The following is a 72,089-nucleotide window of genomic DNA, read 5'->3' as shown; positions in this document are numbered from 1 at the left end:
TTGTAACTTATTTTGGTTTTGTGGATAATATCCACTTGAGAAAAGCTTTATGTCTTCAGTTCACAAATGTGTTACAGATAGAGCTCTAAAATTCTATATAATGGGCATTAATCACATCAGATCAACAAAACAGTACACTAAAACAACAACAACAATATAAAAATTGATAGGTTCAAATAATAATTTCTGTTGTCAGTGAATTAGCTGGCATTCTGAGACAGAATTAGATTTTTAACTAATTTTTTACAAATATCTTACAGTATGTGTAACAATAAAGTATTAAGGTATGTTTATTTTGTTTTGTTAAAGTTGCTGTCTCCAGCTGCAAATTCACCCTAAAGCAGAGCAGGGAACCTTTTTGTATTCATTTGATTACAGCAATCATATATCCGTATGACTGCGAATTCTATTCTATTAGACTGTGCCAAATTCACATTTCAATAATATTACTATTTTTGTACATTATTACCTGTCTCTCTGTACTGCTTATGCACATCCTGCAGTTCCTGATTTAGCTGCTGAATCTCAGTTCTCAGTATGATGGCTTCTATCTTCTTCTGATTCTTTTCTTTCTGTGTGTCCTGGATACTTGCTTTCAGTTTCTTGACCACACTGTCAAGGTGCTCCACCTCAGCAACTTTAGCTTTGATACCTTCCCTTGCCTGCAGGAGATCAGCTTCAGACTTTGTCAGAAGGTCATCTCTTTTGCGTATTGCCTGTGAAGACAAAAAACATTCCAATAGTGCCTTTTATGATGTACTTTTTATACTGCATCCTGCTATTTTGAGCTATAGGATACATGAAATTATACAGCACCTCATTAGCAACTGGGTCAAATACCCACATCTCCTCTAGGATCAAAAAGTTACAAGGAATTTAAGATATATAAAAAATTGTTGTAATGCTAAATCTTTTCTTCAATAAATATATCATTAAACCAATACTTATAAATCCAAAGACAAAGAAAAATATTCCACATAATTCTGACAGTAAGAGAAAATATATATGCTTTGATCTAAATGAATGCTTTTCCTTTAAAAAAATTAAAAAGAAATTTCATAAAAATAAAAAAGGTATTTAACCTCTTGGAGCCACCATCTCCAGTGCTCTTTGGACTGGCACTATAGCAAATAACTGTAGATTACTGTGTACATAGGGAAATCTCAGCACCAAAGAGATAATACCATTCTATTCCACCACCCCTACCCAACTACTTAAACTTACTATCCCTATAAAATACAATAATTATAACATTTTAATTTTGTGTTTTAATGTTATTCTAAGATGCCATGTAGAATTTTGTCTTTAAATTAAGACAAACAAAAACATTTTCCTATAAAATGTACTCTCATTTTAAACTGCGTGCACACATTTTTTAAACACATACTGCAATTTTATTGGTTTAAGTTTCATATCAATCATTATTGGGTATTCATGAATGACTGCGCTTTATTGGCTTTATGCCACACCTTGATTCTCTATCATGCTCCATCTTGCTTCTTTTAATCTGAATATTTAGTACTCTTTCATGTCTTAATTACAGCAAATTGCGCACAGTTGGCACCATTTCTTGAAATTAATCCCAGAGTACTTTGTTTCTGTCAAGCACAGTCAAAGCCTTAGAGAATAATAGTAAATGTTATTGCAGATCTAAATTTAAATGACTGTCTATGTATTTAACTTAAGCCTTTAATTATTCGTGCTGTACTGTTTTTGGTTCAAAATGATAATATTCTTCATTGAGAATGTAAAATTGGTTTAGACAACTTGAAACCTGCAATGTTAACATGACAACAATTATTTGTATTAACATTTTTCAGGTGTGTAAAACTTAATATACAGTAGATAATATACAGTCATAGTATACATTCTTATTTCATTCTATTGCTCCAGTCAATAATAATAAACTCTAAATACAGGGAAGATACTGTTTTTGTTTTGTTTTGTTTTTTAAAATCATTTCCTTGTTTTTTGTATTTTTGGGGTTTTTTACTGATGGTTGTTAAATGTAATCAACATTGTTTCACTGCTAGTGAATCTTCAAAATGTTTGCCTACAAAACAGTAAATTAAAAAAAAAAATCTTCCATAGACTATCTCAGAAAATTATAAGCATTTTTTAAAAATTGTTATAAGAGTCAATTTAACAACTATGAAAGTACAAAAAACAGTATCAAGAAGTATCAAGGAAACAATCTTATCTTATGTTTCAACAGTATGGATATTATGTCACTAATTAAAAAATAAACATTTTTCATTGCATGTATGTTTTCACATAGGAAGCATTCACAGACTAATGTAAAAAGTCTGGGCCTATGTGCCTTTGCTTCCATAGCAAAAGTACCATTTGGTAGGTCTCTGACATTGCAAATAACTATGAATGGGCTCTGCAGTTAAAAATGGCAAATATATTTCCTAAAATCTCTACAGACACATCAGATAAAATCATATTACTGTATTCTTTTTGTTTTTTTATCAACATGCATTTTGAAATAATTGTTTTCCCAAATGCTAATATATCTTCAATTTAGAGACAACCAGAGACGTATGTACTTACAAATTTGTGATAAACTATTATTTCTCTAGAATTCATAACAAAAATATATATGAAGTAATGTATACCCAGCTCCCTCATAGCCTCTCTTGCAATGTGATTTTTCAAGAGAGAGCTGTTTTGCTCATTCTCATAGCAAGAGCATACCTGATCTTTTTTACTACAAAGTTTCTTGGCATCTGTAAGGTCCCTTTCAAGCTGTGTTATCTGCTGTTCTAGCTGAGCAAGTTCCACTTTGTGTTTCTGCTGGGAAGCTATTACATCCAGATGCAATGACTGTAAGGTCTTTCCTAGCTTTTCAGTTTCAAGAACATATTTTTTTTTTGTTGGTCAAGTGCATTAGCAGATTCAGCTTTTTGTTCCCATATGATCCGTTCACATTCTTCAACTTTGGAAGATTTTTCATTGTATTGATATTTCATTATCTCAAGCTTCTGTTTAAAATTAGAAATTAATGTGCATTATACCAGATGTCCTGGTTCAATTAGCTATTACTTAAGAAACATAAATTATGGCCCAGTTTCCAAATTTCAAAAGTTTAACATGTTGCCACTTGTGATTTGTTTTAATTGAATATGAATATTTGAAAAAAAAATTTATTTATGAGTAAATTCCCATTTGTAATAATAAAAAATCATAAAAAGCAGCACTATATTATTCATCGCCTATAGAAAGATAGATAATATTGTTATGCTTTAAATTCAAAGTTAAATTGCTCATAGCATAGCAAGTTAAAAACCAACCACTAAGTTTCTAAGCTTCCTACAAGGTATTTATTTATCTTTTGTAAAGACTCAGTATGTGCAGCTACTGCATTAAACTATACATTGAACTGTCCATTAGTAGACTGGTATTCTGTCAAATCAGATTATAGTAGAAATATGGCATCTTCTTTTTCAGAAACCTTTAAACAGGACCCGAATATATTTTCATACACATACTTGATAAGATAATGATCAACCATTAATAAAATATAAATAAAAAACATGGTGCAGCATTAAAAAAATCCACCTCATTTTGATGACAGTCAACTTTATCCTTGAACTTTTGAATTATTTGTTCATGCTGTTGACTGTATTTCTTGCTTGTTTTTTTAAGATCCTCTTGAGTGGAATGTAGTGCCTTTGTTCGCTGGTCAATCCTGTCTTTGAATGTCTCCGTGTGGTTATATTTTTCTTTATACCAGTGTTGGCGATTCAACATTTCAACTGCAAGAAGGTGAATGGCTTCCTTTTTCTCATCAGCCTGTCCGGTCAACATCACAGGTAATGACATAATAAATAGATTATTGTGGTAAAGTGATTAAAAGCACTGAGGTAATTATATATAAGAATATCTGTAACTCTTTCAATTATAATATTTAATTTGTTCCTAACCAAACTATTCAGCTCTAATACATAAATGAGACTTGAGACACCTGAGTTGTGGGCTCCTTATGTAGGATATCATTTTTCTTTCTTTAAATATTCACTGATTTAATATTTAGTTATGTTTTTTTTTCATGTATTGTGTTTGCTTTTTGGAGTTGTGTTCCTTAGTTTCTCAAAGTAAGCAATAATTTTTCTGTTTCAGAAATGATGTATTTCAGGACTAAAGCAATACATTCTCTAAATATGTAGGTGAGTAAGATAAATACTTTATCTAAACTTTATAGATGTATTACAGAGCTGCTGGTTGTAGCTCACACTTAAGGTTGAGTTCCATTTATTATGTATTAAAAAAAATACAGTATCTTCCTGAAACTTATAACACTTGAGTAAAGAACACATTTTCTGATCATTTGTACATAATTTCATTAGTTTATGAGTTAAAAATAAGTAACAACTGGGTCTTTTAAGAAATTTAGCATTGATGTCAGTTGTTTTGTTCTGAATTATTCATAATGGAATAATACAGACTCTTCAAACTTTCCATATAGTTAGAATTAATTGAAATACTGGGCAAAGGCTATAGTTGAAGAAATGAGGATGTAACTAAGATAAATAATTAATGTTGTATCTAACTATTAGGATTACATAGACTACACATGGGGCCCCGTCAATAGTTCATTAACTCTGAAGTAGAGCCTTTGTGACATCAAAGGTAACTGAACAAATCACCAACCTTCCTCTACAGCTAATTTTGCATGCAATAACTCTCTTGGTTGTAATGAATCAGTGGTATGAGGGAGACTAAACACATGTCGGGATTACTTGGACCCACTCTCTTTAGCAGTTCTGTGGCTCCATGCTACCTTAGGCATCAGTGATTGAAAGGTTTCCCATGGTACTGTTGCCTTTGCTTCCCTGAGAAATAAGGCAGTTCTACTTAGGGAAACAAGGCAGGCGTGTTGGGAGAACTCATAAAATGAAGAGACATAGAGAGTCAAAGAATGTGCTTCTCCTACCATTCCTTTCAAAGAGCTAGTTTCTCTAATAAGTCAACTGAAAATTAAGGCCAAGATTCATCAGTACACTTCATCTGCTTTGTGCTTCTCCAGTGATGTAAAGTAGCTGTAAACCCATCTTCAGTAGTCAGTGTCCTCTAAGTGTGTTGTACCATGGGATCTGCCCTAAAATAAAGAAATACTGACTTAATGTTGACACTGCAGATCTTCAAATGATTAGAAATAGGACATGGTAATATTCTGTTTGGGTTTCTTATTTAGTGTCTATGTATGACATTTGTAATAATTTTTTAAATAAGGAAATTCCAAGTAAAAAACCATGAAAGTAGAGTTAAAATTGAAAAAAAAATGTAGGGGAAAATATATAACAGAGCTATTGTAATTATCCCAAAACCAAGCATTTCAAACCTAGGAAATTCTGAGTGAAGGTTACATTTAAAAGAAATCTAAACATGCTAATATATAGAAATGTACAATTAAAGCACTCAAACAATCTTAACTCCCCCTCTGAAGTGACACTGTGATGCTGGGTATTTCCACACCACTTTGGTAAGTGGCATTGTAGGTTGGGGGGACTTGTGCCCTCTCTTTGCCATGAGTCTCATTCTCTGGGACATTAAAACTATGGACTTCCTGTTTTGACTTCAAAACTACCCTGTTTTGGTTTCCTAAGGCCACTTCCTACACTAATCTTATGGTCTCCCTTAAAACTCTTCCTGGTCCCAATTCTTTCCTATATGAAAGAATAAATAACACTTCCTTATTCACTTTCTCCACACCATTCATGATTGTCTAGACCTCTATCATATCCCCACTTAGTCATCTCTTTTCCAAACTGAAAAGTTCCAGTCTTTTTCATATCTCCTCATGACAGAAGCTGTTTAATCATTGTATTGCCTTTCTCTGTACATTATCCAATTCTAATATATCTTTCTTGAGAGGAGGCGACCAGAACTGTGCCCAGTATTCAAAGTGTGGGTGTACCATGGATTTATATAGTAGCATTATGGTATTTTCTGTCTTATTATCATCTCTCTCTTTCCTAATGGTTCCTAACATTGTTAGCTCTTTTGACTGTCGCTGCACATTGAGTGGATGTTTCAAGAGAATTATCCATAATGACTCCAAGATCTCTTTCTTAAGTGGTAATAACTAATTTAGATCCCATCATTTTGTATGTATAGTTGGAATTATGTTTACAATGTGCATTACTTTGCATTTATCAACACTGAATTTCATCTGCCATTTTGTTGCCCAGTCACCCAGTTTTGTGAGGTCCCTTTCTAACTTTTGCAGTCAGCTCTCAACTTAACTATCTTGAGTAATTTTGTATCATCTGCACATTTTGCCACCTCACTGTTTACATCTTTTTCCAGATCATTTGTGAATATGCTGAACAGCACTTATCCCAGTACAGATCCCTGGGGAGACACCACTATTTACTCCTATCCATTCTGAAAACTGACCATTTTTTCCTACCCTTTGTTTCCTGTCATTTAACCAGTTACTGATCCATCAGAGGACCTTCCCCTTTATTCCATTACTGCTTACTTTGCTTAAGAGACTTTGGTGAGGGACCTTGTCAAAGGCTTTCTGGAAGTCCAAGTACACTATATCCACTGGATCACATAAGACCATAGGAATGGCCATACTGGCGAGGCATGATTTCCTTTTACAAAAGCCATGTTGACTCTTGCCCACTAAATCATGTTCAGCAAGGTGTCTGATAATTCTGTTTTTTACTATAGTTTCAACCAATTTGCCTGGCAATGACGTTAGGCTTACCAGCCTGTAATTTCCAGGATCACCTCTGGAGAAGCTGATTTAAATGATAGGTTACATACCACACTTAGTAGTTCTGCAATCCTTCAGAACTCTTGGGTGAATACCATCTAGTCCTGGTGACTTATGAGTTTGTTCCAAAACCTCCTCTATTGGCACCAATCATGAACTTCCAATCATTGAACCTCATTATACCTTTTTCTGCTAGACTATAGAGCCCTCCACTAACAGAAGTCTTTTCCCTATCTAGGTACCTTAGATCATGATCAAGTCACTTCTTAATCTTCTCTTAATTAAGCTATATACATTGAGTTTCTTATGTGTCTCATGGTATGGAAGGTTTTCCAGACCTCAAAACATTCAGATAGCTCTTTACTGAACCCTTCCCAATTTGTCAAGTATGGACATCAGAAACTAAATACAATATTCCAGTAAGAGTCTCATCTCCGCTATATACAGAGGTAATAACATCTCTATACTTCTATTCAATATTTCCCCTGCTTATGCATCCCAGGATCACATTAATCCTCCTGAGTACAGCATTTCACTGGGAGCTCACATTCAACTGATTATCCAACAAGACACCAAAGTCCTTTTCTAAGTCTTCTTCTTTTGAAAATCAGTCCCCCATCCTATAAGCGTGACCCACATCCTTGGGTAAGATAAAGAATGTATTTAGAGCCATTAAATGCATGTTCTTCAAGTCAGCTCACTATACTATATGATCTAGATCACACTCTAGAATGACCTGTCCTTATCATTATTACCACTCCACCAATTTTTATGACATCTGCAAACTTTAATAGTACTGATTTTATATTTTCATCCAGATCATTGATAGACATTGAATAGCATTGAACCAAGATAGATCCATGTGAGATGTATTAATGTGAGACCTCACTAGAAATGCCCCCATTATATAACGCTTCCCTTTTAACAATTACTTTTTGAGATATATCAGCTAGCCAGTTTTTAATCCAGTTAATATGTGCTGCACAAATTTTGTATCGTGCTTTTTATTTAAAAAAAAAAACAAGATCTATGTGGTACCTTACTGAAGTCTAAAAATTGTATATCAGTAGTTAACTGTATCAACAAAACTTGTAATCTCATTTAAAAATAATATCACATTTGTTAGATAAGACTTATTTTCCACAAAACCATATTGACTAGCATTAATTATGCTGTCACCATTTAATTTTGTTATTAGTTGCACCCTGTGTCGTTCTTTCCATGATTTTGCCAGGAGGATGGATGTCAAGTTAACTGGCCTCTAGTTGCCCAGGTCATACTGACACAAATTTAACTTTCTTTTAGCCCTCTAGAACTTCCCCAGTATATCAAATTTTGTTAAATGTCAGCATCAGTGACTCAGAGAGCTCCTCAGCTGATTCTTTTAAATCTCTTGGGTACAAGTTTTCTGAACATACAGATTTAAACATGTATTGTAGGCCATTGCCCTGTTTAACATCCTCCCTATTACTACTGTAAGCTATGAATACTTCTGTTACAACTTCAGCCAGTACCCTGGTGTGAGGTCACCAGACTGTTGCTATCAATCAGCTGCTGGGCTCCATGTGCTTCCAAGACAACTGGGTCTGGATGGAGTCTTGTCACTGCTTTTAGCTCTGGATTCACAGGACACATTCCCAGACTCAGATTTTCTGTCTGCTCGGATGTGGAAAATCTTCATCCAACTGCCCTAAATCCTGGAACTCTGTACCTGAGATCTCCCATCCCCAGTGGCTTACACATGGCTCCCTCAAAGTTCCAGTTGTTTACACATGCTTCTTCAGAGTTTCACCTAGGCTCTGGGCACTCCACACTTCTTATTTAACTCCTTTTGGGGACAATGTGGCAGGATAGCAAGAAATACAAACTTAACAAAGTGATCTTTTAAACACAGTCTTTTCTCTTAAAAAAATCTGTTGAGAGGTTCAGATCTTTGGAAACAACTAAAGTACTAAGATACACCCTCTTCTAGTCTGAGCCAATCCTTCTGTAAGTCTGAGATTCGTTCACATGTCAGGCTGGGCAGACTCTATTCTTCCCTCTCTCCTCTGCAAGTCCATTTTTACGTGGTGTGATGATTGGCCTCCTGCACAGAGCATCACCTTGCTCTTAACTAGAATCTCTGCCTGCTTGCCATGTGCTTTCCTTATTGTACTTGCCCCACCTGTGAGCCTTTACATAGAAAATATATTGTTCCATGGAGATGGGCCAACAGTTGAGACACAATCAAAGTCAGTGGCTCCTAACTGCAGTCCTCGTGGCTTCTCGGGGCTTGGCTACACTTGAGAGTTGCAGCACTGGTGGAGGCTTTCCAGCACTGCAACTTAGTAACTGTCCACACCTGCAAGGCACATCCAGCGCTGCAACTCCCTGGCTGCAGCGCTGGCTGTACACCTGGTCTGCTTGGGGTATAACGAGTGCAGCGCTGGTGATGCAGTGCTGCTCGTCAAGTGTGGCCACACACCAATGCTGTTATTGGCCTCCAGGGTATTAGGAGATATCCCAGAATACCTTTTCAGCCACTCTGCTCATCAGTTCGCACTCTACTGCCCTGGCCTCAGGTGACCTGCCCTTTAAATGCCCTGGGAATTTTAAAAATCCCCTTCCTGTTTGCACAGCCAGGTGTGGAATGCAATCAGTGAATCTTTCCAGGTGACCATGCCTCCACGCGTCAAACGAGCCCCAGCATGGAGCAATGGCGAGTTGCTGGACCTCATCAGTGTTTGGAGGGAGGAAGCTGTGCAGTCCCAGCTCCAGCCGTAGGAATTATGATACCTTTGCCCAGGTATCAAAGGCCATGCTGGAAAGGGGCCATGACCGGGACGCGCTGCAGTGCAGGGTTAAAGTAAAGGAGCAGCGGAGTGCCTATTGCAAAGCCCGTGAGGGAAACCGCTGCTCCGGTGCTGCCCCCACGACCTGCCATTTTTACAGGGAGCTGGACGTGATACTTGGGGGTGACCCCACTGCCAATCCGACGACCACGATGGACACTTCTGAGTGGGGTGGGGGAGAGGAGGAGGAGGAGGAGGGGGTGGGAGGGAGGAAACCGAGAGTGAGGGTACTGGGGTGCAGGGAGACACCCCAGAGTCCCAGGAGGCATGCAGCCAGGAGCTCTTCTCAAGCCAGGAGGAAGGTAGCCAGTCGCAGCAGCCAGTACTTGGTGAAGGACAAGCAGAGGAGCGGGTTACCGGTAAGCGGCTTTTATTTTCAGGATGGAAATGTTTCGGGAGAGGAGGGGGGGGTTAAGGCTGCATGCATGCATGCCTAGATGTGGAATAGCCCATTGATGTGGTATATCACGTCGCGGTAATCACCCTCGGTAATCTCCTCAAAAGTTTCAGCCAGAGCGTGGGCAATGCGCCTGTGCAAGTTTATAGGGAGAGCCACTGTGGTCCTTGTCCCAGTCAGGCTAACGCGTCCGCGCCACTGTGCTGCGACGGGTGGGGGGACCATTGCTGCACACAGGCAAGCTGCATAGGGGCCAGGGCAGAATCCGCATTGCTGTAAAAGACCTTCCCGCTCTTCCCTGGTGACCCACAGCAGTGAGATATCTTCCAGGATTAACTCCTGTGGAAAATGCTGGGAGACTGTTCAGTGCAGATGCCCCCTGTAGCTGTTTGCTGTCCCCAATGCACAGAAACCCCTGCACAGCCCTGAAGCAATCAGTCCTCCTTACTCACCATTTCGTGGCTCCTGTGGGTTATGTGCACTCTGTTTGGTATGGGAAAAGTATGCTAAAGTGAAGACTGTAAACTCCTTCACTGTGTGGGAATTACTGTCTGGATGACATTATGAACAGTGCTACCCCTGTTAACTGTTGCCATTTTTGCCTTTCCAAAAGCGACCTTGACTCTGGACTGCCCATCTTCTCGATTGCACAGAGACTACAAAACCTCAGGAAGAAGCCACGAAAAACCAAGGAAGACATGCTGAAAGCAGTTATGGATCAGTCTGCCAGAGAGAGAGTAAAAACCTGCAGGACTGGAGAGAAAGGGAAAGCAGGATCCGCCAGAGAAACGCAGCGGCCAGGAGGAAAAGCACAAAGCAGCTGATAAGCATCCTGGTGCGCCAAGCGGACTCTATCCAGTCACTCGTAGCCATGCAGGCAGAGCAATACCGTGCCGGCCCCCACCCCCAGCCCAAAGCTCTTTCCCTTGTGCCCCAATGTCAGCTCCAAACCCCCTTCCCCAGCATCCAGGTTCTTACCTCCACCAGCTGCCTCCAACACCTGTACATTCACCAACCAGTCCTGAGAACTACAACCCTTACCCTCTGCACTCAACCCCCATCACCATGCAGTATATGCACCCTGAAGAACCCCTGGAGAAATACCCCTTCCGATTAACGTACTCGGATGCTAGGTGGGGGGTGCCAGAATAGGAATATGCATCCCATCTATCGCCCCTCCACAGTTAGGGAAACCCATTTGTGCAAAGCCATCCACAATGTCCTGCACGTTCCCCAGAGTCACGGTTCTTCTTAGCAGGATGCGATTAATGGCCCTGCAAACTTGCATCAAAACAATTCCAACGGTCGACTTTCCCACTCCAAACTGGTTCCTGACCGACCGGTAGCTGTCTGGAGTTGCCAGCTTCCAGATTGCAATAGCCACCTGCTTCTCCACCGTCAGGGCAGCTCTCAATCTCGTGTCCTTGCGCCGCAGTGTGGGGGCGAGCTCAGCACACAGTCCCATGAAAGTGACTTTTCTCATCCGAAAGTTCTGCAGCCACTGCTCGTCAGCCCAGACTTCCATGACGATGTGGTCTCACCACTCAGTGCTTGTTTCCCGAGCCCAAAAGCGGCATTCCACAGTGCTGAGCATTTCCGTGAATGCCACAAGCAATTTAGTGTCACACGCATCAGGCGACTCGATATCATCGTTGGACTCCTCACTGTCACTTTGGAGCTGAAGGAATAGCTCAACTGCCAAACCTGATGTGCTGGCGACATTCATCAGCAAAGTCCTCAGCAGCTCGGGCTCCATTTCCCACAGAAATCGCGCTTCACAGAGACTCACAATGGCGCCAAACGTGGACGGAAAAACTGTGACTGCTGGGATGTGAAGTGATGCACCACGGGACGTTGGGACAGGAAGCGGAATGACCCGCACCCTTCCCACAACCCACGGCGCCAAAATGGGATGAGGTGCTCTGTGGGATAGCTGCCCACAATGTACCTCTCCCAACAGCGCTGCAAATGCTGCAAATGTGGCCACACTGCAGTGCTGGTAGCTGTGAGTGTGGCCACACACCAGCGCTGTCCCTACACAGCTGTACGAACACAGCTGTAACTCCCAGCGCTGCACATCTGCAAGTGTAGCCAAGCCCTCAGTGACAGTCCATCAATAAGGTGTTAGGCAGCTTTCACTGGCAGGGCTGCTGTATGGAATGCAATTCACCAGGCTTGTCTTGGGCAAGTTTAGACATATGTTCACTACATAATACAAGATGGAGTTCATAATTTGATATAGATATGTCCCATTCTGTCACAACTTCATTCAGCTTCTTTCCAAACACACAAAAGTGAAATATTTACTGAACACATCTGCCTTTTCTGCATCATTATCGACAATATTACCCTCCCTATGTGTCAACACACTCATGCCTTTGTTAGGATTTACTTTGTTTCTGATATATTTTAAAAATTCCTTCTTACCATTCTTAACCCTACTGGATATAATTTTTTCACTTATATGTTCAGCTTTCCTTATCAACTGTCTGTGTTTCATGACTGATAATTTATAGTCACTGCTATCAACTTCCCCCATTTTCTCTTCCTTTCTTAGCCAGGATTTTGTTTTAACTGATGAATCCTCCTTTCATGACTGCAGAATTGTAGGATTTGGGCATGTAATAAAATTTTCTTAAACAACTCCCAAATATTATTCACCCTGTTTTGGTTAAGCTTTTCCTTCTAATCAATTTTGTTCATAACTATTTTCAGTTTTCCTCATGTGTAATCAATGCACTAGATTTCAGGGAGTTATAACTATGTTATGTTTGAAGAGTCTGCATTATTCTTTGATTAAGCTCACTTTGGACCAAAAAAAGAAAATCCTTTAGGGACCCATTTGTAAGTTAGTTAAAATCAACTTATTTATTTGGAAAATTCATTCTGTACTTAAAGAGTAAGTGCTATGATTTTGGGGAGGATATACTGTATTTTTTCATTCATAAAGTGGTGGAGTCCCTCTTTGAAGTGTAAAACTCAGTTTAACATTAACTACAGAATCAGAGTCAGTGTTTACATAGTATTTCAAGTCACCATCACATGCTCCCTCTTTTTGGTGGGACACAATAAAGCAACATTTTGCCCATAGCTTAAAAACAGAACCAGTCAACTAGCAATCACAGCAGAATCCAGTTTTTAGCAATGAGATAAAAAAGAAAATTAATGTTCTAGTTTATAAAATTGGTATTACAAAAAACTAGCAAAACAAAACTTAAAAAAACAGTTAATGTATCTTTGCACTATAAACAAACAAATCTAAAGTTACAAAAGGTTTAATTATAATTAATCAGGTTTCAATGTATGATAACATGAGAATAAAAATATATGGGAAATTAAACTCTGAATGCTAATAGATAAGAAACAGATACTCATTTTCTTGATTTTATTTGTAGGAATTATCTTGGTCATAGTTATCTTTTCTTGTGTAATAGAATCTACGCCTATCAGCCAAGGTGAAAGTCCAGCAAAGCCTGAGTTTTATATGCAATCCACTAAAGGGCAAAATTGTATGAAAAATGAAGAAAAGCAACTAACTGGCTTTTTCAAGCTCAATTCCTGAACTCAGAAGACAAAAAAAAAAAAAACACTTTCACCTCACAATTTTACTAATAGAATCAAGACCAGCTACGGCTGTGGATTCTATTTCACTGAGGTTTAATATATATGCAATTTCCTTCATTACCTCTTTTGATCTGTTTTGGAGGCCATCTCTCTACAGATTCTGAGGCCATAGCCCTATTGAGACTTCATTTAAAATTGAAATAAATCTTCACATTTGGAGATTAACACTTTCATACTATCACACCAAGACACTGTAGCCCTAAAAATGTTGTAATAAACAAAACTGTTCATTTTGTATTGATAAACTTAAAAAAAAATAAGGGAAGTTCTTAAAAAGAAGGTTCATGTTTAAAAATAAGAACTATATGCAGAGCTGAATGTATTACACTGTAACTTCTGTAAGAAATACTAGCGTAGCATGACTACATGTTTCTGTGGCATTCTGGAATTCTCACTCCCTGCTCTGAAGAATGTAACTGACTGAAATGTAAATAAAATAGGGAAAAGATGTTATGTTTTGAAATTTTTCCTTTATGAAAAGTTTTCAAAAAGCTATTTCAAAGGGCTGTTGTGATACATTGCACCAAAACCTGTATAGAGATTAAAGATTATAGAATTAAAGATAGAAGAGACCTATTAGGTGATATTTTCTCTCTCTACTGGTGAAGGATTATTCCCTACAGAACATATAAATAGGGTGAGAAGATAAAAGGAATTGTGATCCAAGGCAAAAATACAGTAGGTCATAAAAATAGCTTAGAGAAAGACAGTCTGAGGATGTGAAAGTGTTACCCAGGGTTTCTGGAACCCAAAATACTGGTAACTTAATTGTTTCTCTCCAGGGTATGTCAGGAATAAATCAATGGGGGCATAGCTCCTCCGTCTAATAAAAGATTGATACAAACAAGAGTGCTTTCACCTAAAACTACTTTTTTAATAGGTCTCAAGCACACGTACACATATGCTGCAGGAGTAGGTTCGGAGCATTCCAAACGTTCCAGGGCATCCTTCCTTCCATCTACCTACTGGGGAACTTGTGTGTCAGATCCTTGCCCAAAGCTCAGACTGCTCCAAAGCACTTTTTCTAACTAAACTTTTCATAAATGTTCTCCAAACAAAGCACATTACTCATAATAGCCCCTAACAGGCTAACAATTTCCCTAGCAACAGCCAACAACAGTTCATTATTCTCCTTATCAGCAAAGCATTTCTAATTATAACAACAATGAAACTTACATATCAAAGACACCAAAAAACAAAGTTGGCTGTCCAAAGGTTCCATAAAAATAAAAGGAATTTTAACTCTCTGTCCCAACCTCCATCTGATAGCAGAGCTGCAATCATGTGACTGCATGGCCTTGCCTCCCAGGGCCTAAGATTATCCCTAGCTATGTGATGTTTGGGTTTCAGCTTATAGTGGTTGAACATACAAAATGGCTGACTGCAGTACTGTCAAATTTGGGGGTACATGCAGGAATATCAAATTTGGGGGATACAAAAGGGTCAAAAGCCAGAATAAAGGGTCAAAGAGATTGGTCTAGTAAATGTGGTCAGAGGGGTGAAAAAATACCACTTCTTTTTTCAAGATCTACCTCTACAATCCTGTGCATGCCCTCAGAACCATCTAGAACAGTAATGCTCACTGAGGCTGTACAAAGCGTCCTTTGGGGTTGCAAACTGAAAAATTCCCTTCTGCCTCTAATTTCTATAATTTTACTTCTTTACTGTGGATATTGATACTATTGATCACAAGATCCCATACCTTCTTCTGTAAACTTAAAAAAATTAATTTAATTATCTCTGAACTTATTTATAGTTCAACCAGTTATTCAGTTTTTCATACAACAGAAGCAGAGAGATTGCCAGAAAACCATAGAAACAGTCACTCTGTCAGCTACAGGGTTCTCAGTCATACCAGCAAAACAGAGCCTCCAACACCTATATCCCCATCCTGGAAAAAGCCTTAGGATTCCTCCAGGATCAAAATGGTCAGATACTAGCAGGAGCCAACTGGAGGAGATTCACAAAGGCATTCCTCAACCTGCTCTGGAGATGAGTCTTTCAACAGCCTCCAACCTCTCACATACACACACTGTCTAAACAGTTCCTGGGTCCCTCTGAAGAGCCTCAAATGGGGTTTTGCCTCTTTAGATATAGAGACAATCATCCTTTCCAGCTGCCCATTCTCTCAGGAGGCGTTACAGGAATGTTTGGGTTAAAAACCCAGCCACTTTATGTCAGATCTTGTTTCACCCAATAGAGGGAAAGGAGGAATCACAAACACTCAACATTTCTTCTGTTGAATAGGTTCAATAGACTCATTCCTTATACCACAAAATTTCATGGGTCCCCATCAATAAAGAAAACAATCCTAGGAGCACCACAAAAAGGAAACAAGAAGTCCAAGGGCATCATAGATCTCCCTTCTCTGATACCAGTTCTAGCTTCTTTTCTGAAACTGGGAACTGTTCAGAATCCACCCCACAAAGAATCACCTCAAGGGGATCAAGGAGTTTCCTTCATTACAAATGTATGGAAAAACTGCCAGCCTTATGAATACCTTGACTTCTCTCCTCGCATTACCAATGTCATAGCTTTACTTCTAACATTTCTAAAATCCACCCCATCGTCTCTGTGCCTACTCCTAAAATCCTGGTTCACACCACAGTTCTCTCATCTAAATTACTGCAGCCTCCTTATCTAATTCATCTAAAATAACCTTTTGTTCCTGCCTCTCCAACTGCTTCACCTCACTTGAGGCCCTTTACTGGAACCCTGCTTTTTTCACCAGCAATTTAAAACTTTGACCTCACTTTCAAGGCACTGCACAACTGTGCTCCTGTCTACATCTCTGTCCCTGTGAAAATATTACCCATACAGTATGGCATTTTCAAAATTGCTCAGTATTTGGCTAAATCTACTCCCATTAATTTCAATGATTGCAGTGGTAAGCCAACACTGAGTGCTTTTGAAAATCTTACCTATAGTGTCAAGAGTCTAGATCCACAATGGCACTTAGGCATCTCAACACTCAGATTTACAACACCTAACTTGTAGGTATGTTGCCCCCCCAGTGGAATTCGCAGCCATTTCCTATTAATTGTATGGGGAGAGTCAGACACATAAAAACAGGATTAACAGAAGCCAACAAGATGAATATGGAGCGACCTAAACAAGCCAATATGAAATGTTGAAGTAGCTACATGCCTAACTCCAGGCCAGAGGGATGCATCTCCTGCCACTTAGAGTTAGGTATCTAACCTAGGTCAGCTATTTGTCACAAAGAGATTGAGAGTTCCCTGTCCTTTATTACCCGTAGCTCTGTCAAGGTTCCTTCCCCACTCTGAACTTTAGGGTACAGATGTGGGGACCTGCATGGACACTTCTAAGCTTAATTACCAGCTTACATCTGGTATCGCTGCCACCATTCACAAGCACTCTCTTCTTTGGGTAGCCCTGAGAAACTTCACCAATTTCCTGGTGAACACAGATCCAAACCCCTTGGATCTTAAAACAAGGAGAAATTAACCACCCCCCCTCCTTTCTCCCACCAACTCCTGGTAGATCCAGATCCAACCCCCTGGGATCTAAAAACAAGGAAAAAAATCAATCAGGTATTAAGAAAAAAGGCTTTTAATTAAAGAAAAGAAAGGTAAAATAAAACCTTCTGGGAGAGATTAGCATACCAGCTACTCTCACAGACAACAGATTCAAAACACAGAGGATGTTCCCCTGGTCAAAAACTTAGTACACCAATGAAAATATCCCAATACCCAATTTGATCTACCTCTAATTGCACAAGACAGGTTACAAAGAAATAAACATAAACCTATTTATTCCTTTCTAAAACTTACTACTCTGATAAGAGGCTGGTTCCTTGATCTTTTTCACTCCAGCTGAAACTGAGACTCTAAACAAAGGAAAACTTCCCTCCTTCCTTTTGAAACATCTTGTTCCCCCATTGGTTCCTCTGGTCAGGTGTCAGCTAGGCTAGGTAAACTTCTTAACCCTTTACAGGTAAAAGAGGCATTAACCCTTAACTATCTGTTTAGGACAAGCTCAGATAAATAAGTATATATTTTTGGGCCAGAGGAAGAAGGAGAGAAAAATGAAAACATAACTCTCTTGTTGCTTGTCTGCAATGGTTAAAGAACTCACCTGGGCTGTGGGAGAGTTAGATTCAAATCCCTGTGCCAAGGCATATTTAATTATTTATATAGAGTGGGATAGCTTCAGCAGGACAGATTGAGAGTACTCCACCACAGAATATCCAATAGCCTGATGGATAGTGCACTCACCTGGGATATAAGAAACCTGGGTTTAAGTCCATATCAAGCTGAGTGGGCATTCAAAAGTGGGTGTCTCACATCACAGGTGAATGATCTAATGATTTGGGTATAATTGGACACACACTAGCCAGCCTGCTGCAACAATTCCCAACCTGTTTTCTCTGGCTGTCTTTTGTGGGGAACCCAGTCTTAAGCATGCCTACCAGAATGGCTTCTGCAGGTGACTTAGGCAGGGAATGCCTAGTTTGAGAATCCCTCCAGGGCCTATGCATGAGCTAGGGTTCTGAGAAGCTTGTGGTATCAGCATTTAAGGCAGTTTCACACATATCCACCATTGATAACTTAGGCAACAGCTTCACAAAGGAGTTGAGGATCTCAGTGGTGCCCAAATGTTGGACTTAGATGGGACATGTGGCTGTGAGATGAAAGCAACTGTGAATTAGCAATGAAGGGAAGAAGGCAGGGAGGTTTGGTTTGGGTTTATTTCCCTTTTCCTTAACTTTCAGGTAATCTACAATGAAGAACCTGCAAAGGGAGGAAAACAATGTGTTTCCAACACTATGCTAGCTCTTCCTCTGCCCGGACCTATGGGCCCCCGTGACAGACCAGCATCCTGACTCTGGACACTTCCACCCAGGCCTTGACTTGCCAGGAATGCAGCCTACATATCCCCACTGATGAAAGCCAAGCAAGGGAAACCACCTGGTGTTTGAGGTGTCTGTTTGTGGAATCCCTCAAGATACAGGTAAGAGAGCTGTAGAAGGAGATGGCTTGTCTGCACAGCATCCAGGAGCTCAAGGACTTCATTGGCAGGATGCACATGGAAACATCTGGGACAGAGGATGCTTGCTGCCTACAGATGACTATAGCAGCACCAAAGGTGGAAGGAGAATCAGCTGTCCTATTGGAAGAAAATTGACTGCTGCTGGCTGACTCAAGTAATAGGCAGAGCTCCACCTCCCACCCAGGTCATCCATTCAGCAAGGGGGAAGAACCACTATGCTGTATTGGCATCAAAAAGTGAGCAACAGACCCCAATGTCCTAGGAAGAGGAGCCACCTATGCCATCTCCCTCAAGCTGAGAGGCTCATGACCGCTGCACCCAAGAGGAACAGTCATAGGATGCTGGTGGTTGGGGATGTCATCTGATGACCTGACATGATCTCCTGGGAGGTATGCCTAGAGCCCACATCCAAGACATTCTAGAAAGGTTTACCAAGGCTCATCTATCCCTCTGACCATTGCCCCATGCTGCTTATCCACATAGGCACTAATTATACTGCCAGGTATGACCCAGAGCAGATCAGCAGTGACTTCAGGAATCTAGGAGCAAGGGTGAAGGAATCAGGTTGTATTCTCGCCCATCCTCCCAGTTCACGGTAAGGGCCCAGTCAGAGACATCCTGGAGAACAATGTAGTCTTGGAAAAAGAAGACTTGGGGGTGGGGGTCGGGGTCCTGATAACAGTCTTCTCATATGTTAAGGCTCTTACAAAGAGGATGGCAATCTATGTCCACTGAAGGTAGAACAAAAATAACGGAGAGCAAGGGAGATCTAAGTCTGATATTAGGAAAAACTTTCTAATTATAAGGGTAGCTAAGCTCTGGAATTGGCTTCTAAGGGAAGTTGTGGCATCCCAGTCATTGGTGGTTTTTAAGAACAGGTTAAATAAACACCTGTCAGGGATGATCTAGGTTTACTTGATTCTGCCTCAGCACAGGGTGCCTTGATGACTTCTCTGGTCCTTTTTAACCTGACATTTTCATGGTCCTATGATTCTGTAAGTGGAATTTAGGCACCTATATCCCTTTGTAAATTTAGCCCCAGGTCAAAGGGAATCTGACTCAGATACTAGTTCAGCATTGGCTATAATAAACAGTTATTGGGACATTTTTCTAAATGTGATATTCACAAATTATTATAACTCTTTTACAGATTCCTAAGCCTTTTGCCCAGCCTGTTGTGTACTGATCTCATACTCCATTATATAGCAAGTAAATCATATTAAAATACAGGCATATATTTTTTCTCACATGAGTAACCATATACAAAACTATATCAACATTGGTATTTTTCTTCTTTATAATGACAAGATATGACTGATATCAGGCCTTCACTTCAGAGCTTAAGGGGAAAGATTCTTGGGTAACAATGCAAATGACAAGGAAAAATCCACCCAGAAATTAATTAGGAGATGGACACAGTGTTTAATCTTCTGTTTTCTAATGTATGCCTTTTAACTCTGGCATAAATCAATGATACATTTGATTTTAACTGAGACTTTTACCTAGAGCTGTTATTGCTGAGAGCTTATTTTCCAATGTATTTGAAGAGATGTGTAGTTTCATGGTTAATTTCTTATTACAGTATAGTACTTCACCTCTTGATTCCTTCTTCAACTTTGTATTTGTTTTTCCAGCGCCTGAACGGCATCTGTGCTAGCTTGATATTTCTGTTTGAATATACCAATTGCAGTGGCAGAAGCTTTTGCTTGACTGTCATTTCCCTTCATCTTTTCTTCAAGGGCTCCAGTATGCTGTTGTAAACATTCCACTTCCAAGTTCTGCTTCTGACAGTTTCCTCATATTGCTCAATCTACAGGAAAATAACGACATTAGTAGAGCTTAATTAGGAGAACTGCAAGGTAAGGGAGCGTGCACTAACTAATAAATGTCTCCTGTGGTGCTAATAAGCTTGTTTTTTTTTTTAAATGCTTCTCCCAATTAAACAATTTACTACTATGTAGATTTTGCTATTATGTTAGAAGAGACTGTTTATTTGAGACATATTTTAATAATAAATAAATAAGTGTAGTATAAATACACAAATGAACTAGATATATGAATTAGATACAATTTTTAAGACTATAGTGATACTATACAGTGAGTGGATAATACTTTTATTTATTTACATTAAATAAACTGGTAAAACTAGTCATCTGCTAGACACTAGAGATGTCTTAATGGGTTGCTTCTACAACAGATTTATACTGTTTATGATCTAGCCATGTGGCCTCAGTACTATTATAGTAAAAAAGAACTTTCAAGAAGATACACCACTATTTGGTTACATAGGCACGGAGTGCTATCTGTCTTCTCCCACTTCATTCATTAGCCTTAAATTGGGGCGGGGAGTTGTCTTCAGAAAATATATAAGCTTACTTAAGAAGTTGCAGCATTCCCTACACTTTCCAGTGGAAGATTGCAAATAATGAGGAAATATCATTAAAGGCAAATGAAAACTTGTTAAAAACATACATAAAATATGTATTATTGCCTAAAACAAGAGATACAAGGTGAGTGGCGTCATATCTTTTATTGGACCATCTCCTGTTGGTGAGGGAGACAAGCTTTTGAGCTTACATAGAGTTCTTCTTCAGTTCTAGGAATGTACTCACAGTGCTCTGTGTAAGCTTGATAGCTTGTCTTTCTCCTCAACAGAAGTGAGTCCAATAAAGATATGATCTCACCCACTTTGTCTCTCTAATATCCTCGGACCAAGACAGCTACAACAGCACTGCATATGTTATTACCTAAAAATGTCACACCTAGAAAAAGATAGAATGGAAGCAGTGTATTTGTGAAGATCAGCATTCTCAGAATGCTAATTACTAGTCCATTACTGAAATTTCTCTATAAGACACTATAATCAACAAATAGCGACTTTTTGAACTTAAAAAACTGGGAAAGTGGACTTGAAGATGAAATATAGAAGAAAAGACTATACAGCATTAGTGGAGTTTTAAAGTAGCATCCAAACATTATTGCTAAGGCTGCAAGTCTGTCACGGAGGTCGCGCAAGTCACAGATTCTATGACTTACCGTGGCCTCAGTGACTTCTGCAGTGGCCAGTGCTGGCTCAGGCGCTGCCCAAGCCGGACAGCCTCTGGGCCAACAGCAGCAGTTTGGGTGTGCAGGAGGGGGCTCAGGGCTAGGGGCAGGGAGTTTGAAGGTGCAGGGAGGGGACTTACCTTGGGGTGGAAGTCTCCCCGACTCCCATTAGCATGGTGCTGCGGCTCCTAAGTGGAGGGACCAAGGGACTCTGTGCACTGCCCTTGCCTGCAGGCCCCGCCCCCACAGCGCCCATTGGCTGCAGTTCCTGGCCAGTGGGAGCTGCGCAGGCAGCGCTTGTGGTGGGATCAGCGCCCAAAGCCTGCTGGCCTCTCCACCACCTAGGAGCTGCAGGGACACGCAGAGCCAGGTAGGGAGTCTGCCAGCTCCCCCAAGCCCTACTGCCACCACAAATGGGGGGCCCGGGCTGCACGTTGCTGCCTGCCCCCCTCTCTAGCAGCAGCGGGGGTCCTGGGCCACCTCCCCCAGCACCTACAGTGCCCCTGAACGGCCCCCGCAGAGCACCCGCAGTCCCCTGCCCAAGTTTTTGTGAAGGGTATATAGTAAAAGTCATGGACAGGTCACGGGCCAGTAATTTTTGTTTACTTCCCGTGACCTGTCCATGACTTTTACTAAAAATACCTGTGACTAAAACGTAGCCTTAATTATTGCTTACAAGTAAATGGAGACTGCCATCAGCATAGAATCTTTCATTAATGGGAATATAATTAACACAACTGGGGGCAACTACATGGCCATGTGCACAATCAGTTTATGGGCCTTCAGAAACCTGTTTGGTGCAAGCACACAAGAGAAAAGTTACATCACAATCCATATTTACAGTCTCTTTCGAGTCTTGAACCATAAAACACAAAGAGCAAATTAAGACAGAACTAAAAAAGGTATATATATGAAAGACTGTAACGGAAGGATAAGAGTGCTTCTAACTCATATCTGTAGAAAGTCAGCTACATGACTTGTGTATTGTAAAGTTTCAAAAATTCTAAAGCAACTTTAGATTAGAATCATATTCCAAGAAGGAAAGGAAAGAAAGAGGTTAATACAAGTTTGACCAAAACCAATGATTTACAGAGTAATTAATTCTGGGGTACATCAGCTCCACAACCACATAAAGGGACTTAAAATGTTGAGCTGACAGCAAGTTAGCAGAACATTTATAGTGACATGGATATATTGAGAGTAAGTGCTGAATTAAGAGCACCTGCAGAGAGAGAGAGAGATCCTCAGCTGATGCAAATTGTCATAACTCCATGGATTTCAGCTAAACTATGAAAATCTGAGGATCTGGTCTGATGTCTTCAAAATATTACAATTGCTTCCAATTTTTCATATTCATGAGCACCACAGTTTAGGGAGGGAAATGAATTGAAATATTTGACCTAACACTTTTCATCTGAAAAATATATGTGGTATGAATACAATTAAAAACCCACTTTCAGTATTAAAGTCAGGACACTGAATTTGTGTGGTGTACTTTTAAATTTTAAGGCTTAATCCAAAAACTATTGAAGTCAATGGAAAAATTCCCAGTGATTCCAATGGGCTTTGGATTAGGTCCATAGTGTACATTACTACATTAATTGTTATTCCACAAGATCACTTCTAATTATCTCCCCTCAAGTAATGCAGCATTCTTTTTGCACATATTCACATTTACTATAAATCCCATGTTTTTCTTCTATTCTACAAATCTTTATGTTCAATAATGTGCACATATGATGCTTATAAAAGCTTAATATTGTACCTTAGATTTAGTCATGCATGTGATACATTCTTTGATTGTGCATTTAAACTAACACTACTTTTTTCAAGTAACACATACAATTTCTTACTGGAATGTTAAAAGGTTATTACAGATAAACATATTTTCAGTAGAACAACAACAAAAATATCGAGAAGAATACTTTTACAACTCATTTCTGAGCCCGTGGGTATTCTTTTTGTGCTCTTGTAGTTTGAGGATATTCTCTTGGAGTTCTTCATTCACAGAGTTTATCTACTGCTATAGATAGGGTGACCAGATGTCCTGATAAAATTGGGACTGTCCCAATATTTAACCCTTTGTCCCACGTCCTGATCAATGTACGATTGGGATTCCATTTGTCCTGATATTCAGGTAAGGAGGTGAGCAAGAGGGAGGTGCTGACTCCGTGAGTGCTCCAGGGTTGGAGCACCCATGGGAAAAATTGCAGCCAAGCTCCCCCCTTCTCACCTCCTTCTCCCCTCCTCCCCTCAGCACACCACATCCCTACTCCTCCTCCCCTTCCAGCGCATTCTGCCACCTAACAGCGATGCTTAGCACTTTCCAGGAGGGAGTGGGGAGGAGTGGGGACAGGGCACACTCAGGGGAGGAGGTGGAGAAGAGTCAGGGCAGGGGCAGGGACTTGGGGGAAGGGGGTGGAATAGGGGCGGGGCGAGAGTGGTGCAGGGGCAGAAAGAGGCAGGAGGTGGGTGAGCACCCACCCAGCAGAGGAGAAGTCGGCGCCGTAGGGGTGAGTGGCGGGCAGGGAGGGTGAAGAGGCAAGCGAGCAGTGAGTGGGTAGGCGGGGGGGTGAGGAGGTGAGCAGTGGGTGGGGGACCGAGGAGGGATGCAGCAAGCCAGCAGGGGGGCCGGGGGATGAGGAAGGGTGCAGGGGGGAAAGCAGGGAGGGGGCAGATGTGGGGGTGGAGCCTGGGAGGAGCAGGCTGTGGGCGGGGCTGACAGCACCCCAATGTGTCCTGATATTTTAGCGTTGTGATCTGGTCACCCTAGCCAAAGAACTTGTTCTGTGATTCCACCATTCTAAATCAGTATTGTGAAATGTTTTTGCAAAGTCCAGGCAGGAGCGCCGCCAGCTTTTTTGCCACCCTAGGTGGAGGAAGGTCCCGCCCCCGAAATGCCGCCCCTAACAGAGGCGGCAGAAGGTCCGAACACTGCGGTTGCTGCCCTCAAAATTTTTAGCACCCTAGGCGACTGCCTAGGTCGCCTAATGGGTTGCGCCGGCTCTGAGTCTGGGTCAGACTGTAGTTGCTCTATTGCTCTCACCTGGTTCTGAATTAAAAAAACAAAACAAAAAAAGGATATGGCCATAATATACATATTTATTGATTTTATAAATTATGACAATTCTATAGCCCTTTAGAGCATACACTAAACTCTTATAAATACATAAATAATTCAATGACCAATGTCAACATAAATAGACTTCCATCCCACAAATTGAACTATTATGCATACCTTATAGTTAACTCCACATTCCTCAGGCAAAGATATGAGAAAATAGATGGGGTTTACGCTGTGTTCTGTTGGGACAATTCAGTTAATGAATTTCAGGGCTAGGGGGGTCCCCCACTAAAATTCCAAGACATTAAAACCTAGAGCATATTATCAAGATCCCTCCATAAAATGTCAGTTGTCATGGTGGCATGTAGGGAGTGCAAAAGTCTCTCAGGTACCATATAAGGTGTTAGATATCAATCTCAGCAGCTTTAATTGCACCTGCAAGAAACTAGCGAGCTACAGCAGTCTGAGCTCTGACAGTCAAGCTGAGTTATTTCTTTGAAATGCACTGTTAATAGTGAGAAAGAACATGTAGACCAAGTTATGTTCTTAGTACACTTGTGCATGCTCCACTGTCCATAAAGTATGTCCTCAGAGTCCATGGAAATGCATAAGTGTAATTTAGGATATAAACAGGCTCCAGTATTACTCCCATGCATGTTTAGAACTGGGCAAAAAATGGGGGGAAATCCACAGATTTCTATATTTTCAGTTCTTATATTTTGTAACAGTCCTAATTTTATTTTCCAAATGTTATAAATTATTTTCAGAAACAGAATTTTCCTATTTTAAAACTGGAACATTTTGAAAATGTAATGTTCAAATTTAAACATCTACCTTCTAATTAAGCTAAGTTATTAAATGATGGAAAGTGATAATACTGACAATGGAAAATGTACACTGAAAAAAAAAACAGCCAACAAGCTAAATTTTTCATTCAGAGAGTCCACTGAGATCCTTTCAAGACAGGATAACTTTTCTTTAGAAAAAAAATCAGACAAAAGAAAAGAATAAAACAAAAATACAAAAAAACCACCCTTTGAAATGCTTTCAAAATAAAAAAAAACATTTTAGAAAAATGGGCAAATAAATTAATTCAAAAAATTCCAAACACCTCTCTGCTGGTAATGATGTATAATAAGGAGAGAAGATTTAGATTTCAGCTTAAATTGGTAGGACTACCAATTAGGGAAAAATAGTCTGTTTACTAATGAATAAAATAATCTGATGCAGAGCCTTTGAGAAACAAACTATGTGAAATACCACAGTTCAATTTTTACAAGTAGAAATAGAACTGAATTTTAAATCTAAATGCTTAAAAAACAACAGATTTTGAAAGTAACATTCCATGACATTAGCGGGGCCAAAGAAATTTCCCTCCACTATAGTATCTATGATATTCTAACCAGCAAAACTTTTACTCCTCTTGAAAGCAAAGTGGAATGGTTCTTGCTATGAGGAATTTTCAGTCTTTTTCGCTATTACTGATAATTGTAAGCAACTGGCCCTTTATGGGTGGCAAATGTGTTCAGAGAAGACAAATACAGTATCCTTCAACTAATTTTTCTTCCTGAGGTTCTGGAAATGCTTGGCATAGAAGAGTTCTGGGCTGCAGCCTATGAACGTCACCATTTACTCCTCATGACTGGCAAAATCAGGTCAGAGGCTACTGAGGCCAGTGATAGTTGAGATTAATTTCTTCCTAGGATCTTTCAGAGTTTAACTTCCTTCAAACAAAGTAAGCCATCTTTTGTAAAGGAAAAAAGCAAATCTGTTCTTATTCATTTTACTCCTTGTCTATCCCAAATAATACAATTGCCTGCTTAATAGGATGCATAATACAGGAGAAGAAATTCATTTTGATGTTAAAATCTTTCTGTTGAAATTAAAATGTACCTGTTTCTATACACTTTGTACAGAAAAGTTTGGACATGTGATGGACAATTCTATTAAATTAGCATTTTCTTATGTAAGAAATCTTCCTGTTCATCCAGCTGTAGCCTAAGCAGTCTTTGGAAGCCAGCAGAGTAAGTATTCTATGTGAAGTTTGTTTTGGAAACATCACACTGCAAAAATCAACTGAGTCCAATTATTGGTGCAATTTCCTTCTTCCTCTGCCCCTGAATCCCCCCCACCACCACTGTTTAATTTACAACAGAAAACATCATGCAAAAATGTGTACAGTACTCAAAGGAAAATATAAACATAACACACCTAATTGCAAATGGCAATGTGTTACAGATAATACTGAGGACACTATTAGGGGAAGAGAATGTAGGCAGAGATTTAAATAAAACACAAGTTGAAGCCAGTCAATTGACACTATTAGTCTGCTGCTGCCAAGAGAGGTAGGAATCACATTTCTGTTCCTTGACAAGGAGTCACTGCTCCCTTCCTAAGCTTACAAGAACCATCCTTGTGTGGCCAGGGCTATGCTTGTTGGAATGTGATTAGGCCCCATGCTAGACCAAATGGTACTGTTCCAGACAACACAGTTGGCTGTCTGAACTGCAGATCTGATCTGTTCCTGCCCACAGTTGTCATTGCGTTCACCTCTTCTGAAGTAGGAACCACTGTGAAGAGTTAATCCTTCTTTCACTGAAAATATGACAGGATCCATAATCTTTCTTACAGTGTTTCCTCTGTACAGGTCCTTTGGTGGATCACAGACTTCAGTGGAATGTTTTACTCCCCTATTCCCAAATCACAAGTGATGATCCATACCCCATTTTTGCAGCATTAAGCTTCACAGACTCCTTCTCCCGCAGGTGCCTTGGCTGGTGACATTACTTCCAATGGGGTGTTACAGTTTCTGGTCTTTACTTATCCTTCTTTGGAACATTTGCACCAACTTTTCCAAAGGTTCACTTTTCCAAGAACTACTGGTTGTCTTATTTGGAGCTTTCTGTATCAATGAATTCATGCCTGAATTTTCCTGGATAGTTTGGGTCAACTTCACCAATCAAATATCTCAAGTAGGCTGGTAGGGCCATCACTTTCATGTTTTTTGTTTGTTTGTTTTTAAGACCATTCAGAAAAGTAGGTTGCCTTGTAAATTAATTCATGATTGTGTTCACATGAAAGTCTGTCTGATTAGAGCCTCTAGCTGTTATGTTCCAATCAGTCAGATGTATCTGACCCACTTCTCTTGCATGAGGAAAGGAATCTTCTGACCAGATATCAATTTAGTACAGAGATTATTGGGTGGAACTTGGAATAGATTCATTTAGGATCAGAGCACCCACATCTTAGGCCTTGCTAGGTTTGGGCTGCCACAACATCTTGTCCCACGACTGTTAACTTTCTAAACACTTCCAATTATTCTGCAAGGCCTTTAGTATAGACAAGTGCCTAAAGAGTAGTAATGAGCCTAGGTTATTGTTATTTTGATGTTCTATTTTATATTTTCTCTTTGTTTGTCTAAGTCCATAAATTGCAGAGCTGGGTTCCTCCCTCAGAGTGAGTGGGTTTCTGGCTAGCGCATTGTCCGCAGGCAAGTAGCCAGTAAAAGGACTGGGTCACAGGTGTGTTCCGTCAGCATTCTAGGCTTTGTAGCATGCAATTGTCAAGCACCACACAGGCACAGAGTTCTATAGCAACTCAAGACATTCCCCTCTAAACTGCTGAGGAAAATTGTACCAGGAAAGCACCAAGCCTCAACAAAACACCAGGCCACAATACACTAGTGAGGCCCTCAGCCTCTACTGCTGATGATGCTGCAGCAAGCCCTTTTGTACTCATTGAACTGTGACTCCATTCCTCAGCTTTGGAGAACTAAACTACAAGGAACTCAAGCACTGATCCTCAGGGTACCTCACTGTTTATCTTGGATCTCCAGATCTTCTAAGGCCTCAGGCTCTCATAACTCAGCGAGTGAGCCTAACTGCCCTCTGAAACAGAGTGGCAAATGCTTTCACAGTCTAGGGGCAAGGATCTCCTAGATCAGAGGCAAATATCAACTTGAAAAAACATCATAGAAAACGATAGCTAGAAAATCATAGATAAGACTCAGTAGTGATTTTCTTGCCTGTAAAGAAATTCTAGTTCTTTCTAGGATAACAGTAATAAATTACTACTAATAATAATTTGCACTTAGACCTAACATTTTATGAGGAACAAAATGTCTTCTGCAAAGACCAATGTGAACTAGTGCTTTGACATTTTTAACTGCTGAAATCACTGTTTGGCTATTGAAATTTTACTCAGATATTCCTGATATAAGAATGTACACCACTATGTTTTTCAATGATAAAAAACAGAGTAAAAAGTATTAAAATAATATCTGTAATGCCCCACTGAATTATATAATATCTGTTCTATTTGAATCTCCTGTTCATGCTCTAGTTGCTGGTTCACTTTCTCAGCTTGTTTTAGTCCATCTTCCTGTTCGTTGCATTTATCCCACTGCTCACATAGCTCAGCCTGGAGACTTTTCACTTTCTTGTTAAGTCTACTGACCTCAGCCTCTTGAATATTCTGCTGTTAAACATGATTATGTGTAATGAGTAACACATACAGCAATAGGTGCATGTTTTAGTATTCATTCATAGAAACAATGTTCTGAGACTCCTAATTTAACTGATTTTAAAAGAAGTTGAAATAAAAAGGTAACTAACCTGTTCTGCAACGATTGTTCTTTGAGATGTGTTGCATGTGTCCATTCCACTCTTGGTGTCAGTGTGCCCAGCACACATCTGTCAGGAACTTTTTCCCTGAGTGGTACCCATTGGACAGCTCAAGCACCCCCTTCTGCCATGTGCCTCTGTGTGCAAGTATAAAGGGCAGAGCTGCTACAGCCCCCGTCAGTTCCTTCTTGCAGAAACTCCAATGTAGAGGGGTAAGAGTGTGGGTTGTGGAATGGACCTGTGCAACACATCTCAAAGAACTACAGTTACAGAACAGGTTAGTAACCCTTTTTTTCCCCTTCAAGTGATTGGATGTGTGCATTCCAGTCTTGGAGACTCACAAGCCATAAGAACAGGAGGTGGAATCAGAGTCAATTTTAATAAAGATTGGAAAACAACTCATCCCACTCTAGCATCCTATCTGGAGTCTTGAGCCTCAGCATACCAGGAGGCAAATGTATGGACCTAGGAGCAGGTTGCTGCTCTACAAATATCAGCAATTGGAACTCGTGTCAGCAAGGTTTCTGAGACCAATTGCAACACCTTCAAATGAGATGAGACTCTGTCAGGCAGAGCAACATTAGCCAAGTCATAGCACATGTATAACATAGGATGCAATCCAGGAAGAAATTCTATGTGTGGAAAATGATTCTCTTATTCTGTCTGCCACTGCTATGAACAGCTGGGAGGGTTTACAAAAATGCCTGATGCTGTCCAGGTAAAACTCTAAGACTCTCCTGACATTCAAGGTATGAAAATACACTCCCTCCCTGTTTGTATGTGGCTTTGGGTAAAACACAGGCAAATACATTTTCCGATTGATGTGGAAATGCAAAATCAGCTTTGGGATGAACTTTGGATGAGGACACTGGTAAATCTTGCACTTAAAAAAGATTTTACATGGAGGCCCCAACATTAATGCCCGCAGCTCCCCTATTCCTCTGCCTGAGGTAATAGCCACCAAAAATGCCATCTTTATCGATAGATTCAGTAGATAGCAGGTAGCCAATAGATCAAACAAGGAACCCATAAGTCTTGACACTACTAAGTTTAGATCCCATGGGGGAATTTGGTCTTGCGCCTCAGGGTATAAAATTTGACTTAGCCTTTTAAAAAGCTTTAAATGACCTTATGGACATGTTGCTAGAGGAAAATAGAACAATGTCCACTTCAGGGTGGAGTGCTGAAATAGCTGCCAGATGTACCTTGGTATTTCAGGTATATTGAGTACTCCAGAATATGTTGAACTGAAGAACTGGTCAGTGATATTCCATACTGGCAAGCCCAAACAGAAAAACACTTCCAGTTACTCAGGTGGTCTGTGAGGTTGTTCTGTGCCCTTGGCAGGTAGGATGTGTCTAGATCTATCAGGTTTTGAATACAGAACTCTCAGAGTAGAATTGCTTCTTGATTGAATGAAGAAGCGTGAACTCCCCCATGTTTGTTGAGGTAAAAACATTGATGTTATGTTGTCTGTGAGGACTAATGGCCTGCTTCTTCCGATCCACAATAGAAATACATGGCATGCTAGTCAGAGAGCTTTTAGTTCTCCGACATTAACGTGTAAAGCTGAGTCATCCAGTTAGAGAGGTAAGTAGCTCTTGTAGAAGGCTTTCCACTATTTAATAGGATCTCTTGAACATCCTTCCAGCAGGCCTGCTCTCTCGTGTCTAACCATAGAGCATCCATGCAGTTAAGTGAAGGGACTGTAAACTCACAGGTGACCATGATCCTGGGAGATTAGATCTAAATTGAGTGGAAATGAAGTTGGGGGTTCACTGACAACTCCAGGAGAGTGCAAAGCCAGCAATGATGGACTCATGCTAGGGCTACAAGTATGATTCTCGCCTGGTCCTGTCTTATCTTTAGTAATACCCTGTGAATGAGTGGGTTTAACTGAACCATCTGCAGGCAAAATATAATGTAACTAAGACATGAAAGGGAATTATCATCCACAAGCTAATCTGGTTACACAGTTAACTTCTAACAAGAGATAGATAAACACTTACGAATACAATTAGTATTTACCTCTAATTCTCTAACAATATAGGCTTGCATTTCAAAGGTCTAGTTTACCTAACATAGCTTTGTTAGATATTTATAAGAAGTGGCCCTAATTACCATTAATATACTTTTCTAATATGTCTTAAAAGGTTGAATCTGGGTCCTTTAGCCTTCTAGTTGCTTACCCTTTCTGACTCAGTGTCACAGCAGGAATGGTAGAAGAGTAGAGGAGCCTGTCTGATCACATCAGTAAAAAGGTGTCTAATGGAACCTGGGCTGTGACCGTGTAAAGAGCAGAACTGCTGACCCTTTTGTTGGACTTTGTCACAAATAGGTTTATTTGGGGAAACCCACACCAGTAGATGTATCTGGCCACATCTGGGCAGAAAGACCACTAGTGGTGACTCATAAATAATCTACTCAGCTGGTCTGCGAAGTTGTTCTGTACCCCTGGCAGGTAGGATGCTTCTAGATCTATCAGGTTTTGAATACAGAACTCTTAGAGTAGCATTGCTTTTTGACTGAATGGAGAAGCATGCACTCGCCTGTGTTTGTTGAGGTAAAAACACTGATGTCATGTTGTCTGTGAGGACTAATGGCCTGCTTCCCCTGATCCACAATAGAAATAGATGGCATGCCAGTCAGAGAGCTTTTAGTTCTCCGACATTAATGTGTAAAGCTGAGTCATCTGAGGACCATAGAACCTGTGTCTGTAGAGAACCCAGGTGAGCTCGCCATCCCAGATCAGAAGCATCCGTCACTAGTGTGGGAGCTGGCTGCAGGCAGGCAAATGGAACACCTACACATACATTGGCTAGATTTGTCCACCAATCTAGGGAGGTGAGGACCTTGGAGGGCATTCTTACCACATAATCTAACTGATGGCTGCTTGGTGAGTAGACAGATGCCAGCACTGCAGAGTGCTAAGGCACAGTCTAGTATATTGAACCATGTGGGTTCAAGAGGCCATGTGACCCAGACACCACAAACAGTTTCATGCTGTTGTGACCAGGTGAGCCTTTCAAACCTATATCAATTGATTGGATTGCCTGGAACCTGGAGTCCAGAGGAAAGGCTCTGGCTTAAGATCAGTCCAGTACAGCATATATAAACTCTATCCTCTGGACTGGGGAAACGAGAGATTTTTTTGTGTTGATTAACAGGCCCAGAACATTGAATATAGACTGAATCAGGAGTTAGGTGCTTAACTATGTCTTTGACACTATCCCTCTGCATTTGTTTTTTTTTAATCTATCTATCTATCTATATGTGGTTCCTTAGTTCAACAACTCTTAAGTTTAGTGTTTTAATAGCCATTACCAACATCAGCTTTTAAAGACTGTGTTGTTTACCATTACAGAGCAGATAATTTATATAAAAGAATACAGTACTATTATTTCATCCCAGCAGTGATGCTGTTATGGTTGAGAGTGAACTTAAATGGTAAGCCCTTCTTTTCAGATGCTAGTAACTTGTTGAAAAAAATACCCTTTGCTGACATTTCTCATGTTCTAAATCCCCAGAACTGACTATTTATGTGGACAATGTAATACAAATCAGGCCATGGACTTAAGCTGAAAGAGTCCTAATTGCCTTTAACTGATCCATAGTAGTACTACTACTAGTATTTCTAGTACTGTTATTACTAGTATTATGCTAGTAGTATTAAAGCTGCTGGGTGGCACTTTTACACTGCAGTACAAGAGATACTAGAAGATCCCAGCTGCATACCCTTTCTCAGTTTCTGCTTTGCAGCCTTCCAATTGATCATGGAACCACTTATCGTCTGTTCACATACTTATTTTTCTTTTAGTGCTGGTTATAAACTGTTAAATAGGATAAATATATTTTTATTTTATGTATGTGCTCAAATTTCATATACATATATTAACAGTTTTCCTGTGAAACTTAATATAAACAATTGTTGTTCTGCTCACAATTATATTTTCTTTGGCAGGGCCGGTTCCAGGCACCAGCAAAGGAAGCAGGTGCTTGGGACGGCCAATGGAAAGGGGCGGCACGTCCAGAAGGTCTTAGGTGGCAATTCGGTGGAGGACCCGCCGCCGAATTGCCACTGAAGAATGAAGTGGCGTAGTAGAGCTGCCGCCGAAGTGCCGCCAACCGCAACTTTATTTTTTTTCCCCCCACTTCGCCGCTTGAGATGGCAAAAAAGCTGGAGCCGGACCTGTTCTTTAGACACAAGTACATGGGGCTTTTAGAATGTTTCTAGCCTGACATTAAAAAACCCATAATTTGTGTTCAGTTGTTTATTTATTTTTCAATATAGTCACCTTTGACATCAATGCACTTGGTCCAGCACAGCTGCATTTTGGCTATGCTCATTTTGTAGACATCCTTGTTCTGCATGCCTGTTCTGAAGCTCCTCAACTGGTGTGATCACCTCATTATTATAATAAAAACAAAGGTCTTGCTTCAACTTGGGGAACAGGCAGAAGTCTGAGGGAACCAAATCTGGTGAATAGGCTGGATGGAGATGCTGCTGAAAATCACGTTTGGTTGTTGTGGTCATGGCAACCTGGGATATCTGTGGTGATGTGTTGTCCTGGAGAAGCAGCACTCCCTGACTAATCTTTCAATGATGCTTGTTCTTTAGGGCTTCTTGCAAGTGCAGCAATTCAGTGGCATAGTACTCCCCACTGATGGTCTTGCCTCTTGAGAGGTAGTCAGTCATGATCACCAAATATCATTAAAAATCGTGGCCATGATTTTACTGACTTATAATAATAGGAGATATACCAATCTCCTAGAACTGGAAAGGACTTTGAAAGGTCATTGAGTCCAGCCCCCTGCCTTCACTAGCAGGACCAATTTTTTGCCCTAGATATCTAAGTGACCCCCTCAAGGATTGAACTCATAAGCCTGGGTTTAGTAGGCCAATGCTTAAACCACTGAGCTATCCCTCCCCACAAAGAAGATGACTTATGCCATCTTCTAGAATTCCTTGGGAGGTGGAGACTATGAGTGCTTTCAGGATCAAAGTGGTGAATGCATGCCTCATCCCAAGACACATTCCTGCTCATTAATTTTTCTGACTTTCCTTGAAAACCTCTCCAAAAGTTCCCTGAAACTTGCTGACACCTTTCTCATGCCAAAGTCTTCACTGAGGATGGCGTGCATTAATCCAGTGCTGATTCCCACTGTCTCAGCTATGGGCCTCCCTGCTGAACTTCTGCCTTTCATCACCATCTTGTGGACTGTGTCAACTTTTTTTTTTGTGTGTAGTGGCCTTTCTGGTGCATCCTGACCTTGGCTCATCCTCAGCACTGATTCTCCCCTGCTTAATTCAGCAGCCCATTTTTTTTACTGTGGCATTTACTGGACTTTCTCCAGTTTGTCCACATCTTTTCTGAAATGAGGTGCCCAGACCTGGACAATATTCTCCAGTTGAGGCCATATCAGCACAGAGTAGAGAAGAAGAATTACTTCTTCTGTCTTGTTTATAACACTCCTGCTAATACAACCCAGAATGATTGTTTTTTTTGCAACAGTGTTACACTGTAGGATTATATTTAGTTTATGATCCACTATGATCCCCACATCTCTTTCTGTAGTACTCCTTCCTGCAGTCATTTTCCATTTTGTATGTGCACAATTGATTGTTCCTTCCTAAGTGGAGTACTTTGCATCTGTCCTTATTGAATTTCATCCTGTTTACTTCAGACCATTTGTCCAGTTTGTCCAGATCATTTTTAATTTTAATCCTATCATCCAAAGCACTTGCAACACCTCCCAGCTTGGCGGCTAACTGCATTGAGTATGCTCCAGACCTCCAGAGGACCCTGAGTATGCTCTAGCCCAAGGCTGCATGAGTTTCTTGGCAATTGCTAATGGAAGATGGGGGCTGCTGTGGTGCCAAACACCAACACTGTGATCAAGAATATCGTCTGTCCTGTTCTTTCAATGCTTCTCCTTGTTGGCACCCAGGCATCATGAAGGAGGATGATGAAGCTGTCTGACACGAATACAGTGAGGTGAGGAATATAGGGAAGAACAGGGAAAGTAGGGGGTGAACATATCAAGCATTTTTCTAAATGAGTTTCTAAAAATTATAGATGATAATTTTCTAACACGGAAGGTACTGTACCTAACACAAAGTAACTCTAATTTGGACTTTATTATAAAGGATTAAGGTGAATTAATCACTGGACTGAAATTCAGTACTTGCTTAGGGACCAGTGATCATGACGTGATTCCAGTCAATATGAGCAAACAGGTGATAGTCCCAAACAATAACTTCTCTTCAAAAGAGCTTCTATCCCAAAGCTGAGGAAAATTATGAGTGAAATTGATTGGGAGGAAAAATGTCAACCAAAATATGTGAATGAAAATTGGGAGTTCCTTAAAGAGAGTTTATGCAAAGAGCCAGGATTCCACAATAAAAAAAGAGGACAAAGCCAATCCTGGTTTAGTGGCAAAACAAAAGACAACAATTAAGGGGGGATGGATGGTAAAACACAAAACCCAATAACATATAACAAATGGGAAAAGGGGAAACATATTAATTTCTATAATTTAGAAGTTATGAAGTGCAGAAAATGGATAAGAAAATCTAAAGACATCAGGGAAAAATCCATACTTAGCATGACTAATGACAATAATGAGCTTTTAAAGTATATTAGGACCCCCCTCGCAAAAAAAAAGTCCTAGTAATGGTATAGGCCCATTGCTATGTGGAGATGGTAAAATTGTTAATATTGATGCAGAAAAGGCAGAAGTGTTCAATAACTATTTTTATGATGAGTCAATCAATAACTGAGGAAGTTGTTAGACAACATATGCTAAGATAAACATTGTTAAATTGGCAAGCCCAGATAACTTGCATCCAAGAGTCCTAAGTGAGATGACTGAGGCACTATCTGGCCCACTGATGTTAATTTTTAATATATCTTGGCACATTGGGGAAATTTCAGAAGACTGTGCCAATATTCAACAGGAGCCAGGGGAACAATAGGTTAATTATAGGCCAGGTTATCTGACATCAGTCTTAGGCAAAATAATGGAAAAGCTGATATGGGATTAAATTAAATAAGAATTAAAGGATAGGAAAATAATTAATGCCAGTCCATATGGTTTTATATAAAATATGTCTTGTAAAACAAACCTGATTTCATTCATTTATGAGATTGAAAGTTGGATGACAAAAGTAAGAGCATAGATATAATATATTTCGATATTTGTAAGATATTTGACTTATTACCATATGACATTCTTATGAAAAACTTAGCACTATATAGATATGCAAGGGAGGCAGCCAAGATAATTACTGGTACGTCCTTGTGGTGGATTCACCCACGAAAGCTCATGCTCCAAAACGTCTGTTAGTCTATAAGGTGCCACAGGATTCTTTGCTGCTTTTACAGATCCAGACTAACACGGCTACCCCTCTGATACTTAGCACTATATAATATCATTAGAGTACATGTTAAGTAGATACGAACTGATTCATAGACCTTAAAAGTAGTCATTGATGGGGAATCATCACTAAATGATAGTGTTTCTAGTGGGAATTAATACTAGGCCTGAGCTGTTCAACATTTTTATCAGTGATCTGGAAGTGCATATAAAATCACTGCTGATAAAATTTGCAGATGACAAAGATTGGAGAAATGGGAAATGATGGGACCAGGACAGTCACATAGAGATATTTTGATTGCTTGGTAAGTTGGGACCATTCAAACAAGATACAAATGGCAAAAGACAAATACATATATTTAATACAGCTGAATGCAAAGTTATTGTCTGTAATACAGGCCATACCTACAGAATAGGAGACTCCATTCTGGAAAGCAGTAACTCTGAAAAAGATTCAGGAGTCACAACAGACAAGCAACTCGAGATGAGTTCCCAATCTCATGCTGTGGCAAAAAGGGCTTATGAGATCCTTAGCTGTAGAAACAGGGGAGTAATGAGTATGAGTAGGTTGATTTTATCTGTATATGGCATTGGTGAGGCAGATACTAAAATGCTGTGCCCCGTTCTGGTGTCCACATTTAAAAAAAGGATGTTGAAAAATTAAGAGAGGGTACAAGAAAAGAGGCATGAAAATTATTTGAGGGCTGGAAAAATGCCTCAGTGAGAGACTTAAGAGCTCCATTTCTTTAGATTTTTAAGCTATTAGGGGCATGGATTGTCTCTTACTAAATATAAGTACGGTGCCTAATAACACAGTGAGGTCCAGATTTTGACAGGGGCTTCTGGGTGCTATTACAATATACTAGATATTTTAATCATATTTTTAAAAACATGCAAACAAGGTAAACTAAAAATTGCATTTTTGTAGAATATATAAAATAATAGTATAAAAATTTATGGTTTTCCTAAATATAAAATATAAAACATAAGATTTTCAGAAGACAATAATATTTTCTGCTAGCAATTAAGTTGTAATAGGATTTAAAGACATATATTGCACTTTGGAGGGAAAAAAATCAGTTACTTTTCTAGTAAACGTTACATTGGAGTAAAATGTAACCATTACCTTGATAATAATTTTGATGCATCAACTATCAAAATATATAACTACTTACAGCTTCATCTGCTAGGACACATTCTTTCTTTTGAGTCAAGAATGATGCTGGAGCTGAGTGAGTATGAATATGACATTGTCTGGCTCTACCGGAAGAAATACAGGAGACACTGCATGCAGTTTAATTAGGCAGCAACTTTATTATTACCTGTCTGGGAGTACCCAGAAGATTAAAGTGTACAGTGCAGGTAACCCCATGATCATTTCAATATCTAGCTGAAGGACTTCCATCAGCCCCACCTCTTTTCCATCCTGGTCCCCAGACAACCCATTGCTGGGACCTTACAATCCCGCACCCTCGAATGAGAGTTAAGGTGGGCTATAAAGGAGGTGGGGTTGGTTCCTTGCAGTGCCACTCATAGGAGCCCTGAACTCCCTGTTTCCCCTCCTTTAAATCCGTTACCAAACCATTTACCTGATCACTGCATCCCTTCCCTCCAGAGTACCTACACTGGACATCCACCACAAGGACGTACCAGTAATTATCTTGGCTGCCTCCCTTGCATATCTAGCCAGGTTCCCTTTAGGACATCTCCTAAAGCCTCCTGTAATATTGGCCAAAAATGTGCCAGCCCCCAAGATGAACCCCATCCTCCCTGAATAATTCTGGTGCCCCATATGCTAAATGCATATGCAAAATTACCAATCCCCCTAGGATCCCCATGAATTTGGCCACTTCCCTATTTACATATCTCCTAGACTTGTTGACCTGAGGAGGCTTCACAGCTCCCCACCACACCCTGTGTTTAATTTTCCCTGGTTTGCTCTCACGGGCCCCCACAGCCTACAGAGGAGGCATCAGCTTGTCCCATAACATGCCCCTTCTTCCATGCCACTTCAGGACTTCTCCATCACCAAGCCCCAGCTGCAAACCGTAATGTAACCTGGAAGCCCACCTATGCGCCCAGTAAACAATATTGTTCCTGAAGTTCCACACCATCATCTGCCTGGCCCATCTTCCTGCATCTGGAATGAAAACATGGTGGAAAATTAACACTGATTCCCTAACACTGATTCCCTCACGTACATTGTGTATGCTTCCAAATGCCAGTCCCCAATGGGCCAGGGGGCTAGTGCAATTCAAGCAATTGAATGAGTGGGAACCAAATTCATTGGCTGGGAGCCCTAGCCTCATCAATCCCTGTCTCAACATTGTAATGAACTGGTATGTTGTGAGGGGATTCCCATCACTGTGTATAAATAGGGTCCCAAACCTCCCCAGTCTTATTGCCATGTATGCCCTCAAAGCCTCCACAGGGCAGATCCAGAGTACAGCACCCTCCCTTGGGATTATGGATTCACCCCAGCTTCTTTGCATTGCATTCTACTAGAGTGAACATGATGAAAACTGATCCCAGAAAGAGACACTAAAATCTGCTAGGAAATGAAGCTCCGTGAAAGGAATACCAAGTACGTTTGTTCCCATTCTGCATTTCAAAGGGCAGTATACAGTATCTATTTAGTTTTGACTCTGTTTTCATGGATGAAAAGACTGGTGTTTTCTATTAACCTTTTTGGGGTTAACATTACCAGGAATTCTTAAGGTTTTATTTATGTATTTATTTAGGGCTTGATCCAGCAGGATGCTGAGCACTTATATGCATGCTTGATTTTAAGCATGTCAGTAGTCCCAATGAAGCCAATTATATACTTAACTTAGGCCAGTACTACACTGCACACCAATATCAGCACCACGTAAGATATGCATAGCTACACACCACAGTGAAAAGCAGTCTGTGTCCACACTGTGGTGTGACGCTACACATGTCCGTGAAAGCCTCTGGCAGGGGGAAAGACTTGGAAGTAGGGAGCTGCCAGAGCCTTTCCCCGCTGCCTCCCCCTGCCAGAGCTTTTCATGGCAGCAAGAAAAGGTTCTGGCAGCTCCCTGTGGTGGGGAAAGGCTCCACAGGAGAGCACCTGCCAGAGCCTTTTCCAAATGCCAGTCTTTCCCTGTGGCAGGGGAAGGCTCTGAAGTAGGGAGCTGGTGGAGTCTCTCTCTGCTGCCTCCTCCCACCCCCCACAGCCAGAGCCATTCCCCACTTCTAGGAGGACAAGCTGTGTACATGCTGAACATACCACCATAAGAAGTGTGCACATGCCTAACTGCTTTGATGGATTGGGGCCAGGGTGGTCAGCAGCTTATAGGATCAAGCTCATAGTGCCAAAATTATGCTAGATGCTTTATACATAAGTGAGAAGACAACGTCCCTGCCCTGAAGAGTTTAACATCTATGTATGAATTTAAGTGAGATGAATGTGTTTGATTAAATTCTAAACATTCCTTGAGAATACCTGTGAGTACATATCTTTGTCTTTTTTAACTATTTCTTAAGTTAGTTTAGTGCTTTTAGATATTGTTTTAATAGCCCCATAAATAGACGAGGGTTTTTTTCTTTGTTTTCTTTTTTGTTTTTTTAAGTCATTTCTGTGCACACCTGCTGAGTTTAATTGCACTACTGCTGGTGCTGATTGTAAGTAGAGACGGGGTGGAGGGGGTTGCTGACTGATTGGCTGTCATTACATTCAGTTTTATTGTCTTTTTCCCTTTCAGTATTAGTCTTACAAGTTAAAAGGGACTGTGAGTCTGAGGGATTAGGGACCTCAATGGAGGAGGAATCTTATGATCTGTGAGCAGAATAAGATGTGGTGTTTCCTGGATGAAGACATCTGAAGAGAGAACACGTGCACCTCTAGAGCATGGCTGATGATGTGACAGCCAAATTGCCACACTATGCAGCTTTCAGGAGAATGAAAGGTTTATAGGTGAGATATTTAAAGAGGTCACCACGCCCAGAGCATGTGGATCTGGAATGTATAAAGTAGAAGATAGTGCAGCAGATAGGACTTGGATTACTGTGAGCAAAAGAGAATAAAGAAGTCGTGGCCATTCAAAAGGGAAGGCAAGCCATGCAGTGAAACTGTGAGGCAGGTTCTCAATTCTACAAGAGCCTAAAGATTACAAAGAAGGGAATATATATCATCAAGGCATCATGGAACAACCCCCTACTCACGAAAATGGTAGAAATGGACACAGAAAAGGGACAGTTGGTAATTTGATAAATGTTGAGGACATGCTACTTTGAAATACAGAAGGATGGGCATGCAGTTGGGACTCAAAGACATATTTTGCAAGGTGTCAAGAAAGGTGAAAGGACTTCACGGGTGGACACATTCCCAGAAGGAATGGAAGAAAAACCCATAATTTTACTTTATGTTGGAGACCATTGAGTAGGTAGAAGCTGAAATAATGCTTGAGGAATTGAGAAGATAGATGGAGATTTTATAGAGAACAAACAGTAATACAGGGATTCAATAAGATTTTTCTAAAAAGCCAGAGAATTTAGTGGCCCAATCATGTAACCATCATTCAGGCATAACAGATTTCAAAGGAGGTTTTTGCCTCCATAAGGCTCGCAGCATCAGGATGTAGGCTTTTTCTTCTTTTGAATCAAGAGTATTAAATGGGAACCTCAGATGGGCATGCCAGTTCTAAGTGATAAACTAAAGATTTGGACCATGGCTTTAATATTTGATCAGTGTGGCATAAGAGTCTACAATACAAGTGAAGTCCCAGAAAAATCAGAATAGCTTTAAAGTCAGTACCTGGATATTATATTTGGGATTTATAATATGTGATAATCTCACATTTGTGTAAGGGGCAAAGCGTGGGCAAGGATGAAAGTGATAATTTTTGATAATTAAGTAACTTGTCTAAATTTCTAAATTCTAACTTTAGAATTATTGATGGAACTGCCAGACAGTGCTATAATTCCATTGGTACATATGCTTAATTGGTACACTAATAAAGATCTGCCTTTTAGGATGCATACTTCCATCTTCATACCAAAGTCACCTTCCCAAAATATTACAGATCAAGTTTGCCCTTGTTAGAAGATCTTGAATTAATTAATTTGATTTATTATCTCTTGAAAATTGTAACATCTCATGTTGAATTCGCTTTTTTAAAAAATTTTAAACTCTATTATCCAATCATTTTTATTTTGCTTTCTGTAATTTCTTATTTTATTTCCTATTTTTACTAATACATTTACAATAGCTATCCAGTCTGTACTTTAGCTAAGGAACAGAAATACAAAGAATAATCAGAAATGTGATCTAGATAAATTAAAATTACTTGTGTGTTTTATTTCATCTTTCTCACACTATCAACCTGGTATGAATTTGAACTAAACGAAAGTACAAACTTTTGTAGCCAACTATACAATCCCATACACCACTCTCTCCCCTCTGAGCAAATTGCTCTAATATAATCTTGAAGTTGACTTTTCAGGTTCTCTTTATATGTATGCACTGTAGTGCTTTACTTTGATAATCAGTGAATTCTGGGCAGTTTGAAATCTAAATTTACTGTCTTCATGGTTTTACAGTTTTATCTTTTGGTCCCAACATTAATATAATCTATAACCTAAGGGAAGGGGTTTTCCATACACACAGGAAATTTCTATTTCAGGGGAGGTCTGAAAAGTTCTATTCCATTCTGGACGAGAATTCCCTTAAGAATTCAATATACTTTCTAATTAATATAAAAATATTGGAATTTCAAATGGACAAACAGATGCATTTTAGTCTATTCTTTAATAAGTTATTTTTAATAGCAACTTGACTGATGTGATCTGTTTTTGATAGTATTTTTGTGGTGAGGTTATTTGGAAAATCAAGATACAAAGAAATGATTTATATTAATTATATTTGAAATAAAAAGCTTTTCAGTTTTAAACAATTACAAAATAGAACTGATAGTTGAATTTACTTATAGTTACTGGAAAAAGCTGACACACAATAGATGTATGTTCTGTCATACTGTGTTAGTTCAAGGGTTTGGACATAATGGAGATGAAAGAAGGATGTACAGTATTAAAAAGCTAAAGAACACTATGGGCCATGAATGGAATATTAAAGATGAAGAAATTGGATGGAAGTTGTTTAAGGCTAAAATATATGCTGTTTAAGACTGTTTAAAGCTTTTGGTCCAGATTCTGTAACTTTTACTCAGGTTTCATAGAGTTTAAGGCCAGAAGGGACTATTAGATCATCTACTCTGACCTCCTGTATATCATAGGCCATTAAACTTCTCCCAGATATCCCTGTATTAAGCCCAAAGACTTTAGTTAGACTGAAACATTTCAGTCCTCAGGATACTCCAGTGTGTGTCCAAGGCAGAGAACAGAACAAGAGAAACCAAGGTGCCACCAATACCTAAAGCCCCTCTCATGCAGGGAACTGAGTAGGTGCAATATGCCCAGATGATCAGAGCAGGTGAACAATGCCCATGAGACAAATCAAGGCAAAAAAAAAAAAAAAGGCTAAGGGCCCTGCCACCTGACTTGAGGGAAAATTCCTCCCTGAAAATTACACAAATCTGGTAATCAGTATAACCATGAGCCTGGGAGCAAGGTGCACCAGCATCCAGGAAGATTATATTTTTATATCTCAGAGCACTGGTCTACCCCATCCAGTGTCTTATCTCTAGTTTTTGCCAATCTCTGATGCTTCAGAGCAAGATGACCAACCCTCTTCCCCTCCCCCAACCCCCTACTGCCCCAGAATACATCTAGCCAGTTGTGCATCAGGGGAAAAAAATCCTTCCTGACCCCTGCAGGTGACTGCCTGTGGTCTTGAAAGATGAGATTTGATTATAGTAATTATATTAATGCAGTGTTATGAGCATGTTGAGAGCAATTTAGGCTATTCTGTTCAGGGCCACCCAGAGGATTCAAGGGGCCTGAGGCAAAGCGGGGGAGCTGCAGTGTTTGTACTCACCCGGCAGCAGTCCAGGTCTTTGGCGGTGGGGGGCCCTTCAGTCGCTCTGTGTCTTCTGCAGCACTGAAGGGCCCCCTGCCACCGAAATGCCACTGAAGACCCAGACCGCCGCTGGGCCAGGGCTCGCGGGGCCCCTGTGGGGCCCAGGGCCTGGGGCAAATTGCCCCACTTGCCCCCCCTCTAAGTAGCCCTGATTCTGTTCCCCCTAAGGTCCAGGAAGGAAGGGGATGGTGCACACATTCCAAGACCAGAAGGATCCACTATGATCATCCAGCCTGGCCCCTTCTACATTCATAGGCTGCAGAATTTTTCCCAGAATCTGGATTAAAGCATATAATTTAAATAGATATCTACTCTCATTTTAAAGAGTCGAAGTGATGGTGAATCTACCACCTCCACTGGCAAGCTGTTCCAATATTTAATTACCCTCACAGCTAGGAAATTGCATCTTATTTCAACGTTGAATTTCTCTAACTTCAACATTCAGCTATTAGATTTTGTTATGCTTTTGTCATTAAGGGTGATAAGCCCCCCATTAGCAGATATCTTTTCCACATGTGAATATCTATGCACAGTGATCAGTCACCTCTCAACATTCTTTTCAAAAAGCTTAATAAATTGAGCTCCTTACGTCACACAGTAAGGTTTATTTTCCAGCTCCTGGATCATTTTTGTGGTCCTCCTTTGATCTCTCTCCAGTGTTTCCACATCCTTCCTGAAGTATGGTCTCCACAACTGGACACAATATTCTAACAGAAGTCTTACCAATGCTGTGTACAAATGCAATATCACTTCCCTACTCATACGAGATACCCTACTTGTACCAGATATTCCTCTTTTTATAGATACAAGGATCACATAGCCCTTTTTGCCAGAGCATTGCTCTGAGAGTTTATGTTGAGGGATTATCAGCAATGGCCACTAAATCCTTATCTGAGTCTCTGCTTTCCAAGACAGAGTCCCCTATCCTGTAGGTATAATCTACATGCTCAGCTCCTAGATGTATTACCTTAAACATAAGAATGCCCATACTGGGTCAGACCAATGGTCGATCTAGCCCAGTGTCAGAGGCTTCAGAGGGAATGAACAGAATAGGGCAATTTATCAAGTGACCCATCCCATTGACCAGTCCCAGCTTCTGGCTGTCAGAGGTTTGGGGTTGCATCCTTGACCATCTTAGCTAACAGCCATTAACGGACCTATTAACCAGAAACTTATTTCATTCTTTTTTGAACCCTGTTATACTTTTGGCCTTCACAAAATCTCTTGGCAACAAGTTCCACAGTTGGCTGTGCATTGTGTGAAGAAGTACTTCCTTATGTTTGTCTTAAACCTGCTGCCAATTAATTTCCACTGGGTGACCCCGGGGTTCTTGTGTTATATGCAACTAACACTTCTTTATTCACTTTCTCCACATCAGATATGATTTTATAGACCTCTATCATACATGTACCCTTAGTCATCACTTTTATATGATGAAAGGTCCCAGTCTTTTTACTCTTTCCTCATATAGAAGCTCTTTCATACACCTAATCGTTTTGGTTGCCTTTCTCTCTCCCTTTTTCAATTCTAATATATCTTTTTTGAGATGGGGTGACCAGAACTGCATGCAGTATTCAAAGTGTGGAGATACCATATTGCCTCTATACAAATCCATGGTATTTTCTGTCTTATTATCTATCCCTTTCCTAATGATTCCCAACATTCTGTTGCTTTTTTGACTGCTGCTACACATTGACCGGAGGTTTTCAGAGAACTATGCACAATGACTCCTAGATCTCTTTCTCAAGTGGTAACAGCTAATCCAGACCCCATCATTTTGTATGCATAGTTGGGATTATGTTTTCCAATATGCATTACATTGCATTGATCAAGATTGAATTTCATCTGTCATTTTATCACCTAGTCACTCATTTTAGTGAGATTCCTCCGTAACCCTTGGCAGTCAGCTTTGGACTTAATTCTCTTGAATAATTTTGTATATTCTGCAAGCTTTGCCAACTCATTCTTTACCCCTTTTTCAGCTCAAAATTATGAATATATTGACTGGTACAGGTCCCAGTATAGACCGTTGGGGGACCCCGCTGTTTACCTCTCTCCATTGTGAAAAATGACCATTTATTCCCACCTACCCCTTTATTTCTTATCTTTTAACCAGTTCCAATCCATGAGATTTGCATTTGACTGCATTAAAATGTATTTTGTTGGTTTATGAACATTTAACCAGGCAATTTCAGATCACTCTGTAACAGTAACCTATCCTCATTATTTACTACTTCACCAATCTTTATGTCATCTTCAAACTTTAACACCAAAGATTTTTTTATCACTGTCTAGATTTTTTGATAAAAATACTGGCTAGCATTGGGTTAAGAATCAATTGCTAGGGAACCCCACTAGAAACAGTCCCACTCTCTGATATCTCCCCATTAACAACTACATTTTGAGATCTGTCAGTCAGCCAGTTTTTAATCTTTCTAGTGTGTTCTGTTAATCTTATATAATGAAATTTTTTTAATAAAAAATCTAAGGTGGTATTAAGTAAAATGCCTTAGCAAAATACAATTATACTAATAACACAGTTGTCTTTATCAAACAGACCTGTAGTCCTGTAAAAAAAAAAAGACAGATTGGTTTGACAAGACCTACCTTCCATAAAACTATGCTGATTGGCATTAATTATATTTTTAGCCTCTAATTCTTTGTTGATAGTGTCCTGAATTAAACGTTCCACTGTTTTACCCATGACTGATGTCAGGCTAGCCAGTTTATAGTTACCTAGGTCATCCTTTTGACTCTTTTTAAATATTGGATCTACACTGGCAGTCCTCCAATCCTTTGGAATTTCCCCAGTTTTCCAAGATTTGATCAAAATTAACATGAGTGTTTTCAGAGCACTCCTTGGCTAGTTCCTTTAAGACTCATGGGAATAACCAATCCAGGCCTGTTGATTTGAAAATATATAGTTTTAGCAGATGCTGCTTCACATCTTCATAGTTACATATGGTAAGCTTTCCATTCCATCAGCAATATCATATGGGATGGATACAGCCTCCTGCTTCATTCAAAATACAGAACCAAAATATCTATTGAACATCTTTGCCTTTTCTACATCACTATTTACACTTTTGCCACCTGCATCTAGCAATGTACGTCAGCCTGAACTACTGTTTTTCTTGTTCCCAATTGTCATGGTTGGGTTGATGGCAGCTAGATATATTAGTCAGAGCCAGAGTCTTCAGTCATGAAACAGGGGTCAAGAATTGGCTTGGAGGTCAGAAGTAAGAGATAAATTGGATAACAGAATGAGTCAGGAACCAAAACTGGGCTGGGCTGGGCCAGATTCAGGAGACAAAATGGAGATCAGAACTGAAAGTCAGGCTGGGTTCAGAGCCAAACTGGGTATTAAGAGGAAGGGATAGCTCAGTGGTTTGAGCATTGGGCTACTAAACCCTAGATTATGAGTTCAATTCTTGAGGGGGCCACTTAGGAATCTGGGGCAAAAATCAGTAGTTGGTCCTGTTAGTAAAGGCAGGGGGCTGGACTTGATGGCCTTTTAAGGTCCCTTCCAGTTCTAGGAGATATAAATAAATTATTGGAGATATACCTAAGAACCACAAGTCAGATACTAGGAGTCAAGCCAGGTAATTATGCCACAAGGTGCACAAACAGCACCAGAGTGCAGCCCAGTTGTTCAGACAGCTTCTTGTTCCTGCTGCTGGCTCAAGACCAGTGGGCTAATCAGCTACTCTGGCAAGTAGATCTTCAGACTAGGGATGGGGTTTAACAGACCCTAGCAAACTGCTGCATGGGGGATTAGCACATACCTACTCCCACAAAAGCTGTGGTCCTAGGTTCAAGACCCATAAGTCATGATGCTAACATGTTTTTAATAAAATGCCTTCTTATTATCTTTAAGCCTATTGGCCATTGATATTTCATTAAGTTCTTTGGCTTTCCTTATCAACCATCTAGATTTTTTAACATATTACTTATAATCATTGCCACTAACTACCTGGTTTTTTTCTATATATATATATATATATACACACACACACACATACAGAGATAGAGAGAGAGAGAGAATATTTTATTGCAGCTTTTGCATCTATCTTTAACCAGGATGCTGCTTTTTCAGCATAACTTTATTTGTCTATCCAGTTCTGCCTTTTTGAGAATCCAGTCTTGAACAATCTTCAGTTTTCATTAACACTTTCCATTTAAATATATGTTCCCAATCAGATATGCCAACAATTGATTTAAGCTTTGGAAAATTAGCGCTGGTATCAGATCATTTTTAGGTCAGCAATTAACATTTCCTTGGCCATCAGAATGAGGTCCAATATTAAGTTACCCCACAGTGGGTGCAGGGATTTCTGTGTTAAGAAATTATTATTTATTATGTGTAGAAATTCTAAGGAAGTTTTGTTACTGGCTGCAGTAATGCATAGTCATATTGGTTAAATGAAACTACTCACACAAGTTCTACTCAAATTATGGGTTACAGACCAAGGTCCTAGAGAGTTAGAACATGTATTGTTTAATGTTAAAGATTTAAACGGTTGAAGGGGGGTGTTTATAATGAGGTTTAACCATGAAAATACTGTCCATAGCCATAAATGATCATTTACACATAAAAATATGTCTTTATGGCACATGATGAATTTGGATTACAATAAGAGGAATCAAGAATCAGAGGGGTAGCCGTGTTAGTCTGGATCTGTAAAAGCAGCAAAGAATCCTGTGGCACCTTATAGACTAACAGACGTTTTGCAGCATGAGCTTTCGTGGGTGAATATCCACTTCTTCGGATGCAAGACATAATAAGAGGAATGCTTACAAACCCCTCAAATATTTTGGATGCATATGTTCCATACTTAGCTCCTGTTGAGTAGTTCTATGTTTCTCCAAGACCACAGCTAATTCTAGTCCTAACTTTTTGTTTCTTCAGCAAGTTTTCTAATATCCTGAGACTAGTGTTTGATTTGCTCAGTCAACTCAATAAATTCATTCTTCAGTTTCTCCAAAACTTTCTACCTGCAAAGTACAGTAGAAATGAGGAGTTAAGAACACCTCGGAAATGGAGGTTGTTTGTAACTCTGAAATGTTCTTAACTCTGAACAAAACATTGTTCAAGGGTTTACAACTGAACATTGACTTAATGTGGCTTTGAAACTTTACTCTGAAGAAGAAAATTGCTGCTTTTAACCATGTTAATTTAAATGAAACAGGCACAAGTTTCCTTACCTTGTCAAATCTTTCTTTTTTAAACTGTTCCTTTATTTTTTTTAGTGGTTTATGTTTAACACAGTACTATAGTGTATTTGCTTTTTTGGGGGGGGGGGTCTCTGCTGCTGCTGGATTTCATACTTCTGGTTCAAAATGAGATGTCAGATTGACCGGTCAGTTCGTAACTCTGGTGTTTGTAACTCTGAGGTTCTACTGTAACTAGACATTGACCAGAAGGATACACTGGTTTTTTATTGCCTCATTAATCTGATCTTCATATTTTAAGCAAGTAAAATAAGAGAAAAGAGCTAACGTATAAAAATGTTGCTTCACAGAAACATCTTTCGAATCTTCTCTTTCTCAGAAAAGGGCTGGGGAAAAAAATGTATTTCTCAAATTACCCTGAAAGAAAAATATCATTGTTGGGTAATGATGCCTCCAGGTTTCTGAAAAAAAGAGAGACGAAAAAACAACTAAATACTATGAATGAATTCATAGAATCATAGAATCATAGAATCTCAGGGTTGGAAGGGACCTCAGGAGGTCATCTAGTCCAACCCCCTGCTCAAAGCAGGACCAAACCCAACTAAATCATCCCAGCCAGGGCTTTGTCAAGCCTGACCTTAAAAACCTCCAAGGAAGGAGATTCCACCACCTCCCTAGGTAACCCATTCCAGTTCTTCACCACCCTACTAGTGAAAAAGTTTTTCCTAATGTCCAACCTAAACCTCCCTCTCTGCAACTTGAGACCATTACTCCTTGTTCTGACATCTTCTACCACTGAGAACAGTCTAGATCCATCCTCTTTGGAACCCCCTTTCAGGTAGTCGAAAGCAGCTATCAAATCCTTAAATAAACCCTTAAAGACATACATGATAGGACTGAGCCCAGCCCAAACGATAAAATAGTCTGACAGGCATGTACCATAAAGATATATACCTCCAAAGAAAGAACACATGACAAAAGTTTATCTACAAATGCCTTTCATCTTACCTTAGTAATTAAGAAAACAGGGATCTCAATGAATCCATAGGACCTACCAACACTTTTCCTCGCTCCAATGTGTCCTCTTCTCCTATATTACTCTGCCTTCTCCAACCCTCCATGCTCCACTTTCCAGCTCAGCAAAACAGCAAAGTCAAAGTTTAAAAAAAAAACAAAAAAAAAAAAACCTCTGAAGGATGGCACTGTTAGGCCTTCTTAATTTCACTTCACTGCCACCCACCCTACTTCTTGGTATGAGAGGGAAGAGTAAAATGATCAAACTCCAGCATACTAACAAGCTTCTTACTTTCATTTGCTCCACTCAAATGGTGCATAGATAGAGAGTGAAAGAGCAGAGAATGGATGAAGCCTAACCACCTACATCACTAGTGTCAGAAATAAGCAGAGGAAAATAAAGAGGGACATAACCAGAATACAGATGTAGATAAAGCCCAGGGACAAAGAAGTGATGAGGACAGGTACGAATGGAGGAAAAGCAGCCTGGGGGCAAGAGAAGAATGAATTAAGATGAAAAGTAAGCTCAGCCAGTGAGCAAGAGGCGGAGGGGAAGAGAAATAGCCAGAGAGAAAGAGTAACAAAGAACAGACAGAGAAATGAGCATAAGAAGGAAAAAATGAATAGGGAAAGGGAAAGGAACAAAAGAAAGGACAGGAAAGTGAAGCGACAGAAAAGACTGGAAGAAAAAAGGAAAACGAGAGAAGTCTAAACAAAGAGTTAGAAAAGTAAAAAAAGGAGACAAGCAGGCAGAAAAGTGGGAATTAGTCAATGATAATTATGGTGATCTTTGCTCTGGGTGTCTTAGAGATTGTTTTAGGAGATGGGAAAAAACAGATATTGCAGATAAGAAAGAAAGACTGGAGGAGCACACAGAATTCATATGATGAGGGCAACTATAAAGTGGAGAAGCATACAGTATGTATGGTAGAGGAAAGCACAAACTGTTGGATTCATTTTTCAGAAAGACAAAAGGAGACATTTTCCTGGGAGCACTATTAGTTTAGTGAAAGTGGTTACGTACCTGTATTGTAACTGTTGTGCTTCAAGGTGCAGGTGAAGATGTATCTTCCACTCAGATGTCCCTGTGCCCAGCACTCTGAAGCTGGAGAAATTTGATTATCAGTACCTGTCAGGCAGGTGCTTGCACCCTTGGGCCCCTTGTGTCACTTCCCCTGGCAGTAACTCATGAGAAAACCCCCTTAAAGGGAAGGGGGTACAGAAAGAAATTGGATGGCATAACCTGATACTGTCAGGCCACTATCAGAAGACAGAATACTGGGCTAGATGGACCTTTGGTCTGACCCAGTATGGCCATTCTTATGTTCTTATGATCCCCCAGTGCTTAGAACATGTTTTTCCATGATTATTGTTTCCCAAGCACCACAGAAGTGAAGCAGCCTGTCCCTGAACAGCAGCAATGTGGTCAGGAAGTTCTCAACTGGAATGGTGCTCTTGATATGCAAGTTAAATTGGTTGCTTGCCTGAAGCTGGCAGAGGATGGGTTGCCTAGTTAAAATTGGACCCAGAAAGCCTTCTCCTCTGTGATTTATGCCCCTTCTTGGTGGTGTTTTGCTACCTAGCAGGGTGGAGCAACTGCCAGAAATATTGCTGCGAGTAGTTTTGCTGTTGTTGCTGACCCCCATAATGACATCTCTTTATAGGTGGGGCATAAACCCCCAATGAAGGCAAAATAATAGAAGAGCCCCTAATAAAAAATGTAGTATGATCGGTTTTCTCAGAAAATAGAAACCAACCAATCAAAAGGTAAGGCCTCTATGCTCTGTTGAACCCCAGGAGCTATGCTGGAGTTCAGCAACCACAGGGTCTTTCCTATTGTTACAGTTGAGGTCATAAGTCTGGAAGAAGTGTCCGACATGGCCAGTGCTGATTGCAACAATGTCTTGGTAATCAGAAGACCTTCTGCAATGAACCCCTTAAACTCTTCCCTGGAAGATTCTGTGAACTTATCAGTAAATTTGGACATAGCCTCCCAATTTACAAAGTAATATTTAGATAATCATATACTTATAGAACTGAGAGGGACCTTGAGAGGTCTTCTAGTCCAGTCCACTGCACTCAAGGCAGGACTAAGTATAATCTGGACCATCCTTGACAGGTGACTGTTTAACCTGCTCTTAAAAACCACCAATGACAGAGGTTCCACAACATCCCTAGGCAATTTATTCCAGTGGTTAACTACCCTGCAGTTAGGAAGTTTTATGTAATGTCCAACCCCTAAACCTCCCTTGCTGCCCATTGCTTCTTGTCTTATCCTCAGAGGTTAACAACCTCTTGTAACAACCTTTTAAGTGTTTGAAAACTGTTACCATGTCCCCCCCCTCAGTTTTTTCTTCTCCAAACTAAAAAACCTCAATTTTTTCAATTTTTCTTCATACGTTATGCTTTCTAGACTTTAATCATTTTTGTTGCTTTCCTCTGGACTTTCTCCAATATATTCACATCTTTTCTGAAATCGGGTTTCCAGAACTGGACACAATTCTCCAGTTGAGATCATCTCAGCACAGAGTATAGAGGAAGAATTACTTCTTCTGTCTTGCTTATAACACTCCTGCTAATACATCTCAGAATGATATTTGGTTTTTTTGCAACAGTATTACACTGTTGGATTATATTAAGTTTATGATCCACTTTGATCCCCAGATCTCTATTTCTAGTGCACCTTCCTAGGCAGTCATTTCCCATTTTAATATGTGCACAAGTGATTGTTCCTTCCTAAATGGAGTACTTTGCATTTGTCCTTATTGAATTTCATCCTATTGACTTCAGATAATTTCCCCAGTTTGTCTAGATCATTTTTAGTTTTAATCCTATCATCCAAATCACTTGCAATACCTCCCAGCTTGGCATCATCTGCAAACTAAGTGTACTCATTATGTCATTTTCTAAATCATTGATGAAGATACTGATCAGAACCAGACCTACGATAGATCCCTGTAGGACCCCACTTAATATACCCTTCTAACTGGACTGTGAACCACTGATAACTACTCTCTAGGGATGGTTTTCCAATCAGTTATGCACCCACCTTATAGTAGCTCCATCTAGATTGTATTTCCCTAGTCTGTTAATGACAAGGTCTTGTGAGATAGTATCAGAAGCCTTACTAAAGTCAAGATATACCATATCTACTGTTTTCCCCTATCCACGTGGCTTGTTACCCTGTCAAAACTATTCGGTTGGTTGGACATGATTTGCTCTTGACAAATCCATGCTGACTGCTACTAGACCCAAATAATAGTGCCTAAGATTCACAATGAGCATTTATAATGATGTGGTTGTATACATTGTCTTCCCATCAAATCTTCCCCTCAGACTCTTTATCTTTAGGCACAGATTTATAACTCCCCTGCTGTAGGCTCTTGTCTGCCACTGTCACAAGTGAGTCAGGGGCTGGATAGGAGTAGATGCACTCCAAATATGACATAGGGGCATAATATGTTTTATCAGTATGCTTCACTGTTGTCAGTAAGGAAGCTGGGGTATACCACAAAGTCTTTGTGTGTTCCAAAAGTGCTTCATTTGTATTGAAAGCTATCTGCCATGGAGCTGAGGACTAGATAATGTCCACCAACTTATGGGTATTCTCTTGAACAAACTAAGCCATTCACCTCACAAAATCTTGATATGACTTAAAATCCTCAGGCACAGGAGAGGAGGAATCTGGCACCATGTAATCATCCAGTGAGGAAGAAAAGGAAGAGAGCGGCACCAATGGTATCTCCTGCATTAACACTTGCTCCTGTAACAATGGTTCAGGATGAATTAGCTCAGAGAGAGTTACCTCCGTTTGTATCTGCAGCATAGGCGGGTCAAGAAATGAGACCACCAAGAGGATCAGTGACCTCATGATGGACTGAGACGAGGATTGGGACCTTGCAGATCAATGAACATCCCAAGAGTTTCAAGAAGGCCACTGAAGATAAGGATATGGCATTGATGGCCAATAGAATCAGGGCCAAGAACACATGTCCCTACTGCAGGAGCAATGCTGATCCTGTTACCCAGGGTGATTCCCAGGAGGTCTTGGCAACTTTAGAAAACTGTGCCTTGAAGGCAAGGGAAAGGAGAAAGGTATCCCTAAGCTCAATGTTGAGGAACTTTCCAAGTAGTTTGCTCGCAACAGAGGAGCCTCTGTAGAAGGAGCCAGGAAACATCCAGCCTCCTCAAAGGCCAGTACACAGGTTGCATCTGTACTTATGATGGTAAATTAGCTGATGCCTTGAGTACTGATAGGTGTATCACACTCACATTCAGCACTGGAATAAACATCGCTACGAAAGTCAAGGCCAGTACCAATACTGTAGATGCAGTCTGCACTGAAATTATCATTGGTATCAAAGAGAGTATCTGTGCTGATGAGCCCTTCAGTACTCAGAAGGAAGCTGATCTCAACTATGCACCTTGAGTGGTGCAGAAGATGGCGCTGACAATAGTGACATGTCTGCAAACTGTCCAAGCTGAAAACATAGAAGAAGCCACTGCTGCTGAATGCTCTTGCATTAATGGAGAGTCAGGAACAGAAAGGCAGAGCAAGTCTGATGCTGCCTGATACACCAATAGTATGGAAATAGTTGATGCCAACACTGATGTCACCAGTACTGGACTCAGCAGATGCCCATGGACAGTACTGGAGGCAATGGTATGGTGTCCAGTTGATCATGTCCCAGTACCGGAAAGTGGATAGATGTTCCAGGTCTATCCAGTGGACTAGAGGAATCACAGTGCCAGTTTGGATTCCTCTTAGAAATGGAGAAGGAATATCTCTGATCCATTCTGGGAATCCTTTTCCTCAGAGGAATGAGAACAATTTGTCTTTCTCTTGGAAGAGGAATCATAATTTGTGGGGAAATGTTCTGTGCCAGCTCCAAAGCCTCTGAGGAGCTGGACAATCTGCAGATGCCCCCAGTGCTGAAGCAGGCCTCACTCTCTGCTCCTCAAGGTATTTTTGAACAACTTACAGATGGAGCACTTTTCTTTACTGTGTCCTTTCCCAAGGCACAATAAACACTGACTGTGGGAGCTCTCTATTAGGGATAGCCACCCTACATGATGAGCAGTGTGTTAAAACCTGCTGAAGGCATCACATAGGCTAAATCCTACTTAACTGTTATTGTTCTCCTTCAAGTTTGAAGATAACCATGACATCGCTGATTGATTTGGTTTCTGTGAACACAAGTGGCTGATCAGGCCTATTTGAGCTTTGATCTGTCTGTGGCACACTGAACAAGAGATGCTGCTCTGGGTTATTTGATTAAGAGCAGACACGATGCTGTTGCGAGATTTACACCGCTGGCACTTCTGCTCTGCCTCAGCAATTCCCCTCTGTTCATAGACTATAGCTCCAGTGTTGATGAGACTTCGTCAGGTAGAACAATCATGAGCGAGATCGTCCCAAAACTTTGGGTCTATGTTAAAATGCCTCAAGGATAGCTTGAGGGAGTCCTTGAAACGTTTCTTGTGGCCTCCCTGAGAGCACTTTCCCTCCCTTAGCTCATCATAAAAGATCTACTTTGGCAGTCATTCATCTGACATTCTGGTGACATGGCCTGTCCATCTCATCTGTGATTTCATCAACAGAGTATAGCTGCTGGGAGAGCCTGCCCATATGAGAACCTCAGTATCTGGAACTTTGTCTTGCCTTCTTGTCCTCATCTGTTTCCTCAGATAGCCCATGTGAAAGCAATTCAGCTTCATAACAAGGCATCTGTACACTGTCCAGGTTTTGCAGGCATACATCAGAGTTGGCAACATGATGGCTTTGTAGACCTTCAGTTTTGTTTGTTGACTAATGCCTCTGCACTCCCACACATTTGCACGGAGTCTGCTGAAGACCACACTTGCTTTGGGAATTCTGGCATTGGTTTAATCATTGAGGTAAACTGCACGTGACAGTATACTGACAAGGTAGATGAACAACAGTAAGTACAACAGTACTTAACTAACTAATGCTAATTAACTAAATCCTAAGGGTATTACTATAACTAACAATATACACAAAGAACAGTGACAGAAAAATGTGAGGTAAAATACCAGACAGAATGATCTGACTCAAGCCATAGGTGGTCAGAAAGAACTGATAGGGGTCAGGGCAGCAGTGCCTTTGAATAATCAAGGTGGGGCTACAAGGGGCCAAAGGGTGCAAGCCTCATTCCACTGGGTACTGCTTAGCAAAGTACTCCAGCTTCGGTGCACGCACAGCTGAGTGGAATAGATGTCTACACCCACTTGAAGAAGAATCAAAGTATATGATGCATACACCTAAATTCAGCCATTACACTAGTCCTGAGCTCAAGAAAATGGTCATGCAGTTTTCAGGGTCCATTCAAAGTGCATGTGTGTTCCTTCTATGACTTTAGCACTAGAACCATTGCCTTTTCCAGCAATGCTCCTGAAAGGAAACAACACTTATACCATGTCATTCCTTCTATTCTTGTAGAAAGGGTAAAGGGACACCATTCCACAAATCCTTTGTTTCTGAGAGATGACATTCTTCAAACATATGTGCATACATATTATCATTTACTTTAAATGGGGACTGAATACCCACATGCACATAACAAGCACCTTCACAGAGCACTAATACCCAACTCCAGAAAGTTTGGTGCAATCCCAGTGAAGCTAGAATGAAGGCTCATAGAAAAGCAGAGTTTCCAGTGCTTCCATTGTGTCCAGAATGTGTGCACCTCTAAGGAAGTATCAGTGTTCAGCTCAGAAGTGCAGGTGTGGTAGCACAGCAATTCTAACTCAAGTACTAATACCAGAGCTTAACAAGCTATCTGGGTATCAATACACAAGGGGTTGACTGCCTCTTCCCTTCCCTTCCCTTTCTTCCTGTACATACATTGAGGGGAAGAGTTATAAGAAAGGTTGTTAGAGAGACAGATGGGAAGGGAAGACTGTGGGAAGGCAGTTGTTCCCTTATGTTGCGCTGGTCTCCAAATTTGGGAAGTTTTTGTTTACTCATCTTTCTGCTTATGTTACTGTGTCCTCATTTGTGTTTATAAAGATTTTCTCCTGCTGAGCAGATCTTACTGCCATTTTCTGTCTTTTGTTCTGCCCCATCATCCTACTAGTTTGCACAGAACTACTGTGAAAATAGTTCCTTTTGCAATTCCATATCAATCTCACATTGTGTAGAACAAATGAGATAATTACTTATCCGTGTATTTTTGGCTGAAGACATAAATCAATGCAGATTCTCACTCTTGAGTTTGTGCAGCTGTGTTTGAGCTCATGGTTCTTAGCCCCTGTACTCAGCAGGGGTTTCTTGTGCTACCCCTGCTGAGGTATTTATGGAGGCCTGCTCCCCCAACAGTCCATGCTCAACTCCTTTTGCAGTGGAGGCAGAGATAGTGTGATAATTGTCAAATTAAAAATAAATGAACTGGAAGTTACAGAATCCTCACAGTCAAGGGGAGGAGGGTCTAAAAGTGGTTAGCTACAGAAATGCATATTATAAAAAACAACAATTACAGGTAAGTAAGATTTTCTTCAAAAAGAAACCATATCAGCAGATTCCTACTCTGGGAAATAAAAATGCCACACATGTCTCTATTTAAAGGCAAAACAAAAAACAAACAAACAAGCAAAACCTATACAGACAATGTATAATAATTACCAGAGTTAACATACCTTGAACTACAAGAATGGTTTTTGTGGTACGAGGTGGTATTCCACCTAAGTGGGTGTGTTTGTCAATTCAAAGAAAACAGAGACAAGCTACAAATAAATATATTTCTATCCTGCGGCCACTGGGGTGGATTACCCTGATGGGCCATGTGCCAAAAGTTGCCGACCTCTGGACTAGATGATCAAATCTTAAAATCTGTGACTTTATGTATCTATGAAAACTATGTAATTGCATATGTAAAAGGTTTGTGCAAAAATGGCCACATATGATCTTTTAGTGCTTGTGCCCCACAATAAAACCTATTCACTACCTTCATCTGTTCAAGTATGTGTTGGAAACAATATCCCTACATGTTTGTTTGGCAGCTGTTTCAGGCGTTTATGAACATGCTGAAAGTAGACAGTTTCTCTGAAATCACTTGTCATCAGTTTCATATGAGGGGTTTTGTCTGAAACTTCCCATTGATAAATATGAATATGAATGTAAATACAGTATATTATAAATAACTGTTGCAAATTTAAATATCAATCATGCATAAAGACTTTTAATTATTTAATAAAGAAGTTTTCAGATTTTTACATAGATTTTATGAAACACCTCATCTAAAAAGTGAGTAGGCCTAACAAGGTGAACATTGTCAGTGGGGAATATTGAGTGAATGGGCACGTCACATGGTCTAAGTGTAGAGCATTTCCACTTCCCTCTGCCAAGAGTTTTCTGAAAAAAAAAAAAGAAAAAGAAAAAGAAAAAGGAAAATCAAGTACACACTTATGTTTCAACTTTTTATATAAAAATATTTGTTATATAAAACTTTCTTCCTTCTATATTTTTTTCTGTGTTCCTCTCTCTTTTCCCCAATATCCTGCATTTATATTTTTTTCTGATACTATTTCCCCTGATTGCTTCTACCCCGTTACTATGCTCTACCCCTTAGAAATCTATTTAAAACATATGGAGAAGTTCACATTTCTGTTGGTGCCTCTGTCTGTCTACAGGATCAACAAAACAACAGTGCACTGATTTATCTAGACCCTTTATAGAAAGATGTTACAGCAGAGTTTAAACTGTGTTTAAGCAGAGACAGACATTGGGAAAAAATTTGGTCATACTGTTAACTTCAGTGATGCTTTTTTGCAAGAGGTGTACATAGAACACTCAGCTTTTTTGTTCTGTGTTTGTACAATGTCCTGAGAACCTAGGAGTCTTGGTCCATAACTGGAGTTCCTAGGCTGCACTACAATTTAAATAATAACAATAGAACCATACACAGGTAGATTAGAGCAATTCCTGGATGCATCCAACATAGTATCTGTTATTTATTCATCATGTTGTAGACCTGTCTCATTGTTTTCAAAACAAATACTTCCTTCTGTGTTTCATTTCTATCTCACAGGCCTCCTCGCACTGGCCTTCAAAATCCATATTCAGATTTTTAACTATTAAAAAGATATTACTATCATCAGTGCTGTTTTGTTGCAGGTTCTTTAATGCAGTATAGTTCATACACATCTGTCCTAAATAACTGAGTCTTCTCTCCAGCTTGACACTCTACACTCTAAATTTTGTTTGAACATTCAAAATCCCAATCTGCCTCAAGTAAACAACACATTTCTGATTTCCTTCCACCACAGATTATGTCACCAAAGTTGTGGTCACCATGAAATAATTAACAGGGCTAGCCTCTCGCTCTCTCATAATTGAGCATTCAACCATAAATGAATAGGTCTAATAACATAATAGTATAGTCAATCTGTCACCTTTAAAGTCAAGATTTTTATAGATATCTGTTGTCTCCATTTTCACAACTCCCTCTTGCATTTGGGTCTCTTGCTAGGGTAATGAGATGCTTTATCGTGAGGTTCTACACAATTCTGTCAAAATAATCTAAGAAAGTGCATAATTTCAAATCACTGTTTGAAGCATAGACACTAGCAACTGCAAATGTGTTTCTCTAAACTGGGAATGTAATATAGAATTAAATGCAAATGAATACATTAATGCAATATTATGGCTGAGAGACGACACAAACAAATGTCATTAAATTCAAAATTATGGTTCCCACAGCAACCATAACTCTCCTACTTTACACTTACTGTATGTATTGTTTTGTATTCCTATATCATACACAGTATAGTGTTAACTTTAATGCCTTTTCTGTGTATTTGCAATGTGACTGAATTATACCTGCGGTGGGACCAAAATGGAGTTTCCTTATTTTTGTTTAAGTTAAATCTCAAAAATAATGTGCATTTACATATATTTTCTGCATTTAATTTCCTTATTTTATTTTTTTAAGGAAAAAAGCAGTGCATTTATTTGAATAGATTTCACATGAATAAGTCTAACTGCAGAGTCACTGCTTTGTCAGATATATTTGGAGGTACAATCAAACTCACAAATGTATTTATATAAATTTTCTATCATCATATTGCAGCTTAACTTCAAATTTTGCATGCGTTGGGTCTGTAAGCACCACCCTCGGTAGGGGGTTGCACATTTCATAGCTTCTGTTGGCCAAGCTTATTGCATCCCACCCAACAAACGCCATTTGTGACACTTCCCATCACCCTCTATTTCACAGATTCCCTGAAACTCCCTTCAATCTTCTCCTTGCTGGGGGTTGTGTGCCCCTCCACATCCAAGGTCCTCTGTTTACCCCACTCCCATCCTATGGCAGAGGCTGTGTGAATACCCTGTTTCCCATTTGCTCCCCCCTAGATATTTGTCTTTGTTTCTGGGACATAAGTCATTTAGGGTGTCAACATGTTAAGCTCTAGTGGGAAGATGATCAGAGATAAAATGGAGTATTGTTATACTAGAAGATACTAACAGATGCCATTAAACTGTAGACAATTGCAGAGGTGCTTGAAGCTGTTCCATGGTCAATAAACAGCATGGGCCTCATGCATTCTCCATTTTCCCCCTTTTGGTTTTCTGATTGTCCCCAAAGCCAATAAGATTCTGGCCACTGATTCTTACAACATTTCCTGAAATGTTGGAATTGATTTGATGCAGTATTCAAAAGTTATCAATTTACATACAGACATACATACAAAGAAATGCTGGCATGTTAAATTTAAGACCTTCATAAGCGTGGCCAACAATTCATGCCTTTCTTTAAAACTAGAGAATAGAGGTGTTAGCAGCACAAATGCAAGGCCTGCTGGGCCTCTTCTTATGCCACCTTAACCTACATATAAGACAGAATCAGAATCAGCAGGAGACCAAACCCCCATTGTGAATTTGTACAGGTTCATTAAAATGTAAATTTTTTGAACTGCATGCTCAGATAAGTATGGTATGGAGACAATGAGGAATTCCTGGAATATCTCAAGTGGTCCTTTTTAACCAGGCTACACTGTATAGTCCATACAGTTCTCTAGATATACACTTAAATAAATATTTTCACAAAAGTGAGACTATCTATAGTATAGAATAGATTCTAGAATAGATTTATCTCTCTCTTAACTAGACTGATGGGGGCTAGATAAAGAAAGAGACAGCAGATTTATATGAACAGAAGACATAACTTTTGTAAGAGCTAGATTCTAAAATATGGGCCTTCACCCCCAAAAGAAAGAGTAGGTCCACTAATCTCACTCAGAACTGAAGGCAAAACAAATCTTTTTGACACACACAAAATATATCCATTTACAGTCACACAGATATAAACTAATAAAGTCATTTACACTGAAAGGAAAAGAAAGAGATGGTTTTAGCCTCACACAATGCACCGTCAACCTGTGGAACTCTTTGCCAGAGGATGTTGTGAAGGCCAAGAGTATAACAGGGTTAAAAAAAGAACTAGATAAATTCATGGAGGATAGGTCCATCAATGGCTATTAGCCAGAATGGGCAGGAATGGTGTCCCTAGCCTCTGCTTCCCAGAAGCTGGGAATGGGTGACAGGGCATGGATCACTTGATGATTACCTATTCTGTTCATTCCCTCTGGGGTACCTGGAATTGGCCATTGTCGGAAGACAGGATACTGTGTTAGATGGACCTTTGGTCTGACTCAGTATGGCCATTCTTATGTTCTTATATCTATTTTTAAATATTTGGAAATTGTTATGATATTGCATTGATAGAGGGTATATAAATACCTAAACAGACAGACAGAGAACTTGCTGCAACCATTAATATTCAGAGTCAATATCTTTCTGTGGTGTTTAGTACTATACACTGGGGGAGTTCCTATACAATTCCTAGTCTCTTTTTCGACTTCAGTGGGAGTTAGAATTGCCCCTAAATTAGGAAAGGTTTTCAGAAAAGTATAAGTGAAAAGCATTCTGTAAGTTCTTTTATGTGACCAAAATGTTTGGATATGGAGGCAAACCCAGAAAATTCTTGCCACTACCAGCAGAAGTAGGGACTATTTGGTTATATCAGTGACTTTGACGGTAGAAGTGTTTAATTACTTTCCAATGAGATTCTTTCATAATTAGAAGGTATACACATTCAAGAACATCTGCCCTGGAATCTTCCTCTAAGATTCTCTGAAAATTTGTTTTCTATTTTTCTTTTACATGTCATGACTTATCTATTTCAATGGTATCCAGGGAAACACACAGCAGTAGTTCCCAAACTGTGGTTATTCATGATTTACATGAGTGTGAGATGAGAATCATGTCTGTTGTCTTTGTCATATACAACCAGGATACTAAAGGTAACAAGTGTGTTACATCCACCCAGTGCTGTAAGGTATCAATAGCCAACATAAAACAAAATAGAGGATATCTAATTTTGAACAGAAAAGCAAGGCAAATTTTCCAAATAGGCATGTACTGAGACCTTATTGTCAACCATGGGTTACCCAATTTAAAATTCTCTGCATTGTTTTAATAATTGTGTTATGTATAGTTTTCCAAATCTAATAAAGTTGCCTCCACTTTATTTCAAATTGTGGCCTCCGGCAGACTTCAAGACAAAGTTTGCATAAGCAATAGATGAGTTATTATGATTTAGATAAATAATTATCTTCATAATGAAACATGCTTAACTTTCAATGCTAAAAGATCAGTGATACTTCCTCTAAATTTATATTATTATATTGTATATTCTAACATTTTCTGTGATTAAACACAATCAATGACCACTTCTCCTTATATATGCTCACATTTCAGGAGTAGATGATTCCTATCCTATTATTATACTGCATCCCAAGTTTCTTTTAAGAAATTAAGAGATTAAAGTCTGCTGGAATGTTTGCAAGTATTCATGGTTGTCTTTTTCTTTTATCTTCTGTATATCTAAAATCTCCAGTAAAATTTAAATTAGCAACAGGATCACTTCATCATAACATGCAGAATATTGGTTTTGAACTTGTAACTTTTTTTTTTTTTGGCAGAGTCCTGAGTTTCCTTGCTTTGTGGTGCATCTTGGGGGGAAAAAAGATTTGAAAAGAGGAAAAGAAAAACAATTAAAACTTGCCAGCAAAAAATGTCAAATAAATAGTTACAAGCAAAACTAATTACATTCTGATTCCAGTGCTTAAATAATTGAGGACTAAATCCTGTATTTCTTACCCATGCAAAACCACCACTGGAATCAAAGGATGTATGAAGTAAAGAGTAAAACTAAATAAGCGTCTCTGAACCTGCAAAGACATCCACACAGACTTAAAGGTTCACCCATATGGAGTCCCACTGAAATCAATGGATGTCCACACTGGAGGACATTACACCCATGTGGATCTCATGGGGACAAAGGTAAATAAATCTCAGGATTTGGCCTTTACAAAATAAATATAACTTTAAAATTGGTCTAACTCCTGGAATTACACCAGCATAAAATGAGAATAACAGGAAATCAATCACATAGCATTTGGAGTGTACAGCAGAGCTTTGCAGATAGCCAATTTTGCTATAAAAGCAATGACATAAGAGCTCATGTAAAAATGTCATTTGAACAAGAACTTAAATACACATAAAACTATACAGAGACTATAACATATACAATAATGATGATGCAAATATATGAAATACTGTATATATTTAAATAGATACTGTATTTTTACGTAATTTGGTTCATGTAAATGAGATATTAACCTCAATGAACATTAGCAATGAATGAGTCATTCAGGAGACTCAAACATAAATGTACCTTGTGTTGTATGAAAGGTTTCAATTTTGCCATTTTCTAAACACAGAAAAATGTATCCCTCCAATTCAGAATATTGAATGTCTTATGGAAAGTGAAAGGTCATTTGTAACTGTCCAAAGGATTGATGGAGTTGAGATACCTCCTTGACCTTCACCCTGCACTCATAAAGAACAGTCTCAGATGACAGAGCATCAGGCAAGTTTTCAGAAAATGTCTTTTCTTATTTTATATTGCTTGGCAGGCATGTTACCTGATATTTTTCATAATTGTATGTCAAGATTTAATTACTGCATGTCTTCCCTCATTAAAAGTAAATTGTCATCTAATACTTCTCAGCTATGTTTGTGATTTGCACTAATTCAAGCATTTCTGTCTGCTTTTTTCCATTGTTTTCCATCTCAGCTTCTGGAATAATTGCTTTGGAGGCCTACACAAACAATGTCAAGGTCAAATCTTACAAATACAAAAATTCTTTTCCAATTACTTATTGTCTGTTAAGGATTCACATTATAAAAACTGTCTTAGAGTATTTTTTCAATATTGTAACTTTCACATAATGCAAGTTTACCCTAAAGCCTAAATTTAGGTATTAAACCACCAATTAAACTTCCACAAGAGCAGTGAAATATGCAGCATATTGTATATTAATCCTTATATTTTCAATCTTGTAATAAATGATTGGGAAAATGTATACAATATGCATTATTAACCATATGTTTGGAAAGTAAAAGGAAATTACTCCATGTTAATTCCTTTTGTTGTGGTCTTATATTTTCTCATCCTACCAACAGGGAGAGTCAAAGACATACAACTTAATGATCCACTTGACAGGAAACAAAGAGTCACATATCCATCTATCAAGCCCTGAGCATAAGCTCCCAGCCTCCCTACTTCCTTGCAGAAAGAGAGAATGACAAATTGAGAAAGAAGCTACAAAGATATAAATTAGCATCCCTGTTGGTGGGGAGGCGAAAGGGATGTGTGATGGAAAAAAAGTACACTGTGACAAAAGGAATTACCAAGGACTACTTTTCCTTTATCAAAAGTATTTTTCTCTCATCCTGCCAAAAGCACAATGAAGGCCATATGGAAGAAGTACTAAGCACTGTGCAAAATAAGAAGACTGTCTTTATTACCATACTTGGAGGATCCAAGAAGAAAGGAGGCCCGTTCAAATGTAAAGGGATCCAGCCAACAGTGCCTTATGAACAAACCTAGAGACTACCACCTGCTACCTTACACACCTCAGAAGGGGAAGGTTGAGACCTCACAGCCCAGGAATTCATGGTCCCCCTAAACAGGTCATACTTGTCCAAAGTTACTGTAATTTTCCCCAATCTTAAAAAAAATCCACTTTTTTTTTGGTCTCAAAGTGTTCACTGGAGGGCATGTCCTCCTCCCTAAAGAGCTTGACGCCACTGCAGGCAGGTCAGTCAACTTGGATTTTGTAGCCATCTTGGCATTCCAGCTCTTAAGACAAACATGACAACACCTTGCTGTGGCTACCCTCAGTGAAATACTGGCTGCACTGAAGACAGTCACAGGAAGAGCTATGAAAGTTTTTTGTTTGTTTGTTCTGTTTTTGTTTTTTGAGATTATATGTACGGACCTCATGGTCTGCTTCCAACAGGAGAGTAAGCAAGGAGGATACTTTTTCAAATTAATCTGAAATATCCTGGTCATAAAGGCCAAATGCATCCTGATTCATAGGGTTATGTCCCTATTCAGTGCTATATTCAGATTTCCTGTACATGCACTCCAGTAGGACAATCACTAAATCTACAGTGAGAGTGGATTTGGACATAGACTCCATCTTAACATCTGTTATATGCTTCCATTCAACATCTGTTATATGCTCCCATTCAACAGAGGTCATGTCTAAGATGGCTGAGTGTAATGAAAAGGCAACCTGATTTTTAGAGAAAGGGGGGAACTACGTGAAGACTGAGGGGAGGACCCTTAAAAGATATTTAGGTGCCTAACTCCCATTGAAATCCATGGGAGTTAAGGCTCTTAAATACCATTTGAAGTTCTGGGCCTGAATCCTTAGGCAAGTCTTAGTTCTAAGGATGGAAAGGGTATGCAGGATGAAGGCCCCAAAAGCAAGGATATTGGGACATCAGAGAATGGAATTGTGTCCAGAAGGGATGATTGTGATGGACTGCCTGGGAAGTGGGGTCATCATTCAAATCAGTGTCATCTAAAGAAATGTTATCATGCTCAGAGATCTAGAAGAATTTATGGGGGGAGGGTCAAAAGAGCTTGAAGAGTCAGGTTTTTTGTAGGTGCTGAGATTGGGAAGTCAACCTTGGGGAAGCAGAGACCCCCAGGAGACAACATTGATCCCAGGGCTAACTTTATAGTCTTCTCAAACTGAGACTGCTTACTGGTAAGCGGTGCCATTACACAATGTATCCTCGACTATCCTTATTGATAGGATGAGAGAAGAAAGGCACAGAACAAAGTGTAAATTGCTCAGAATGAACTAAAAGTGGCTAATGTTTCTATTATAGAACATTTAGCATGACATTGCCACTTCACTGAGAAAAAGAACAGGAAGTAAGAGCTGCTGGAGTATTTTAGATGGAAAGGAAGAGGACAGCTAGGAGCCCAAAAGTAATGGAGAAGCAAGAGTCACTGATGTGATTTGGAAAAGAAGAGAGACAAGGCAGAACTGAAGAAGAGGTCTGTGTAGCTCAAAAGCTTGTCTCTTTCTCCAACAGAAGTTGATCCAATAAAAGATAACATTTCACCCACCTTGTGTCTCTAATATTCTGGGACCAACATGGCTATAACAACACAGCAAACAACACGGGAAAATAAGAAAATTAATCAATATCTGGAAAAGACTTTCATCTGTTTAAATTAATAATATATACATTCAGCATTAATAATGTAATCTAGAAATACTATTTGGGTCCACTACACTCAACAGTCCAAACTGACAGCATCTGGCATTACTGAGTTGCTCTAATTTCCCTTTCAGAAGGAAAAAAAAAGGATTAAGAAATGGGGCTTTTCTGTTTATCTTTTTCTATAAATATATGTTGTGCTTCAATTTATAAGAACTGGTAAAGGTATTTATCTTAAGTTACCTTACATCACACACTATTTAGAATATGGAATCGCAAAGATAAACAAAATACAGCACACTCTGAGATTTTTTTTTCTTGGGGAGAAGGTATAAGAATGTCTAGTTTTCTTTCACTCATGAGATATGATTTTATAGTAACACTGGCCAAATGCTTTTATTTAAAGAACACTTGATTTTTTTTTGATTTTTTTTTTTGCCATCGGCAATGAAATCACAGTTAATAAGTTTCACAGACAGCAATAAAAGCCTTGAGAGAACTGTGTGCTATCTGTCAAACATGTAATTTTTAAGGTCTAATAATATGTTATTTGTTTATATAGGTTATCAAAGTGCACTTCTTTCCCTGCAACAATATATATATATATAAAAAAACTTTTTATGTAGGATATACATCTTCAAATATTATTGTACATGTGAAATATAATATGTAAATTTAAATATGAATATAAATTCTCCTATAAAGATAGGAGAATCTTTTTATAATATATATATATACCAAAATACCAACAGTTAACTGTTTCTGGAGTGTTAAAAGAAAATTGTTGGCAGAGGGTGCCATTGCTAAAAGACCCTAAAGATTTCTGACAGTATTTGGAACTGATCCAACTCGCATTAAAATCAGTGGAAGCCTTGGAAACTATCATATCACTTAATTCCTGGGGGAAAATAAACACTAATATAAATATGGGAAAGAGTGATGGAGTTTTAAGCTTTATTGGTCACATGCTTGGTGATTAAAGTACGTTGGATTGTGGGAAGAAAAAAAAATTTGGTACTCTCTGGTAAATTTTTACTTTACATCTTCTATGTTCCTTTTTTAATATATATGTAAAAATATTGAGAATTTTGGAGGGGCATTTTTTGATATGGAGTTCGTATGAAACTGAAATATCAATAATTAGTTTTATAGTCCTTAAAATCTCTTACATTTGCATAAGCGCTCTAAATAGATCCCTACAAACTGGAAACTCTATGAGTACATTTAAAAAGTTATTTTTTCAAGGTGAAATGTCTACACACCCTGTACTGCAAGAGTTTAGTTTAATAACACTATGTGGGGGAATGGCCTTCAGCTTTTGTAAAAATGCTAACAGTTATGAGTGTAAATCCCCATGCACTGAGACAAAATATTTTACACACAATACTTCTTAAGGTAAGTGTATCAAAACATGCCACTACAAATATAAATGTAACTGCTGTAAAGTGATAAAATAAAATATATGATTTTGAACTACTTCTCAATTCCATTTCCCCTACCCTCTACATTTTGTACACGTCTCCATTGTAATATATATTTGTACTATATATATTTTGTTTTAAACAGTCTATGAACTCTTCCCTCTTTCTCTATTAACTTTATAAACAACATAGTAACAGGAGGCAATTTCAGGCATTTCCATGCACCAGTGTTTGAATGTTGGAATATGTTCACTGACAAAGTATAGTAATTCTGGGCTGGAGGGTTAATCTCCAAGTGTTAGAGGGTAGCTCAGTTTCCATGACCATTCCTCTTCAATAAAACTACCAGCCAGGGTGCTAATTAGAGACAATAGTTATTGTGGTGTCATTTTTTGTTATGTGTACATCTATCTAGCAGAAACTAGATTGAGTTCATTGTTCTTTTCACATAAGTCACTTGTATCTACATGCAGTAGCAACATCAGACATTGCTATATACCAAAGCAGACGACTGGTTCATCATGCCCTGTATCCTGCCTCCATCACTGGCCTATGCCAATACTTCAGAGAAATGAAAAAGAGCCCCATAATGCTGTGGCCAATTGCTCAAAGTTGTACATGTGAGGTTAAAAAAAAAATTGCTAACACCTGAAGCTCAGGCAATGTGTATCTGATGTATAAGAAACACAACAGTGTGAGAACATATATATATGTTGTGAGCAATAATGGATTGTAATGTAACATGGGAATCTTACACAATATAATTTAATCTTGTTTTTATGAACTAACTTTTTTAAACAATCTCTAATGAAAAATTTGTTCAGATCTTAAATAGAACAGGAAGATCTGTGAGGATACACACACACTATCACATGGGGTCAATTTCATTTCACCCAAAAGGACCAATGTCAATCTACATGTTCTATTTCAACAGACCTTTTTCCATTTCTGGGAAAAATATGGACCAGATATAAAATGAATACCCTCCAGATAGTATTAAAATTAGGGTAGTCTAAAATAGCACAATTGGCATCCAATATAGTGTCAGAGTCCTTCCCCAGAAACTTCCCCCAAATGTAGAAATGTTTAGATTTGCTGTTCCTGTTTGGGCCAATCTCTAATGAAGACCAAACAGAATCGCATTAGAGATTGTTTTAAAAAGTCAGTTTATAAAAACAAGGATAAATTATATGGTGTGATACGCCAGTGTCACATTACCATCCCTTTCTGCTCACAGTATTTGCAAACCCTAGAGCTTCATTAATGAATGTTAGCTATGTGCAGCTTTAAGATATATTTTTGCTATTTATGGTAACACAATTGTATAAATATGTAAAATAATAGTGTATTTGTCACTGTGGAAAGTTTAGGCCCTGAATATTATTAAAGTTTCTATAATGTTTATATATTTTCGTGATTAAATTGTAATCAGTCAAACAGACAGTCAATATATTCGGTTACAATGAAGTTGTATTTTCTAAGCATTATCATAGAAAAGTAAAATGCATCCAAAGTTACTCACTTTGGCCATATCCAACTTTTTGTGTGTGCTCTGCAGCCCATGAATTGGAGCTAAGAAAGTCTACATTGTTTGAGATTTTTTTAATTTCCACTCATATAGTGTGACTGTGGGGAACTGTGATTTACAGAAATTCCCTTTATCTGTTTGGGAACATGTTGGACTGCAGCCATATGTGGGCTAATAGTTAGGGAAAATACCCCCAAGCTCTGCTGGAGAAACTGCCTCTCCACATAGAATTGAGTATTAAAGAGTACTTGTATCCAAGAGGGTGTATACCCTGAGAACATGACTAGAGGGAATTTAAGGTTTACACTTTCCTATTGCTGGTGTTGGTAGGAATGTTCCTGGAGGGCTAAGTCGTAATGCATCCAACCATAGCTAATTTACTGATTACAACCATCCTCAAATTTGTTGCACATCCTTTAATTTGCAAGGCATTTCATATATAATCTAATGTATATTGTACTTTGAAAAAGCATGATGGCCTTAAAACTGTTTCACATGGAGACTGAGTTTTGACTTATCCCAGTATTTTTCCTTTAGGTGTGACCAGCTGTCTCCTTTCTTCTACTTTGATACCCTGGGATCTCTAGTAATCTAGTACCTTACAGCTTTTTGGTGTCATACATTCTCTTCATACTTTTGATTTCACTATATACCATGTATTATTAGCATATGTGTAAAAATAAGATACATTTGATTTCTCAAATAAAAGTAATTTCCTTAATGCCTGCTTCTGCAGCCTCATTCAAGTTGGAACTACTCCCATGAGTACTCACTAACATGAATATTGACCCTTCCTGTTTGAAACTTTTATCTATTTCTTATTTTGAATGTTGTTAAGGAAGTTGTATAAGTAATGGCAAGTAAATTATGATGTTTGTAAAAAATAACTGCTTGAAGAAAGTTTAGGGTAAAACCCAAATGATCTTATTGCATATGGGATACTGCCTGACATAAAATTGTCAGGATCTGAATAGCAAATCTTTTTACTTGAATGAGTTAATACTCTTAAAGCTTTTGTAACCCGTCTTTTTCTTAATCAGGTACATGACTCTCTGTAAACTTTCTTTGCTTTCAAAGACAAACATAACTAATAATTTCTGTAAAGGTCTTGAGCCCTTCCAACATCTGTTTTTGGTTTACTATAAAAACTGTGTCTCTGATCTCATGTGTTGAACTACTGTATGTTTGCCACTGTCTATTTCCTGTGAAAAAATTCACTGAACAATAATAGCTTTTGTTCCTAACTTTCCAGCCACTAGCGCAGCTGAACAAATAACTTTCATGCTTTCATTTGAAATAATTTATTCCATGTATATGTTTATGCAGGGTCATTTGGGTTATTGGATGTTTCATCATTTAAAAATCAAATCTTAGAATTTCAAACTACTGAAACTGAAGTCTAATAGTTTCCTCATGTTTATAGTAATTCTCTTAACAGAATTTGCTTCCAAAGTATCTTCCAGTCTTGTTTACCGCTTTGTGTGAATGGAAGCAGTTAAGAAACAAACGGCATTATGCAGAAAAATGTATAAGCCACAAATGTGTGTGTGTATATAGAGATCTATGTATGTAGATTAGATAGATAGATAGATAGATAGATAGATAGATAGATAGATTCAATAATAGGTTGCAGATACCAATGTTTATATTTCTATGTAATTATTGATAATTTTGTACATTAACTGAGATATTATTTATTTATACAATTTATAAGTCTAAATAGATAAATAAAATATTCACCAATTCCTTCCCTTTGCCAATTTAATATTAAAAAAAACAAATTATCATGACCTCCTATCTTTTTACCCGTATATAATTTGGTCCAGTGTCTGGAACATTACAGCTAGCATTACAAGGTAACAATTTATTTTCTTCTAGTAAACTACTGAACTCTCTAAAATCTATCATTGTCTAACCTCTTCTTTGCCCTTTTCCCACCTCATTCTTCTTGAGCTTAGTGCAGACTTCAACACAGTAGATCACTCCATCTTCTTGTGCCACTTCCATAGCCAGGTGGGGGTTTCTGGTTCCCAAATTCTACACCTACCTTACAAACCATTCTGTCTATAGTGATTGTCTCACACCAATGTCCTTGTCCTACAGCTTCAGATCTCAGGTAGTTGCTTTTTCTAACTCCCTCTAGGGCATCTTTCATTTTACTTTAATCTCAAATACCACTTTTATTCAGATATTATGAAACAGTACATACCTTTTCACATGTTTAATGACTCCTACTCATGTTGACTATAAATCTGCAGCTTTGTCTGAGCTTTCTTCAGATCAATGTTTCAGACGTGTTCATCTTGGCAAGAGGAGAATTCTCATACACAGTTATATCAAGTCTGTATTCCTCTAATCTTCCATTTGTTTCCACTATCCTTAATGTAGGCTTCATCCTTGACTCTGAATACTCCTTACCTCCCCAAATCTTTAAGCATCTCTGCTTTATCATTGTCTGTGTATTTCCCTCTCAGGATTCCACCTTTGATGAAATCCTGCTCTCACCTTCATTCCCTCTTGCCCTGATTATTTCACTATTTCACTATTGTTATGACCTCCCCAATATCTAGCTCTTCAGACTCCATCCTCCGTACTATGCTTTCACACTTGAAGCTGCACACTCATATCACCTTCATCTTCAA

At 39.2% G+C, this 72,089-nt stretch overlaps 1 long non-coding RNA gene across 2 annotated transcripts; it reads left to right on the top strand.

Moving 5' to 3' along the window:
• Positions 1 to 17,925: 17,925 nt before the first annotated feature.
• On the top strand, positions 17,926 to 41,530 carry LOC120399122. 2 transcript variants are annotated; one of them, XR_005594972.1, is made up of 5 exons: positions 17,926 to 18,034; positions 18,321 to 18,987; positions 20,338 to 20,457; positions 39,212 to 39,290; positions 40,432 to 41,530. It is a non-coding gene; the product is annotated as an uncharacterized LOC120399122 (long non-coding RNA). The 2 variants fall into 2 exon arrangements; XR_005594971.1 differs by having other exon boundaries at positions 18,321 to 19,193.
• Positions 41,531 to 72,089: the final 30,559 nt, after the last annotated feature.

This window comes from Mauremys reevesii, linkage group 2 (genome assembly GCF_016161935.1).
Source record: "Mauremys reevesii isolate NIE-2019 linkage group 2, ASM1616193v1, whole genome shotgun sequence".
NCBI classification, from domain to species: Eukaryota; Metazoa; Chordata; order Testudines; family Geoemydidae; genus Mauremys; species Mauremys reevesii.
The sequence above is the reverse complement of the archived record's forward strand: the minus strand, read 5'-3'. Positions and strand labels throughout refer to the sequence as shown.